This window comes from Schistocerca americana, chromosome 1 (genome assembly GCF_021461395.2).
Source record: "Schistocerca americana isolate TAMUIC-IGC-003095 chromosome 1, iqSchAmer2.1, whole genome shotgun sequence".
NCBI lineage: Eukaryota > Metazoa > Arthropoda > Insecta > Orthoptera > Acrididae > Schistocerca > Schistocerca americana.
In genome coordinates this window covers 1233164162-1233236250 of record NC_060119.1, presented here as the reverse complement: position 1 = coordinate 1233236250, position 72089 = coordinate 1233164162, and the positions used below count along the sequence as shown (strand labels likewise).

The following is a 72089-nucleotide window of genomic DNA, read 5'->3' as shown; positions in this document are numbered from 1 at the left end:
TGGGCGCACTTTTCGCTTATGGTGAGCCACGTGTTGGTCAAGGGCGTCAGTTCTGTGAAGCGGGTATCCGAGTCTTTATGAGGGTGAAATCCACTTCCCCACTGTCTTTTGGTCTTTTGTCAGCAGTCGGGCTGCCCATAGCAGTGGAAGTTCAAAAACATAACAAAATAATTTATTTTATATGTGAAATTTCATCAGTTTTTTCACTTACTATTGGCTGCATTTGCTGCAATAGGTAGACTTTTCTTCATACGTAAGAGAGATCATTCGATGAATTTTCCACAGCATACAAACCATACACACAGGTGTATGAAACTGTAAAATTTTCCAAATCTATCTAAAACTGAGGTAAAAATTGAGGTAATCAACTATAAAATTTGAGTTTTTTCTAAACATAAATTTTAAAATGTAAATGCTCATTCATGTATTCACAAGTTAAATAAAATCTACAGTTTCATACACTCGGAGAAATGACCATCGTAATAAAATAATAGAAATCGGCGCTCGAACGGAAAGATTTCGATAATTTTCCCCACGCATTATTTGAGAGCGAAACAGTCGAGAAATAGTCCGATTAAAGCTTTAATCAGTTTTTTATTACAGAATGTGGCCAGTTCTCCAACCGATTGCACTTGGAAGATCAGTTGAATGAAATGCATATTGCCTTGAAAAGAAAGTAAAACAAGGATAATAGAGTGTAGCCAAATTTAATGATGCTACACTGAGGGAAACAGATTATGAAGGAATTGGATTAGGAAGTGAGATACTAAAACTTTTGCTATTTGGAGAGAAAACTAACTAGCGTTATACTTTGTAGATAGGATACCAAAAGCAAATTGACAATACCAAGAAAATGCTTTCCTGTTAAGGGTAAATATGCTAGTATAAATTTAAATTTTGAAATCCTTTCTACAGGTATTTTGAATGTACCCTTGTGCGGCAGTGAAACGTGGTAGATAAGTAGTTCACACAAGAAGAGAATAGAACCTTTTGAAATATTTTGCTACAGGAGACTACTGAAGTTATATGGTACATTGAATAATTAACGAGGAGATGTGCAGTATAACTGGTAGAAAGGTAACTTATGACGCAGTTTAATTAAAAGAAGGGCTCGGTTGATAGAATATACCCTGATGCATCAAGGACTGGTCAGTGTGGTCATGTACAGTAGCGTGGGGCATGGTGAATGGTGTAAAAATTGAAGATGGAAGACCAAGTCCTTACTACAATCAACGGTTTCAAGCGGATGCAAATTTCAGCAGTTATACATAGAGAAAGAGGCGTAAGTGTTCTAGATTAGTGTGGAGAGCTGCGTCATACCAGCTGAAGATCACAACAGTTACAACAGAATTACAATATCAATTAGTCTGACACATAAACAGCAGCTGGTAGTTTCAAGCTGTGTAACAGGAGACGTTGGAGAGAATTTAGATGGCTGCCTATCGTTTTCATGAATTAGAAGCACCTTCGAGCGAATATCCTGTTCATGTTCTTCACGGAGTTCAGAGAGCAATCTGTCGATGAAGCATGTAAGTTTCTATAATTTCCTAGCAGGTCAAATCTGTTTACGTGACCATAATTATATCCCAGAATCTTGCTTTCCCGGGAATTGCTACTGAGCTATCCACGAATGACCCACAACTTTGCGCCCATGGCTTCAATTCTGCAAGTTCCTCTCCCCTTACTTCCAAACTTCAGCTGAACTTTTGGAAGTAGTTACATGACAGAAGTAATTACTGGCAGAAGTAGAGCTGTGAAGGAGGGTCGTGAGTCGTACCTGGATAACTTAGCCAGCTAGACAAATTCCGGTTTCGAGTCGTGCGTGGCTGCGGCACACAGTTTTAAACTTTTAAAAAACTTGGTAACGGTAGACCCTCTGCAGCACAATAAAGGTCTCACTCTCTACGAACTGCCGATGGTCCGCAGTACGCTGCGCCTCGTTATGTTACCCGATTTTTATAGCCACTGGACGCCTCAGTGCCTCAAAGCTCATTAAAACGTGTCTCATAAATTTCCATCGTTCCAGTCGACCTTTTAGAAATGAGCAACAACAACAACCAACGGCGTAAAACATTTAATGTTAATTAAACACAATCGCCCAAAGAAAATTCCGGCTGCAATTGAAGTAGTGTTTATTTACAGATGCGCTTTGTGGAAAGAACATAAAGCGCGTTCTGTGAGCAGAATTAAATTTACAGAACTGAAGGTCTCTCTGTTTTTACAGTGCTCGACTCCCGTGAGAAAACATACATTGGCGAATTCGTAAAAACATTTGTTTCAACAATATTTTCTTTGTTACGCAAATACGTCCAGCTAAGTAACAGCTGTGTAAGATGAAAATCAGGACAACTTGCATTTTATCATATAAATATTAAGGTTGTTTTGATTCAGTGCGGAAATGAAACATTCACTTGCGGAACACAGTTGAATTGAGACCTTTGGTATCAACTGGAACATGTGATTACGTAGTATGGGCTCATCTTTCGGAATAAGAAAGGAAAACTAAGGTTTAACATTTCGTTGACGATGAAGTCAGTAGAGACATTGCTCAAACTACCATTAGACTACAATTTGGACGGTAAACTGCACTGCTCTTTTCAAATGAACCATCCTTGTACTTTCTTCAGTAGATTTATGAAAACAAAAGGAAACCTAAGTATAGACGACCGAACAGGGGTTTCAACCGCTTTTCGTCTGAGTGTGAGATGTGAGTCCATTCTCCTTACAAAAACACTCCGTTATTCATAGTAGTTATCTGGAACTTCATATGTATATACTCATTACCTAATAAGTTATGCTTTCTGATTCAAAGTTTTACGAAGTGTACTTAACATCAGAGGGTCCGGTAATGCGACGCATCATGTATGCTTTAGTGCTCTTGAAGACATAAAAAGCGATTATTTCTAGACGAAAATTCACGACTACATGCCCTAGTTATATTCATACTCGAGTTATCTACAACTTATGCAATCTCCTAACAATATTCAGATTGTATGTAAAATGGAAATAAAGTCTTACTTGTGTATTGAATTAACTTGTAAATAATTCCTAGTATCTTCGTTTCCAAAGCAATCTTCTCTCGTGCACGCTTTAACACTACAGCGAAATACCATTTACCCAGCCTGCTCATATCTTTTCTGCGTGGTAACCCAGACTTCTGATCTATAGAGCACAGTAGATAGTGCCATGTCTTTGTTAAACTTCACCTACGTCTGTTTCGTGACTTTTTTGTAACGTATTTGTAATTGTTCCACGAATTACCTTAAATTTTAGGATCTTGTTATCAGTTTCATTGTCGAAATTTCGTCCTACGTCATAACCAAGAAAAATGGACTATCTGTTCCCGTATTACACTATTTATAACACTTTTAGATCTTTAGATCTTATAGGTGATTTTCCCTTGAATACCATTAACATCATTTTATTGGAGGAGATGATCTTGTTATATTTAGAAGCCAACAAACTAAGATGACAGCGGCTCTTTCAAGATTGTCTTCCTTTTATTAAACTGTTATTTACGAGTAGTTATGAGTGTGTAGTAGAGTACTGAAACATTTCTTTCTGTTGATAAACTATGTCGTGATGATTTTTGTTTCCAAACCCTGACTAGGTCATCTATGTAGATGTTGAAAGACGTTGGGAACAGACCACATGCCTGTCTAACTCCCTGCGTTTTTGTTAAAGGCTTAAACAAGTTATATCCATTTTCGATAATAATCTTTGTCTCTGTGTAAAGAGCTTTTACAGAGTAGATTAGATGCGTTGGAAAGCTCCTTTTTCCCATAATCTACTACAGTAGATGTCTATCAGGGATATAGAGCAGTTTCCACCGTACACTTGTTGTGAAAGGTGAGAGTGGAGTAACTCATCGTAAAAAAAAAAAAAAAAAAAAAAAAAAAAAAAAAAAAAAAAAAAAAAAAACTTGGTTCATCTGGTGCAGACGACAGTGGCTTGTAAGTGCCTCTTACCGTGTTTACAGTGAAGACTGCAGCGATCTTCGAGGCAACATGGGACCACGTGCTCCCTCCATGTCTTAATGAGCAGAAGCAGCAACGCTCCGTAATGGAGGCAATTAACAGAGACACTGGAGTGGAAGCTTTGAGGTGGCAGCTTCGTCGTCACCTTTACCTTGCGCAGCGCTCGTATCCAGGGGACGGCCAGGAGACACCTAAATCACTGAGAAAACAATCACGTAACAATTGACTGGAACCGACCAGCACTGGAAACTCTTAACGCTTATTATCGCTTCAGTAGTGAAACGTTTCGTGCGTTTTGTGACCGACGTGCTTAGTTCAGAGGAAGCAGCTGCCTGAAATTTTCTTAATGTGGTAGTTATTTGTAATGAAGTAGCTAGCCCTGTGTTCTTCCGGTTTGTCTTTTGCGAACTGCAGGTAAATTGCGACTGCTTCAAAAATATTAGCTTCGAAAATTATGCACAAATTTTCAATTCCTTTCAGATTTTTCTGTACATCGCTTATTTTCCAATCACATAGAAAAGTCATCCCGTAAGTAGCGGGTGGTACTGGCTTAACAGTTCTTCCTTGGGTTGGTGCCTGGCTTAATAGCGAGGGTGTGGCTGCAGCTGGACAGGTGGAACGCCGTCTCATGTCGGGGACGCCAATGCAAGACATTAAGTTCTTGGGGTTGGTGATTAGGACTTGACGTTAACTGCCACGAAGCCTGAAGTCGCTGTTTATCATGTGTGGAATAGTTCAGGCGATTCAGGAGGTAGTTACGGATAGGATAGCAGGTCGTACTATGCAGGAATTATTTTATTCACGTTACGGCAAAGTACAGGCACTGAATGAGACAGTAGGTGATTATGTTCTTAGGACTAAAACGGGCGGTATAGTCCTTAATTTAGGGTATAGTAAACAACAGGTAGTCCACTATATTGTCGAGGGCTTGAAACCTGAGGACAGATAGAGGGCGTTTTTGTATCAAATGTCAGAGATGTACCAAGAGCTATAGCAATTAATTTTTCACATTCTAGGGGTGACATACACTGATCAAGGAAGAGAAGTTAATCGGTATTTAATCCAGCGGGAATATATTGGAAATGGGCAAGGGATGTCGGGAAGACTTGAAGAGTTTTCAGTGTTGTAAAAACCGGGTATATCGTTCGATTTTGCACACAGCCCAAATGTACTAGCGATAGTTGACAGTTAAAAAAACAGGTGCATGGGGAGGTTCGGGAGGGGGGGGGGGGGAGTGGAGGACGGGTTACTAAGGACAATCAAATAGCGGAGAAATAGGACATCCGGCTGATGGGAGATGGCCTTTTATTTGTTGGTACTTCAGCGAGGAACCAGTACTGATTCTGGAAGCGCCATTTCGACAGCTGATGTTCGTTGGTCGGAAAAGCTTCAACAACATGGCAAGGTACCACATATTCAGAGTGATAAAGATCGGTATCTGGCGACAAACAACTCACGAGTGGGGGTAATAGACGTAAGTTTGCGAATTACTGACTTCACTTGGTAGGCTCGGTTTAGAGTGGTTGCCAATTTCACAATGCAGGTGATTCTTAGATCTGACGTTATTGCTAACTGGTCTGATGGTTAAATCGAATTTGCGTTTTGCCTAGGTAAGCAGTTGTTGTTTCGTGGTCATCAGGGAGATAGGCGAGAGAGAGAGTAGAGCAGAGTAAGCTACCAAGATTACAATATCAATTAGTGGTGTCTGAGAGAGGAGAACAAAAGCAATACTTGTCTGTCGAAGATAAGGAGAAGATTAATTAGCTTTGGGCTCACTTGCCGATGCAGACCTCACTTAGCTCATTAAATACAAAACTGAAATAACTGATACTAAACCTGCCAGGAAATCGTACTATAGGTTATCCCCATCATGTCTGAATCAGCTGGAACAGAGGATGGAAAAGATGATACAACAGGGAGAATGTAATTCGGCCATCATCTCCCCATAGTTGGCCCCTATATTTGCGGTGGATAAAGGGCAGTGTAGAGTTTTGCCGGTTGTTGAATATCGAGAGATCGACAAGAAGATCATTTTGCATTCTATTCCTCTCTTGGTTTCCCTCGTTTTAGAGTAGTAGGATATTTACTACTCTGGATTTGAAGTAGACATATTATCAAATACCGATAGATGAGATCTCCAACATTAACAGCATATAGCACTGACTGGAATCTCTTTGAGTTAAACGGGGTACTCTCTGGACCGTCCACAGGGGTGGTAGTATTATCTCAGCTTTTAGATAAGTGTTTTGTGGCGGTTAAGTTTGGTTTCGTTTCACATTAATTCGATAATGTCGTTTTTTATAGTAGGTCAAAGCAGAAATATTTGAAACATTTGTAGATTGTTTTTGGGAGACTAAACAAGGCAGGGCCGACTGTGAATCCTAACAAACTTAAATTTGCTTTTTCTACTATGCAATCCGTAGGCCATGTCTTTTCCTCAAAATGTCTGAAAATCGGTGACTAGAGAATAAAATATATAACGAGCTTTCCCTATCCTTTTGTTATAGGCAAGTCGCACGATTAGTTGATATGACGAACTTATTTTGTTAATCCATCCCTGGATTTGCGCAAAAAGAAGCTCCTCTCAATCTGTTGAGAAGGAAAGGGGTAAAATTTGAATGAACCGAGTGCTAGGAAGCCACGTTTTTAGCACTCAAGGAGGCGTTCTTGGCACTTCCAGTTCTAGTATTTCCAGACTTTGATGAGACATCTACTGTGTAAATTGATGATTCACTGTTGGGGGTAGAAGCCGTGTTGCTGCAACAACACAAAGAGGGCCATCGTTCCATCACCTTTACTTCACGCTCCTTAAACCATTTGGAACAAAAATATTCAGTTTACGAATTGGAAGCCTTAGCGATTCTCTTTGGCTTGCAGAAGCTTAAGGCTCATCTGGAGTTCACCGCCTTTGAATTAAAAACCAACAATCAGGCACTTAACTGGATCCTGGAATGATCCCACAGAACTGGAAGGACGCAAGACGGGCCACGCTTATACCAGCATTTAAATTCCAGATCAGACACATAAAGAGCTAGGCGGGGTAGTCGTGCGGTCTGAAGCGTCTTGCACGGTTCGCTCGGCTCCCCCCGCTGGAGGTTCGAGTCCTCCCTCGCTCATGGGTGTGTATGTTGTCCTTAGCAAAAGTTAATTGAAGTTAGATTAAGCAGTGCGTAAGTCAAGGGTCCGATGACCTCAGCAGTTTGGTCCCATAGACCTTACCACAAATTTCCAATTTTTCCAGACACATGAAGGACATGGATAATGGCGTTACTGATACAGTGAACGATATGTTCTGCCTTCAGCATCAGTAAGATGTAATCGTGGCATCCGAAGTTGAACACCCGACTCAGATAAACATTTTATTGTCAGAATTTCCTGCCCTCTTCCTAGGCATAGAACAGTGTCAGAAACGAGAGCCTAGAGTGAAAGTTAAAGTGGAGAGAGGATAAATCAGGAAGAAGAATGTCATCCGTATATAGTGAGGAAAGATGTTCGATGCTGTTAGTCTTATGACCGCAATCCCGAAATGGTGTTTCTGATAGATGCAGTCGCCTGTATGTTACAATATTTGCACTTCTCCCCAATGTGTGGATGTCTTGGTGTGTACGAAAGTCACAGAAAGATGAGAGAACAGTTCACTTGGCCGGTCGTGAACACCGACATTAACACATTTTTTAAGAATCGTCAAGTTTGTGCCCCTCTAAACCAGTGCACATACACTTAAAGAAATTTGGCTTCTAAACCAGTGAAGAGACCAATAGATAACATGTATACTAATTTTTTTTCTCTTTACCGCATTCTAAAAGCATGTAGCCATATACCTTCGTCATTTTTGAAACATTTTCTAGGTTTACCTGATTGATTCAAACCAAAGCAGCTACTCAACTAGCAGCCGTAAGAGTAAATTGAGGAACATTTTTGGCGTTTTACGTCCCAGTAGTGTACTAGTTTCTGGTAATGCTTCTCCATTTACTTCTAGAGAATGAAGAAGTTTTTCTTTTCATGTGGGGGTTAAACATTACCGTACCACACCCCACGAGCCAAACCGTTTCTTTGCTAAGAGAGTAAATCACTGTATTCCACCGCAAAAATCAGCCAAGTTTGGATGATACGAGAGGGTTCGATTACACCTTTAATACGTTGGCTTACACCTTTAATACTGCTAAACGCGAGAGTCATCAGAATTCTCCTGCCCGTTTGACGTTCTTCTATGTGCCCAGCTCACCACTGAGAACTTTGTGAGGAGTTGATTTGTTGCTGGAGAGGATTTCTCCTATTGTGGTTAGAATACAATGGCGCAAGGTATGGAACAGAATACTAGCGGCGTACCATAGGCAAGAGCTAACGTGACGTTGCGAGTACCAGGTTGGCGATAAGGTTGTAACGTTCTTTTTATTATGAATTATTCATGTTTGTTAATGGATATACAATGCGTAATGTTTGTCTTACGGAAATTTACTGCGTAATGTGTTTTTGAGCAAATGGTGTGTTTAATCAGTTATACTGTGATCCAAAGAAAAACTAAACAACTTAATCTGGAAAACCGGTATGTAGTGCCCGTAATTTGTATTGATTTAAGTGTCAGAAAGTCATTTCTGAAAGTATTCGTATGGAGTGTAGCTATGTATGGAAGTGAAACATGGACGATAAATAGTTTGGACAAGAAGAGAATAGAAGCTTTCGAAATGTGGTGCTACAGAAGAATGCTGAAGATTAGATGGGTAGATCACATAACTAATGAGGAAGTATTGAATAGGATTGGGGAGAAGAGAAGTTTGTGGCACAACTTGACCAGAAGAAGGGATCGGTTGGTAGGACATGTTCTGAGGCATCAAGGGATCACCAATTTAGTATTGGAGGGCAGCGTGGAGGGTAAAAATCGTAGAGGGAGACCAAGAGATGAATACGCTAAGCAGATTCAGAAGGATGTAGGTTGCAGTAGGTACTGGGAGATGAAAAAGCTTGCACAGGATAGAGTAGCATGGAGAGCTGCATCAAACCAGTCTCAGGACTGAAGACCACAACAACAACAGTGCCCGTAATGAAATCAATCCCTCTGAAATTTACTCAGTCTCGTGAGCACCGAGTTCCATGGTCCCGGCCAATAAACTGATAAAATTCCATATGAAATAAACAATGAAATACATTTTCATTAGCTATTGAGTCACAGCTGGTGTAATCTTGGTATTCTGTTCTCTCCACAGTAGTGTTGCGGCCACATGTAGTAAGCATTGCTTCACACAGTGGAGAATGGCAAAACAGAGGCACGCCGGCGACAGAGCCATTGCGAAGGAAGCGCTGCACAGACAGCCTTGCTGACAGCAGCAGTCTACCAACTGGCTGACGCAAGGACGCACACAGACTGAGCGCCGAGCGAAGCCTGGAGAGTGCTGAGTAAGGCAAGTGAAACCAGCATGCTAATTTATGCTGCAATATACTGCGGGAGTAATAACAAGAAGCTGCCACTAAGGGTAGAAAACGTCCTCCTGCCGGATATAAATAGTATAGCGCAGGCAGCAACGGACAGAAGCCATTAGGAAGCAGTTGGGATCTAAGGACGGACGTGGTCCGTGTCTGAATGTTCAATCTTCGTAGGTGACGATTCCGGAAGTCTGTTGCAGCTCGCAGGAATCACCTGTTCGCCGCCAGATGTCAACTTCAGCTCTGGGGGTCGGCCCGAGTTCGGTCGGCACCATGGCTGACTGACTACAGCGCGAACTTCCAGCAGGACCGACCACAGCGCGGTCTCGGGCACAGGCGACGCCGGGGACTGACGCCCGGACTTCACGGCAACCCGGAGCCACGGCGCGTGGTCCATCCGTGACGGGAACTCGCGAACATCGCGACTGGCGGCTTCCCAGCCGCCGGTGCAGCAGGCGTCGGCAGTTGAGCTCACGGCGATGTGGCTCCGTGGGCGTGCCCTTTACTGGGCGCCGAGTGGTGACCAGTTCATCTCAACCACAGGGCATCCTGACTTCAGCGGAGCACCGGTGGCCTGAGGCTCCGAGTGCGATCGGCGACGCGCACTGCGCGCATTGTCGGAGAATCTACACAGCAGCAGCCAGGCGGAGGGATCCGCAGGGCTGGGCAGCGACGACGAGGGAGAAATTGTAAAGAAAGTTCAACAAATAATAGTAAAACTCCACGCAGTCTCAGTGTTTGGCGCAGCCACTGTGTCTGCTGCTAACAAGTAGCAAACGGCCGTAACAAGAGGTGCAGAAGTCGTAACAGGTGGCCATCTGTCGTAACGGTAGGCATACAAAATATTCAGTCTTAAAACACCGGAGTGCAATGTCGGCCGTAAAATGGCTTCATACAAATAATGTCAGTAGATTGATTGATAAATGAATAACCGTGCAAATGTTCAGTGATAATTGTGGATATGTGCAATGCTGCCCCCATTAAAGCTGTTACTAACATTAATATTTTTTCTGATTCTTGGACATTAAATTTTTTCTGACTCTGATCGAAAATCATTTCTTTTAAAAAATATTCATTCGATTTAAATAAACATGATGTGGAAGAGGATGAGGTACTGACAAGGGGATATGCTAAGACCGACTGGTTCAGTTTGAAACTAGTATTCAAAGTAAAACTTCTCCTTCACAAAATGTGATATGAAACATTTTACGTTAACTTCAAAATCAGTGAACTTCTCAACTGCTCTACAATTATCGCTTACTGACGTAGTTTGCAATAGATGACATTGTTACATGACAAAAGGTCTGACATCGTTTGACAAAATAGATTCCAAAATGTTCATCTCACCCTCGAATGAGAACGCAGCCTCATGACTGAAAAGGCCTCTCGTGACCTATGCACCCTCCCGCAACCGTACCACCCTCTCCTGGCGTTTGCCATCCCCGGTTGCTATGTGCCTTGCTGCGTGCCCAATACGCCATGTTAGTTTGAAAACGGTTTTTTAAATCACTCTGTATGTCCTGGGTTTTCCGGGTAAGGGGAGGCGGCTTACTAACTGCTTAAGTTATCTGTGTGAAGACTAGTCTTGAAAGCGTATTGCTACTTAGCACTAAGTTATCCGTAAGTCGATCTAGCCAGCATAAGTATACTGGGGGCCCAGATGGTAATTGTAATAGCTAGACACTGTGTGTCGGTTTAGTGGCTGGTGTAATTGGTTCTCTGTGTGTCTGTGAGGTCAAGTGTGCGTTACATCATTGTGGTGTCATGTATGTTTCTTTGTGGCTGAAGCTGATCACCAACATATACATGTAGATACGTATTTTAAGTGTGATCTATTGTTAGTGAGATGTGATTCTCAAATTTCAAGACTTAAAGAATTTAAAGTAATTAAAATCCTTGGAGATTTTCTTAAGATAAGCTTTCTCGCCATAGTGTTTCTCATTAAATTGTTGAAATATTTTAAGGCTTGCAGTCCGTTTTAAAGTTATACATTTTGCAGAGTCGTAGAATTCAGATTTTATTATCGCAATTAGTTCAGAATTTTGAAGTTGCATAATTGTAATTGTGAGTTATTTTAAGCTGCAGGAAAAAAAGTTGTCAAATAATCCAAATCCAAAGTTGCTAGATCACAGTTTTGGTAAATGGCTTTAACCTGCCCACTTTCCATTATGGAAGGCACCAGAAGAGAAACTCTTGTTGGCGCTGCCAGTTAAGGGCCTGTGACTTATATGGATATCTGTTTCAGAATGCACTGCTGGTCCTTGTCACAAGAGCCTACTACAGATGGCTTCATACAGTGCAGTTACTCCCTCGTTGCTAGGAAGAAGTGGCACCAGAACCTCCTCGTAGATTTTACTGCGTTTACCAAATTTGAGCAAAGAAAGTTCAGATCAAATAGGATGTCAGTCAAATAAACCCATCCTTCCACTCCTTAACCACATATCACCACATTACATACTCTCTGGACCATGGCTTCTGTTTCACCACACCATGAAATCTGTGGGATGCAGTGATAAGAGAAACGCATGTCACCAGTGAGCTTTTGGGCAATATTGACATGCTTCTCTTCCTTCAGCAAGGATTTATGGTAGCTTTGCTAGTGTGCGCAGAAGTATGCCCGGATGAATAACCCACGAATCCTCGAAGAGGAATGCAGGCCATCTGAAGATTTATGTTACATCCTTTACTTGATTTTAAATAGTCTCTATGGGTACTCTAGCAAAACAAATATATATATATATATATATATATATATATATATATATATATATATATATATATATATATCTGCCTTTAGGAGGATTGTGATGCTGAAGAGGGAATCGTCGGCCTGAAGGAAAATATCCACGATTGGTTTTGGATGTTGGAGAGGTGTATATTCGGGAGATACTATTTGTATGACGTGCATAGCGACTTGGTTTTGTATGCAGAGTGCCTAGTACCAAGGAATGATTCCGCCCCGTCGCTGTTGACAACACGAGGAAATAAACGGCGATGTATTCTACTCTACATATACCTCCAGCAATGTCTCAGGCTGAGGACAGAGATCGTTAGAATAGCCCATGGCATCTCCTTGATGCAGCTTTGTTGGCTAAGGAATACATTGACGTAAACACCAAAGATTTTTCCAAATATTTTCGGACAAACCATGGAAAATGTTAAAGAATTTGGTGAAATTCGTTTATTTCTCTAGGGGTGGAGGGCGTTATATAGGTGCAAGAGCTTACATCAGTAGGCCAAATTTCAAGAGGGTTACCATTTTTAAAAAGCCGAGGTGGAGAATCAGATAATCATTGTGGAAGTATATTGAAAGAAGATTAAAGTGGTCATGGACTCTGTGTCTCAGATCAGCACAGTTGTAAGGAATTCATACGAATAACTGTTGAAGACTGATGCAGAGGTACCTGTTAGAGGTTTTAAGGTAAGAGGAGAATATGCAAAACCTATAAAATGTCAAGTGTTTTGGAGATGAATATCGAGGGAGAAGTGTTTAGAATGGATGTTGTAGTAGTACGTAACTTGCAAGTCTAGTTGGTAACAGGATGAAACAGGCTAACAGAACAGAAAGTAGATCACCGAAGAAGTGAAACAAGAATGGGATGTGGAGATAGAGAGAGGGCTGCATAGTTTTGTGGAAAGGAAATTAGCGGGAGAGGAAGAGGGGACACACATAAATACTATGCAGCCGTAGAGTACGAAGAGGAAGAGCAGGACGAAATAACCTCTAAAGAAAGGGAGTATCATATCTATTGGAAAAAGAAGATGCAGCAGAACTGTCGGAAGAGGAAAAAGAATAAAGGTAGCTACCGAAGAAGAATTACCAGAAGAGGCAGCCTTGGAGCTCACTAATTTAATGCTACATTACAAACAGATAATTTTCGTGGAAGCCAGTTAAAGCACCGCCTTATTAAGTAAAAATGAGGCCACAAACAACGTATTTTACGGATCCGTATCAGATTCCGCAAGCAGAAAATGCAGAAGTTGAAAGGGAATCGTTGTCGGCAGGAATCATAGAATATGGATGCAGCCAATCCAACAGCCCGTTGTTTGTTGTAGACAAGAAAAGGAGGCGCCGGCAACTCATATTAGACTCGAGGAAGGCGAATAAAGTATTCGAACCAGAGAGAGAGGGACCAAAAACCATTGAAGAATTGTTACAAAAGTTCAGTGGTGCGAAGGTATTTACAAGTTTGGACATGACCTCTGGGTATCATCAGATATAGTCGGATAGACAATGCAGGACGTATACCACACTTTTTTATGAAGGGCGATGGTACCAGTATCGAATGTTTCCCCTTAGGCTAAATGTAATCACATCTGTGCTCGTTCAAACACTGGATAGAGCTTTCTGCGAAGATCGATTGAAACGAATCGCTTTCAATGTGGATAACATTGTGACTGTAAGCAGCACATTTAATGAACGTTTGGCAGTGTTAAATGAAGTTTTTCAGAATTATGAAAGTACGGGAGCTAAATTGAACCTGGGAAAATCAGAGTTTGGTAGACAGGAAACAAAAGTTTTGGGACACTTAATTAGGCCGGCAGGTGTAAAGGCAGACGAGGAAAAATTAGAGGCAATATGTAACTTCTTGACGCCAAGCTGCAAGAAGCAACTTGGAAGTTTTTATGGCCTGTGTAGCTCCTACCGTCGTTTTATAAATAAACATCTTAAATGATGAGTCTTTGCGCAGACTCCTTAAGAAGAGTAATGTGTGGTTACGGACAGAATACTCCGAGGAAGCATTCCATCGGATGAAAAGAGCATTAGTTAATGTGCTGATATGGCCATACCCAGATCATGACAAAAAAATTTATTTGGCCTCTTATGCATCTGATTATGGGATGGTAGCCCATATGTATCAAACTGAGGAGGACGAACAGCAAAATAATATCAATGTGATCGCTTTCAGGATCACAATGTTGACGAACTGTATGCAGAGCTATTCAATAACAGAAGGAAGTACTGGATATATTGTTGGAATCACGAAATTCCGCTGCTATCTGGCTGGACGAAAATCTGTAGTAGTTACCGACCACTGGGATTCTTCGTTCCTGTTAACTAGCAAATTATGACATGGGAGACTAAAAAGGTGGACTGTAGCCTTGCAGAAATTTGAATTCGATGTGCACTATTTGCCAGCAGAGCAGATTTTAGTTCCCGACGTTCTCTCATGCTTACCATTGGGTTCAAAAGGACGGAGAACGGAACTACCGACGTCGGAGAACAGACGTCGGAGAACAGCATACTATGCGTAAAAGGGTGACTCAGGAGAAGAAGGTACGTAGACTGCTGAGGGACATATGCTATTAACAAAAGTCCGTCGAATATCTGTAGTTGGTGAAAAGAAAATACGGGTATGTGCTGGGGAGAAGAAAATCCGAAAATATTACGTGAACGAATCCAGATTCTGCATGCCACACACGATCTGGTACGGTACACACATTTAACCATTGGACACTTTCGATCAAAGAAATGCTAAGAAAAACTGAGACGAGGGTGTTTATTCTTCAACTTGACCAACAGCATGCAACATTTACTGATAACGTGTGAAATTTGCCGGAAAACCAAGACTACTACCATCGAACAAAAGAATCTACGCACCGTATGAGATGACGAGCATTGCGTTCTCATTTAAGTATGTGGCCGAAAGAGTCAGCCTTCAGGAATTGTGAAACGAAGCCTGTCGTCGATGACCGTGAGCCACAAAGGGCGCAGATTCACCAAGAGATGGGGAAACTCACAGGCGTCTCTTGTCTATTGAGGCCTAAGCTCTGTAGAGTGTTAGTGAGACAGACGATAACCTACGTCATAGTGAAACCCAGTAGAAACCTTTTGTGTCCACGGAGACGTAGCAGTGTTAAATATGGCGGAATTAAGATCGGCTGTAAAGGGAAACATTTATGGAAACTATTTAATTCTGTCGTAATGCAAGGAATCAAGCCACAGTAATTTTAATCTTCCATCCTCCATAAATTTTTATGGTGATCCCAGTAAAACTTGAATATTGATCATATCTATAATACGAGGTGCATTCAAGTTCTAAGGCCCCCGATTTTTTTTCTAATTAACTACTCACCCGAAATCGATGAAACTGGCGTCACTTCTCGACGTAATCGCCCTGCAGACGTACACATTTTTCACAACGCTGACGCCATGATTCCATGGCAGCGGCGAACGCTTCTTTAGGAGTCTGTTTTGACCACTGGAAAATCGCTGAGGCAATAGCAGCACGGCTGCTGAATGTGCGGCCACGGAGAGTGTCTTTCATTGTTGGAAAAAGCCAAAAGTCACTAGGGGCCAGGTCGGGTGAGTAGGGAGCATGAGGAATCACTTCAAAGTTGTTATCACGAAGAAACTGTTGCGTAGCGTTAGCTCGATGTGCAGGTGCGTTGGCTTGGTGAAACAGCACATGCGCAGCCCTTCCCGGACGTTTTTGTTGCAGTGCAGGAAGGAATTTGTTCTTCAAAACATTTTCGTAGGATGCACCTGTTACCGTAGTGCCCTTTGGAACCCAATGGGTAAGGATTACACCCTCGCTGTCCCAGAACATGGACACCATCATTTTTTCAGCACTGGCGGTTCCCCGAAATTTTTTTGGTGGTGGTGAATCTGTGTGCTTCCATTGAGCTGACTGGCGCTTTGTTTCTGGATTGAAAAATGGCATCCACGTGTCATCCATTGTTACAACCGACGAAAATAAAGTCCCATTCATGCTGTCGTTGCGCGTCAACATTGTTTGGCAACATGCCACACGGGCAGCCATGTGGTCGTCCGTCAGCATTTGTGGCACCCACCTGGATGACACTTTTCGCATTTTCAGGTCGTCATGCAGGATTGTGTGCACAGAACCCACAGAAATGCCAATTCTGGAGGCGATCTGTTCAACAGTCATTCGGCGATCCCCCAAAACAATTCTCTCCACTTTCTCGATCATGTCGTCAGACCGGCTTGTGCGAGCCCGAGGTTGTTTCGGTTTGTTGTCACATGATGTTCTGTCTTCATTAAACTGTCGCACCCATGAACGCACTTTCGACACATCCATAACACCATCACCACATGTCTCCATCAACTGTCGATGAATTTCAATTGGTTTCACACCATGCAAATTCAGAAAACGAATGATTGCACGCTGTTCAAGTAAGGAAAACGTCGCCATTTTAAGTATTTAAAACAGTTCTCATTCTCGCCGCTGGTGGTAAAATTCCATCTGCAGTACGGTGCTGCCATCTCTGGGAAGAATTGACAATGAACGCGGCGTCATTTTAAAACAATGCGCATGTTTCTATCTCTTTCCACTCTGGAGAAAAAATATCGGAGGCCTTAGAACTTGAATGCACCTCGTAGTTTAGAATTCACTGTTAAAGTGAATTTAAGAAGTTTTGTAACGAAGACCTGTGAGGAAGTTCCACGCGCGGAACACGCGTCCGGAGATGGGCAGAGGGATAGTTTGGCTGGATATACCAAAAAGGGACAGTCGGTCTTCAGGCAGCTAGTAAGTGAAACGACTTGGAAAATTTCGCGTTGTGTGGTATCTAGGGACTTAGTCTCTGAGCGGTGAGCAGCCGCGTGCCTGCTGGGAACTCTAACTTCTCGCTCAGATAACTTGTATTTCGCGATGAGATTGTGAATGATCGAACTGTGTCAAATGTCATGCGTCTGAGTGTAACAGTAACTCTAAATACGACCACTTTCACTATTAGTTTGTTTTCTGAATAAATATCATTCTAACCAAATATCAGCTGTGTGGCCTATATCATTTATGGGTCGTTAATTTACTTCTCGATATTATTAATACGCTGGTCGCGGTGGTCATGCGGTTCTAGGCGCTGCAGTCCGGAACTGCGGGACTGCTACGGTCGCAGGTTCGAATCCTGCCTCGGGCATGGATGTGTGTGATGTCCTTAGGTTAGGTTTAAGTAGGTCTAAGCTCTAGGGGACTGATGACCATAGTGCTCAGAGCCATTTGAACCATTATTAATACTGTTATTACATGCAATGTTCACTTTCTATTTCGCAAACTTGTCATCAGCGAGACAATTTAACCAAAGGGTCACAAGTGTCTAATTTATGGTGTGTAATGCGACATGGGCGGTTCAACCCCTAGACGAATTTGAGCCGAGGCATTTCGACGAGGAGGAATTGAGTCTGAACATCTTTGGGATGTTAGCTTGCAACCCTGTGTCGACAAATGGACGTAAGAGACAGCGACAGCCAATTTACTAGGCCCCCTGACTTCGTAGTAGGAAGTTCAGTAAATGTAATTATCGAGTTTTTTTCAAAATATGGAAAATTTACCCACTAAAAAGGGACACAAACAAGAAGGTAGCTGAAAAGATGGAAAAAGCCTACTTCATGAACGTATGTGTACGAAAATGAGTTATTTGTGATAATGAGAGTTGGCAATACTCTCTTAGGGTTTAAAGGTTGGCTACAGCGCGCATACACAAGCTCTGGAATCTAAGATATTGTTGTCGCGCCTCGCAGCGCACGGATTAACTAGTGGCAGTTTGGAAGCCAGTGTAGGAGCCCGCCTGCTGTGGTGCACACGTGTGTTGGGCGAGGGGTCGTCGCCGAGCTGCCGTACCGCCGTGTCCGCCAGCAGCGACACAGGATTTGGCAGTGAGTTGATATCTATTATAATTTGCAGCGCACTAATTAATTTAAAGAAAAGGGTTCGTGTACGTGCGTAGCAGCAGACAGTAATTTTGATAATGATAGGAGTTGAATTTTTAAGGGAAACTATTGTTAGGCGAATAGATTAAGTATTGATTTTTGTCATTGATTTCTTTTGTAATTGTCAGGGAATTGTTTCACTATGTATTTAATTGAGAAGTATTTCAGTCTGTCTCAAGAGTTTGATTATGTGTAATATTGCTTTAATGCCACTGGAGGCAGATTTACATATGAAGCGATTGTTCAAAGAGCTTCTAGCGTTTTGTTAATTGAATGAGAAGGAATCACTTTCAGAATTTAGTTTTTGAGAAAAGGAATTACCCTTTCTCTTGAATTATATGTAATTTTGTATTAAGCAGCAGCAGCCGCAGCAACAGCAGGAGCCGCCATACAGAACATGCATTGCACTCAGCATGAGTAATAGGTTTTTTATGTTTTTGTTAAATAATGGAATGCAGCAGATCAAGCAGTGGCACCAGGAAGACCAAGTAAGTTATTTGTTGCGCACGGGGCAAATTAAAAAAAAAAAAAGTTTAGGCGATCTCTGTAACAGTAAAGTTAACAAGAGTACAAGCACGAGATTTTCAGTAGAAAACACGAAATAAGAAGAAAGAGCTCACGACTTTCAATAATGGAAGCCAGTTTGTGTGTAGGAAGAGGATGGAGAGTTGAAGAAGGCATGACGTCGAACCAGTGTTCATTTCACGTTATAGGCCAGCCTCATGTCCGGCTGAGTTGTTATGATAGAATTAAGCTTATGTGTCGTGTGTTCTGCCATAGAAGACATGGGAAATCGGCTCAGATAATGGGTAGTTCTGAAGACGTGATCAGTACTGTGCTGCACGGTTCAAGAGACATCGCTATCGTACAACTTATGTTTAATAGGCAGACTGGCATTTCACTCACAGAAATCCAAAAAAAAAAAAAAAAGAAAAAAAAACTGCCTGGTGGAGGAGAAACATTGGGATCAGAAGATCAGTAAGGCGGAACAAATTCTACTGAAGAGAGAGGGAGATAGGAAGACCCAGTATGAAGATCGTGTGTAGAAAGGGAGACCTTGTCGAAAGCAGTGTTCAGTCTAAGATGGCTGATAAAGAAATTGAGAAATTTCATGATGTTTACAAATTGGAAATCAAACAACTGAATGCACTGGAATTGGAAAAGGTGTAAAGAGGAAGAATCTTTGTAAAAGGGCACGTTGAAAACGTCCGTAAATATTATACATGGAAGAAGAAGAAGAGATGGTGGGTAGGTCAACAGTGATACGAGGATGAAGTAGGGCAGCAGGAATACTGACTGGTACTCGCAAATAAAAGAACTGTCAAATATTTACGAATAGTGATTTATTTAGTATTTCGTATTGTTTGTATAAATATACCACCTGTGTAGACTGTTGTTATAATGAACAGTGAAATTTTCTTTCTCTTTGGCATATTTTCCAATGCAACTCTTGCAAACACACTTACAGAGCAGTAGTCGTGCGGCGTGCACAGCATGTTTTGATTTAACTGTCGTGCATACAGACGCTCAGCCACGTTATGCATTTACATGTCCTTTTTGTGACTGGCTGTGGAGGAGAATCCGGGGTCAGTGTCAGGCGCCACCCCGTCCCAGCTCCCGTCACTGTGAGTCAACGGTGCAGAAGAGCTGCGCATTTGTCGCTTTCACCTTCCTTGCCCTCGCAGTCGCCCATCACCAACCTACTCCCTGCACCACCAGGGACCAAAAACAACGGCCGTGCACCAGCCTCTACGCACCGGTCGACGCCCACCACTCAGCTGGAGCAGAGGTGTCAATATCAGCTGCTACAGCCAGCTGTCAGTGAGTGTTAGCATTGTTCTAGCTGCTGTCAGTAAAGTAAAACGTCAATTGCGCAAATGTTAGCAAGTGTTTTGTTTATTCTTTGTGTCGTGACAATATACGAGGGTTGGAACTTTAATAGTGGCAAATGTCCATTTACAACTTATACAAAGTAGATAAATGTTTCAAAGTTTTACTGTCCTTCAGAGTAGTCACCAGAATTGTGTATAACGAGTTGTCAGTGATGTGGAACTCCTGGGATAGCTTTAGCAGCGCCAGTTGTTTTGATAGTTCGAGAGGAACGGTCTATTTTCCGAATCTCTGGATTAAGGAATCACATTATGGCATTCGTTTCAGAACTGTTACAGAGATTCGTCAGGCAGTAGACGGCTCCACTCGATGTATCAACACATCTGTTGCTGCTAAATGTGTCCTACGACTTCCACATTGCTGGCTAGGGGTTATACGCAATGCTGGTGATTACTCCCAAGGACAGGGAAACTTTGAAACATGTGTCTGCTTTGTGTAAGTTGTAAATAAATATTTGCCACTATTAAAGTTGCAACCATCGAACTTACTACACGATTCGACGTACTCTTTAAGTCCCTGCACCACTTTTATCCAACAGTTGATTACTAATTAGGCTCCAGTTAAATGAAAGTTTGCGTTTTCTTGACTTGTTCTATGTACTGACCAGCAGCTGCCCCACTGTCCAAGTCTTCTCGACGACTGTGCGTCCGTCGCGCTGTACTGTCCGAGTCGAGCACACACTCCCGTGTCCTGCGCCGTCCCATCCAGAACTTCCGCACTCCCCAGAACTACCTCGCGTCCTCTCCGGAAACGATGCTCTCCTCCCACTTCCATCCAGTCTCCCCATTCACGAGCGCTGTGATTGGCTAGAGCGCTCGCGCCAACGCATCCACACACATATTTAAGCACATTCGAAATACTGGAGTTACGTTAAATAACTGAAATTAAACAAATATTCATACGGCTGGACCATAAACAAGCTCTAACACACATTATTAAATACATAAACAATTAAATATATATCAAAAGAAAAGAAGCAAAAGGTAGGCCAGGAGCCTAATGTCTCTGTGCTTTCTAAAATACAGTAAATAATTGACCAGTTTCTTCATGAATAGCATATATCGGATATTAAGAAAGACATAGATGAATCAATATATTTATGAGCGTGCTGCTACCGTTTTTTCGTGTAACTGTGGAGTACTTATGACCTGACGCGATCGATAGAAATCGGCCACTTTGACCTCCAATAATTCATGTACTATTTAAGTTACATGCCTGCAATTCATATCAATTTAGGTTTACACTAATAGCTTTCTTATGAGACGTCGATCTATAAAATCGGATTAAGCGTTTAAATTTTGGAAGTTCGTTGCTGGGTGTTACTTGTATAATTTACCGTCAGAAATTAAACTTTATAAACTAACAAATATATTGAAAATCTGATTACACCATCAGAAACGTCGTGTAAATAATAGTAATGTACATGTTTCTTTTTGAGGTATCATGATTCACCTGGCTACTATTACTTTCTATACGAACTGTGAATTGCCTGCTATTATGGTTCACAAAGCCACCCATCTTTGGCACTCCCGCCACAGACATCCTCTTCGACACAAAGCGCCGTCCTCGTCAAAGTGTCAACACGGAATTGGCAGCCACGCGGCCGATGGACCGCGCGCTCCGGACACCCTTCTCGCCCGGCTGAAGTGTAGCACCACGTGGTCGCCCAGCCGAGCGGCCCGCAGCCGCCGACACGCCCGTGCGGCCACCGCTTCATCAGAAATTGGAATATTTCCAGGGCGCGACGGCTCGCCCTTTACCTCAAATGATGAACCTATGTTTCATGGCCTGTGACAATAGTCTATGAAAAATTGTCACGGTGAGTCGTGTAACGCGCAAGCAACTCCGCACAGGTGGTCCTTCGTCGCTATTTACGTGGTTTATGTTAGGCGGCAGGAATCCAGCGGGCACACACTTTTCAATACCCCAGCTGGTGGACGAGTCTGCTACCACTACCAGCAGAGAGGTACAGTTGCGCAGCGAGGTATTTGATTGTGACCTGTCGATTACCTCGAATGTGGGTGTCCGCACGTTCCAACATTGCAGGAGTGTGACTGGCCGGGAGGCGGGAGATCGAACGGGTTTGCACGACATTGTTGCGATGATGACAGACGCTTAGCCCAACGACTCACCGTGCTTTCGTTCACTGCCAGGTCTCTGTAGACTATTCTGCAAGCGCCTATGAGTATCTAGGACGGTAGTATGTTGTTCTCAATGGAGAGACGTCTACAGACGTTAAAGTAACCTCTGGCGGGGAGTGTTATGGGACCTTTGCTCTTCACAATATATACAAATGACCTAGTAGATAGTGTCGGAAGTTCCATGCGGCTCTTCGCGGATGATGCTGTAGTATACAGAGAAGTTGCAGCATTACAATATTGTAGCGAAATGCAGGAAGATCTGCAGCGGATAGGCACTTGGTGCAGGGGGTGGCAACTGATCCTTAACATAGACAAATGTAATGTATTGCGAATACACAGAAAGAAGGATCCTTTATTGTATGATTATATGATAGCGGAACAAACACTGGTAGCAGTTACTTCTGTAAAATATCCGAGAGTATGCGTGCGGAACGATTTTAAGTAGAATGATCATATAAAATTAATTGTTGGTAAGGCGGGTGCCAGGTTGAGATTCATTGGGAGAGTCCTTAGAAAATGTAGTCCATCAACAAAGGAGGTGGCTTACAAAACACTCGTTCGACCTATACTTGAGTGTTGTTCATCAGCCGGCCTGATTGGCCGAGCGGTTCTAGGCGCTGCAGTCTGGAACCGCGCGACCACTACGGTCGCAGGTAGGAATCCTGCCTCGGGCATGGATGTGTGTGATGTCCTTAGGTTAGTTAGGTTTAAGTAGTTCTAAGATCTAGGGGACTGATGACCTCGGAAGTTAAGTCCTATAGTGCTCAGAGCCATATTGCTCATCAATGTGGGATCGGTACCAGGTCGGGTTGACAGACGAGATAGAGAAGATCCAAAGAAGAGCGGCGCGTTTCGTCACAGGGTTATTTGGTAAGCGTGATAGCGTTACGGAGATGTTTGGCAAACTCAAGTGGCAGACTCTGCAAGAGAGACGCTCTGCATCGCGGTGTAGCTTGCTGTGCAGGTTTCGAGAGGGTGCGTTTCTGGATGAGGTATCGAATATATTGCTTCCCTCTACTTATACCTCCCGAGGTGATCACGAATGTAAAATTAGAGAGATCCGAGCGCGCATGGAGGTTTTCCGGCAGTCGTTTTTCTCGCGAGCCATACGCAACTGGAACAGGAAAGGGAGGTAATGACAGTGGCACGTAAAGTGTACTCCGGCACACACCATTGGGTGGCTTGCGGAATATAAATGTAGATGGTTTTGCGCCAAAAGAAATTCAATGACAGTTCTCTGCTTGTAATGCACCTTCGTTACATACACCTTTTCCAATGCTACGTATTGGTTTGCGGAAAAGGGGATATTCCACGATGTCGCACAACAAATTCCGCATATTTTCAACCGAAATTGGCCCAGAAAAAATATGTGTTCCATTACTTATTGAACGGCTCTATTAATATCCCTTTTGCATAGGCTGATGAAGATTTATACACAAAGGGAAAATGAGGTATATTTATGCAGCTTCGAATTGTTTGAAAATTGAGCAAGTCTAACAGCACTCTTTTTCGAACAACCTGTACATATAACGTCTACAGATCTTTATGAATATACCGTCATTGTAGTAATATATGATCCTGTTTAATGAGTAAAATTAATAATTATGATGAGTTGTGTGCCTTAGAGGCATAGTCGATGTATAAAAGCATTCTGATATTTTTACTCAACTAGTTTCATGCTTGTGTGTGTTGATTGTCCACTCGTCACCTCTGTTACCACAAATGTAAGTAACTGCAAATTTTCGGTGTATGAAAGAGTGTGAAGTTTGTCTGATATTCTTATTATATTAGAGTATTTAATGTTCGAGAAGAAAGCGTTGCTAGGTTATTCATCAACGTGCGTTTTTTTATTCATGTAAGGATTTTGTTGCTGAAACAAAATTTCTGTAGTATTTCTAATTTTTTTTTGTGGGGGGAGTTCCAAAAAACTTTTTTCTCACGATGTTTGTAAAGATTCTACTATGGGGATGTAATGAGTAGTGCTATCATGATGTTGTGACGTACCGATATTGTACTCATTACTTATAGTCGGCTTCTGGAACTTTTGAAGGAGAGTGCTTCTTTTGTCTGGTGGAAGCATTTCCACGTTGTAGAATGTCAACAATGCCCTAGCAGTGGTGCTAATTTGCCATCTTGGTACATGCTAGTAGAGTCATTGTTGGGCTTCAGCAGGGCTGGGTTGCGCGCAGTCGCTTCGCAGGTAGTATGCAAAATCTGCTACTAAGTATAATTAAGGATTGGAAAGTGTTATGCCGATTCGTGCGAGGGAAATGTTTTAGTAATCTGGCAAAGACACGCCGTATTAGTTATGAGATTCATGGGAGAAACAATATCGTGTTTGTGAATGAGTGACTTCCGTAGAGGAACATATTGATAGTGGAATGTAAATAAAAAGGCTTCCGTGATCAGTGGTTACCTGTGTAATTAATGCGGAAACGGAACGTAGCAATCATTACTTTATGAATGCGGGAAAAGATTTGCAGTTAAAACAAGACTAGATAAATTTAGGCATTGTTAGGGAAGTGTGTTGCTCGCTAAAGGGACTATAAAGCAAATTAATTTGACATGAATTATTTTTATTTCAAAGTGACATATTCCATTTTCAGCTGAACAAAGTTAATATTTGAAAAGGATAAAAGACTCATTTTCGTATTAGCCACATGGTCAGGTGTATTTAGAGACGAAGCGTGTCCTCTCTGTAAACCCAGCAAACTCGAGTCTGATAGTCGCAAAAAATACATTAACAGACTAAAGAGACCAGGGCAGTAGGTTCACAAGATACAAGAGTGGCGATTATTCGAAGGATTATGTTGTTATAAAACAATTAAATGTGACTATTTTTGGTAATAAAAAACAATTCCGTAAAAATTTCAACCAGAGTTAAGGAAAGTATGAAGAAATAACAACTGAGGAAAACTGGTTTCAAGTTAAAAGTTGGTTGGTTGGTTGGTTGATTTGGGGGAGGGGACCAAACAGCGGGGTCATAGGCCCCAGGGAAAGAAGGGGAAGGAAGTAGGCCATGCCCTTTCAAAGGAACAATCCCGGTATCTGCCTGAAACTATTTAGGAAAATTACAGAAAACCTAAATCGGGATGGCCGGGCGCGGGTTTGAACCAATGTCTTCCAGAATGCGAGTCCAGTGTGGTAAGCACTGTGCCATCTTGTTCGGTCAAGTTAAAAGCGATAGCTCTCTTAATTCCCTTTTCACTTTCACATCCCGCAAAGATGTCGACTATACACGTCTTTCGCCTACGTGATTGAATGTGCAGTGAAACAGGCGTCCTACGATGGGTCACGAAGATCCTTTCGGCACTAAACAAAGATAAGTGCGAGCTCATCCACATGGGTACTAAAAGAAATCGATAAATTTTGGGTATACGATAAATCGCACAAATCTAAGGTCTGTCAAATACCTAGGAATTACTATTACGAGCAACTTAAATTGGAAAGACCATGTAGATAATTTTGTGGGGAAGGCGAAACAAAGACTCCGCTTCGTTGGCAAAACACTTAGAAGATGCGACAAACCCCATAAAGACACAGCCTACATTACACTTGTCCGTCCTCTGCTGGAATATTGCTGAGCGGTATGGGATCCTTACCAGGTGTGATTGGCGGAGGACATCGAAAAAGTGCAAAGAAGGGCAGCTCGTTTGTGTTATCGCGCAATAGGGTTGAGAGTGTCACTGATATGATATGCTAGCTGGGGTGGCAGTCACTGAAACAAAGGCGTTTTTTTTTTTTTTGCGGCGAGATCTATTTACGAAATTTCAATCAGAAACTTTCTCTTCCGAATGCGAAAATATTTTGTTGACACTCACCTACGTAGGGAGAAACGATCATCATAATAAAATAAGAGAAATCAGAGCTCGAACGGAATGATTTAGCTGTTCCTTTTTCCCACGAGCCATTTGAGAGTGGAATGGTAGAGTAGTACTATGAAAATGGTCCGATGAACCCTCTGCCAGGCACTTAAGTGTGAATTGTAGAGTAACCATGTAGATGTAGATAAAGCGCTGTGTATGAAATGTCATGTTCAGGAAAGAACTCGCGAATTATATAGTCGCCAAATGGTTGCAAGGTTGGGTACACATACGAAATTTGAGTCAAGGAAGCCCATTGGTAGAAGGTTGGTCACCCCTGCGTTCCTGGTTCCCAGCGACTCGCTAGTTGTCGATACCAAGTGTGCGAATCCGTCTTTTCTGTGTCATCAGTCTTCTGACTGATTAGAGACTGTCCGCAAAGAATACCACTCATTCGACAAAATCTTCATCTCAGAGTAGCACTTGTGCGTAGTGTCCTCAATTATTTGATGGATGTATTCCAGTCTATTTTTCCACTTAGAGGTTTTAACCCCTACAGCTCCCTCTGATGTCATGATAGTTATTCCTGTCTTAACACACTGTCGAACGCTTTTTCTAGGTAGAAAAATCCTGCTGACGTGCCTTGATTTTTGTTAAGCCTTGCTTCCGTTATCAAGCACAACGTCAGGGTTGTCTTCATCTACATTTATTTATTTATTTATTTATTTATTTATTGTTCCGTGGGACCACATTTAGGAGAAGTCTCCATGGTCATGGAACGAGTCAATACATGAAATTATAACACGATTGTAGAAACAGATAAAATGAAACAAGTCGTTAGTTTAAATAAAGAAAATCAAGAATGTAACACTGGAATTTTCTTAATTTTTTATCTCTTCCAGGAGCTCCTCGACAGAATAGAAGGAGTGAGCCATGAGGAAACTCTTCAGTTTAGACTTAAAAGTGTTTGGGCTACTGCTAAGATTTTTGAGTTCTTGTGGTAGCTTATTGAAAATGGATGCAGCAGAATACTGCACTCCTTTCTGCACAAGAGTCAAGGAAGTGCATTCCACATGCAGATTTGATTTCTGCCTAGTATTAACTGAGTGAAAGCTGCTAACTCTTGGGAATAAGCTAATATTGCTAACAACAAACGACATTAAAGAAAATACATACTGTGAGGGCAATGTCAAAATTCCCAGACTATTGAATAGGGGTCGACAAGAGGTTTTCGAACTTACACCATACATAGCTCGAACAGCCCGTTTTTGAGCCAAAAATACCCTTTTTGAATCAGAAGAATTACCCCAAAAAATAATACCATATGACATAAGCGTATGAAAATATGCGAAGTATACTACTTTTCGTGTTGAAATGTCACTTATTTCAGATACTGTTCTAATGGTAAATAAAGCGGCATTTAGTTTCTGAACAAGATCCTGAACATGGGCTTTCCACAACAGCTTACTATCTATCCGTACGCCTAGGAACTTGAACTGTTCCGTCTCGCTTATAACATGCCCATTCTGTCTGATTAAAATGTCAGTTCTTGTTGAATTGTGGGTTAGAAACTGTAAAAACTGAGTCTTACTGTGATTTAGCATCAAATTATTTTCCACAAGCCACGAACTTACTTCATGAACTACATTATTTGATAATGTTTCAATATTACACACAAGATCCTTCACTACCAAGGTGGTGTCATCAGCAAACAGAAATATTTTTGAATCACCTGTAATACTAGAAGGCATATCATTTACATAAATAAGGAACAGCAGTGGCCCCAGCACCGACCCTTGGGGAACGCCCCATTTAACAGTGCCCCATTGGGACTGAACATCATTACCACTCTCACATCTACATACATACTCGGAAATCCACCATACGGTGCGTGGCGGAGGGTACCTCGTACCACAACTAGCATCTTCTCTCCCTATTCCACTCCCAAATAGAACGAGGGAAAAATGACTGCCTATATGCCACTGTACGAGCACTGATCTCTCTTATCTTATCTTTGTGGTCTTTCCGCGAAATGTAGGTTGGCAGCAGCAAAATTGTACTGCACTCAGCGTCAAATGCTGGTTCTCTAAATTTCCTCAGTAGCGATTCACGAAAAAAAAACGCCTCTTTTCCTCTAGAGACTCCCACCCGAGTTCCTGAAGTATTTCCGTAACACTCGCGTGATGATCAAACCTACCAATAATAAATGTAGCAGCCCGCCTCTGAATTGCTTCTATGTCCTCCTTCAATCCGACCTGATAGGGATCCCAAACGCTCGAGCAATACTCATGAATAGGTCGTATTAGTGTTTTATAAGCGGTCTCCTTTACAAACAAACCACATCTTCCCAAAATTCTACCAATGAACCGAAGACGACTATCCGCCTTCCCCACAACTGCCATTACATGCTTGTCCCACTTCATATCGCTCTGCAATGTTACGCCCAAATATTTAATCGACGTGGCTGTGTCAAGCGCTACACTACTAATGGAGTCATCAAACATTACAGGATTCTTTTTCCTATTCATCTGCATTAATTTACATTTATCTGTAATTAGAGTTAGCTGCCATTCTTTACACCAATCACAAATTCTATCCAATTCATCTTGTATCCTCCTACAGTCACTCAACGACGACACCTTCCCGTACACCACAGCATCATCAGAAAACAGCAGCACATCGCTATCCACCGTATCCAAAAGATCATTTATGTAGATAGAAAACAACAGCGGACCTACCACACTTCCCTGGGACACTCCAGATGATACTCTCACCTCCGATGAACACTCACCATTGAGGACAACGTACTGGGTTCTATTACTTAAGAAGTCTTCGAGTCACTCACACACTTGAGAACCAATCCCATATGCTCGTACCTTAGTTAGGAGTTTGCAGTGGGCACCGAGTCAAACGCTTTTCGGAAGTCAAGGAATATGGCATCCATCTGATACCCTTCTTCCATGGCTCGCAAGATATATGTGAAAAAAGGGCGAGTTGGGTTTCGCAGGTGCGATGCTTTCTAAAGCCGTGCTGATGCATGGACAACAACTTCTCTGTCTCAAGGAAGTTCACTATATTCGAACTGAGAATATGTTCGAGAATCCTGCAACAAACCGATGTAAGGATATTGGTCTGTAATTTTGAGGATCCGTCCTGCTACCCGTCTTATACAGGGTGTTACAAGAAGGTACGGCCAAACTTTCAGGAAACATTCCTCACACACAAATAAAGAAAAGATGTTATGTGGACATGTGTCCGGGAACGCTTAATTTCCATGTTAGAGCTCATTTTAGTTTCGTCCACCTACGCTCAATGAACCACGTTATCATGATCTTATACGGGATACTCTACCTGTGCTGCTAGAACTTGTGCCTTTACGAGTACGACACAACATGTGGTTCATGCACGATGGTGCTCCTGCACATTTCAGTCGAAGTGTTCGTACGCTTCTCAACAACAGATTCGGTGACCGATGGATTGGTAGAGGCGGACCAATTCCATGGCCTCCACGCTCTCCTGACCTCAACCCTCTTGACTTTCATTTATAGGGGCATTTGAAAGCTCTTGTCTACGCAACCCCGGTACCACATGTAGAGACTCCTCGTGCTCGTATTGTGGACGGCTGTGATACAATACGCCATTCTACACGGCTGCATCAGCGCATCAGGGATTCCATGCGACGGAGGGTGGATGCATGTATCCTCGCTAACGGAGGACATTTTGAACATTTCCTGTAACAAAGTGTTTGAAGTAACGTTGGTACGTTCTGTTGCTGTGTGTTTCCATTCCATGATTAATGTGATTTGAGGAGAAGTAATAAAATGAGCTCTAACATGGAAAGTAAGCGTTTCCGGACACATGTCCACGTACATATTTCCTTTCTTTGTGTGTGAGGAATGTTTCCTGAAAGTTTCGCCGTCCCTTTTTGCAACACCGTCTATACAGGCGTCACCTGCGCTTTTTTCCAGTCGCTCGGGACGTTACGTTGGGCAAGAGATTCGCGATAAATGCAAGCTAAGTAAGGAGCCAATGCAGTAGAGAACTCTCTGTAAAACCGAATTGGAGTCAGATCAGGACATATCTCTAACGCGTAAGAGACCTCTGACATCCAAGAGCGAAGAAATGGAGAATCTGAATGAAACCAGCATTATGATAGATTCTGGGCGAACTTTCCTTTTACTGGAAAGACGACTTACACTTTCGGTTGGAGAATAACGTTGACGAATGAGCTCATCGTAGACAAACACGTAAATTCTTTCATACCTGAAGTGGTAGTCATTTCGAGTATAATTATTTCTGTTGCATAGCACAGCTACTTGTCTACCGACTGTGCAATTTCAAACTCATAAACTCCCCAGTGCCCCCATAGGTTCAACTTACAGGCGCGCTCGTCGTTAGCACTGCTTTCCTGCTGCGTCCGGGAAAGGTTCTGAGAAACGGTGATGTGTTTTTTTATAACTCTGGCTCTGAGCACTATGGGACTTAACATCTGAGGTCATCAGGCCCCTAGAACGTAGAACTACTTAAACCTAACTAACCTAAGGACGTCACACACATCCATGCCCGACGCAGGATTCGAACCTGCGAGCGTAGAGGTCGCGCGGTTCCAGATTGTAGCGCCTAGACCCGCTCGGCCATACTTTATAACTCTGGCTACTGTAACTCATCATCATCATTTAAGACTGATTATGCCTTTCAGCGTTCAGTCTGGAGCATAGTCCTCCTTATAAAATTCCTCCATGATCCCCTATTCAATGCTAACATTGGTGCCTCTTCTGACGTTAAGCCTATTACTTCAAAATAATTCTTAACCGAATCCAGGTACCTTCTCCTTGGTCTGCCCCGACTCCTGCTACCCTCTACTGCTGAACCCATGAGTCTCTTGGGTAACCTTGCTTCTCCCATGCGTGTAACATGACCCCACCATCTAAGCCTGTTCGCCCTGACTGCTACATCTATAGAGTTCATTCCCAGTTTTTCTTTGATTTCGTCATTGTGGACACCCTCCTGCCATTGTTCCCATCTACTAGTACCTGCAATCATCCTAGCTACTTTCATATCCGCAACCTCAACCTTATTATTAAGGTAACCTGAATCCACCCAGCTTTCGCTCCCATACAACAAAGTTGGTTGAAAGATCGAACAGTGCACAGATAACTTAGTCTCGGTACTGACTTCCTTCTTGCAGAAGAGAGTAGATCGTAGCTGAGCGCTCACTGCATTAGCTTTGCTACACCTCGCTTCCAGTTCTTTCACTATGTTGCCACCCTGTGAGAATATGCATCGAAAGTACTTGAAACCATCCACCTGTTCTAACTTTGTTCCTCCTATTTGGCACTCAATCCGTTTATATTTCTTTCCCACTGACATTACTTTCGTTGTGGAGATGCTAATCTTCATACCATAGTGCTTACATTTTTGATCTAGCTCTGAAATATTACTTTGAAAACTTTCAATCGTATCTGCCATCACCGAGCGAGGTGGCGCAGTGGTTACACACTGGACTCGCCTTCGGGAGGACGACGGTTCAATCCCGTCTCCGGCCATCCTGGTTTAGGTTTTCCGTGATTTCCCTAAATCGCTTCAGGCAAATGCCGGGATGGTTCCTTTGAAGGGGCACGGCCGATTTCCTTACCCATCCTTCCCTCACCCGAGCTTGCGCTCCGTCTCTAATGACTTTGTTGTCGACGGGACGTTAAACACTAATCTCATCTCATCATCGAATCTGCCATCACAACTAAGTCATCCACATATGCGAGACTGCTTATTTTGTGTTCACATATCTTGATATCACCCAGCCAGTCTATTGTTTTCAACATACGATCTATAGATAATATGAACAACAGTGTAGACAGGTTGCAGCCTTGTCTTACCCCTGAAACTACTCTGAACCATGAACTCAATTTACTGTCAACTCTAACTGCTGCCTGACTATCCATGTAAAGACCTTTAATTGCTTGCAAAAGCTTGCCTCCTATTCCATAATCTCGTAGAACAGACAATAACTTCCTCCTAGGAACCCGGTCATATGCCTTTTCTAGATCTATAAAGCATAGATACAATTCCCTGTTCCAGTCATAACAATTCTCCATTATTTGCCGTAAGCCAAAGATCTGGTCCTGACAACCTCTAAGAGGCCTAAACCCACACTGATTTTCATCCAATTTGTCCTCAACTAATACTCGCACTTTCCTTTCAACAATACCTGAGAAGATTTTACCCACATATCCTGTGTAGCCATTTAAGACCTGACATTCCACTGTATTTGGTGAGTTCCGACTTAATTTCATCCACCCCAGCTGCTTTATTGCACTGCAATCTATTGACCATTTTCTCCACTTCCTCAAATGTGATCCTATTTCCATCATCATTCCTATCCCATTCTACCTCGAAATCTGAAACATTACTGATCGTATTTTCACCTACATTGAGCAACTCTTCAAAATATTCCCTCCATCTGCCCAAGGCATCCATAGGATTCACCAGCAGATTTCCTAACCTGTCCTAAATACTTGTCATTTCCTTCTTACCTCCCTTTCGAAGACTGCTAATTACACTCCATAATGGTTTTCCAGCAGCTTGACCCATACTCTCCAACCTGTTACCAAAGTCTTCCCAAGATTTCTTCTTGGATGCTGCAATTATCTGTTTGGCTTTGTTTCTTTCTTCAACATAACTTTCTCTGTCTACCTGAGTTCTAGTATGTAGCCATTTTTGATACGCCTTCTTTTCCCTTTTACAAGCTGCGTTGACTGTGTCATTTCACCAAGCTGTTTGCTTCATCCTACTTTTACACACTACTGTTCCAAGACATTCTTTAGCCACTTCTAGTACTGTGTCCCTGTATCTTGTCAATTCCTTTTCCAATGACTGTAATTGACTACATTTAACTAACTGGTACCTTTCTGAGATCGCTGTTATGTACTTGTGCCTGATTTCCTTATCTTGAAGTTTCTCCACTCTTATCCTCGTACATATGGATCTGACCTCCTGCACTTTCGGCCTCACAATCCCAATTTCACTGCAGATTAAATAAAGACCAGTGTCATCAAAGAATCCCCTGAATACACGTGTATCCCTCACAGCCTTCCTGAATTCCTGATCTGTTATTATATAGTCAATAACACAATTGGTTCCCCTGCCTTCCAAGTATACCGGTGAATGTTTTTAGGTTTAAAAAAGGACTTTGTGATTACTAACCCCATACTGGCACAGAGATCCAAGAGTTGTTTCCCGTTCCTGTTGGCCTCCATATCCTCTCCAAATTCACCCATAACCTTTTCATACCCTTCTGTTCGATCTCCAATCCTGGCATTAAAATCACCCATGAGCAGAACACTGTCCTTGTCCTTTACTCTAACAACTACATCACTAAGTGCCTCATAAAAACTATCCATCTTATCTTGATCTGTCCCTTCACAATGCGAATATAATGACACAATCCTAATTTTCTTGCTAGACACTGTCAAATCTATCCAAATCAGTCGTTCGTTTACATACCTTACTACAACTACGCTGGGTTCCATTTCTGTCCTGATGTAAAGCCCTACACTCCATTGTGCTGTTCCTGCTTTGACTTCTGACAGGTAGACCTTGTATTCTCCCACTTCCTCTTCTTTCTCACCCCTTACCCGAATGTCACTAACAGCTAAAACGTCCAGCCCCATCTTACTTGCAGCCTCTGCCAGCTCTACCTTCTTCCCAGAGTAGCCCCCATTGATATTAATGGCTCCCCATCTCATTACCATTTGTTTCCCAAGTCGTATCTTAGGAGTCCCTGGTTTGTCAGTTAGAGGTGGGACTCCGTCACCTCCAAACGTCCGAGGCATTTCGCTCTGATTGTTGCTAGCATCATATTTAAAGTACCAGGGAAGCAGGTTGCTAGCCTTACTTGCCCCGAGTCCCAGTGAGTTTTACCCCTAACGGTTGAGGGACTAACCGGTGAATTTGGTTGTCTTTGCCGTATGAGCACAAAGGTGACCACGACTCAGAATATATTCAAGATGCCCAGCCTTATTCCAAAGTAGCTGGTATCCCGACTGTCGGGACCACTTACTTGGCCACTCATACGTTGCCCGTGGTTCATGAACTAGTGCATGACTACAGGAACCCACACCATGAACCACTGTAACTGTATTGTAAAATTATTGCCGTTGTCGGGTTTGCACCAGCAGCTTTGGCTCACCTACTTCGACTTGTACGCCATGGAACCCAAGACTTATGCAGCAAGGTGTTCTAAGCGATACAGCAGCTTTCAGTACTTCACCATCATGGCTCTCCTCATCTGGGAACACCTTTTGCTGATATCACAGTAAGATACATTATGTGATCAAAAGTATCCGGACGGTTGACTGAAAATGACTTACAAGTTCGTGGCGCCTTCCATCGGTAATGCTGGAACTCAATACGGTGTTGGCCCTCCCTTAGCCTTAATGACAACTTTCACTCTCGCAGGTACTCGTTCAATCAGATGCTGCAAGGTTTCTTGGGGAATAGCAGCCCATTCTTCACGGAGTGCAGTACTTAGGAGAGGTATCGATGTCGGTCGGTGAGGCCTGGCACGAAGTCGGCGTTCCAAAACATCCCAAAGGTGTTCTATATCACTCAGGTAAGGACTCTGTGCCGGGCAGTCCATTACAGGGATGTTATTGTCGCGTAACCACTGGGCCACAGGCCGTACATTACGACAGTTGCTCGATCGTGTTGAAAGACGGAAACGCCACCCCGAATTGCTCTTCCATGACAGTACCACGCAAAACAACAAGGGCTGGAAGCCCCCTCCATGAAAAACACGACCACAGCATGACACCACCGTCTCCGAATTTTACTGTTGTGACTGCACGCGCTGGCAGAAGACGTTCACCGGGAATTCGTCATACCAACACCTGCTATCGCATCGCGACATTGTGTACCGTGATTCGTCACTCCACACAACGTTTTTCCACTGTTCATCCGTCCAATGTTTACTCTCCTTCACCAAGCGACGGATTGTTTGGCACTTACTGGCGTGATGAGTGGCTTATGAGCAGCCGCCCGACCATGAAATCCAAGTTTTCTCACCTCCCGCCTAACTGTCATAGTACTTTCATTGTATTCTGGTGCAATTTTTAATTCCTGTGTGATGGTGTGGATAGATGTTTGCCTATTACACATGACGACCCTCTTCAACTCTGAGTCAACAGACGAGGTCGGCCTGTACTCTATTTGGTGTACTTATTCATTCACTTTTCCACTTCACTATCGCATCGGAAACAATGGACCTAGGGATGTTTAGGACAGTGGAAATCTGGCGTACAGAAGTATGTTACAAGTGACACCCAGTCACCTGACCATGTTCGAAGTCCGTAAGTTCCTCGGGGTGCCCCATTCTGTTCTCTCACGATGTCTAATGACTACTGAGGTCGCTGATATGGAGTACCGGGCTATAGGTGGCAGAACAATGCAAGTAATATGAATACCGTGTGTTTCTGTGGGTGTCCAGACACTTTGATCACATAGTGTATCTTGATGCCCCATATTATTTTCGGAGAGATAACGTAGATAAAGTACAAAAATTGTAGATCCCTGCATAAATCAGGTCTTCGGAATTGGAGTTTTGACGAATGAAACCGGTTTGAGACAGTGCAGATATGGACGCCGAGTATAGAGTAGCCGATGAAAAGTATCCAGCCACCCCTAAGTAATGCATGAGAGGCGAACCCACCAGTATAAAAGTAGGCGATGAATGTTGTATTGTGAGAAGGAAAACAGCAATATCACAACGGATTGGTTAAGGGGGATCAGTGATAAGGAACGTGGACTAGTCATTGGATGTCACATAACAAATCCATCAGGGGCATTTAAACTCTTCCATGGCTGCGTAAGTCGGCTGCTGGTGATGTGATTGTGAAGTGGAACAACCACAGCCAAAACCAAGACCGGCAGACATGTACTGATGGACAAGGAGCGTCGAGCAGGGCGAAGGACTGTTGTAAGAAACCGCATTAAATCAGCGGAAGAAATCGCCAATGAGTTCCAGAGTGCTACCAATAACCCACCTGGCACACTGTGCGTAAGGCGTAACAACTGAGAGTTTTCCCACAAACTCCCCTGGCATCTAGTGGACAGCCACTAGATGTGTGACCTGACAAGCGAGTAATATCGTTACTAGTTGTAGCAGCGGTCATGCATCATACCCGTAACTCGGACATAGCGTCATTCAGAACAACAGGTGCTCCGAAGAAATGAACTATAGATTCTGTCTGTAATTTTGCTTTTGATTTGGGCGATGGACAGTCTATCCCCGATACACAGACTCTGTTGAAACCACAGCTCTACTGATTCAGCTCTATTCAAATCACAGTGCAAAATTTTGACTCCTGGGTTTCGTCATACTACAATTTCCGTGTCACTAATGCATATCATTAGGTTATGCATAAACAAGGAACACGTGATTCCGTGACGGGAAGAAAGTGGCTGCTGATTAGAATTGACAACGACCACCATCTTGGTTCAATGATTTGCATTTATTATTCCCACAATTTGTAGATCCCTAAAACAATTTATTTCGTATATTATTTACTACTACCCAGCAGGTATAACTGTTCGTAAAAATCACAGTCTGTCTTCAAATGTCCTAATATGACGCTACTTCAGCTGGCACCTACTCATCACACGACTACCAGTCACACTTTCATAGACATATTCGCAACGAAATCTCCAAACAGAATAATCCGCACCTCTCAAATATCTGCGCCTGGCATGTCTGCCCACGACATCATTTTCATGACGTATTCACTAGAATGTCCTAGAAAGAAACAAAAACTGTCTACATACCGAGACCTCAAACGCATACATTTGCCTGAACTCGAAACTGAGGCACAAGAAATAGTTTTGAGGATGACCTCTACTCCCCTCATGGACATAAACGACAAACTCCAGGATTTCACTAACACAATTACTCAACTATATGACAAATATGCTCCAATAAAGACCAGAAAAGTAAAAAGGCAACCTGCACCTTGGCTGACTGTTGAACTAAAGCAGCTCATGAATCTCAGAGACGCTGCACATCGAGCATACAAGATACACCCTACACCAGAAAATCATACTGTATACAAGCAGAAACGAAACAAAGTCAGTCAAGCGGTGAGAAACGCTAAGCTCAGACATGCCCGTACATTAGCTGACAATAGATGTAGACCAGCTATCCTGTGGAAAAATCTCCGTAGTCTCGGTTTAGGCAAAATAAAAGTTGCAGAAAATCCCATGGTCCCAGCTGAAGAACTAAACCGTTTCTTCACATTACCTACAACCAAAATTGAACCACAAAAAAAACAGAGAATCATTGATTACTTCATGGGGATGAACGACTGTAGCAAAGAAAAATTCTATCTATAGTACGTCACTTCCAGTACTGTCAAGAAAGCCATAATGCGGATTAGATCAGCATCTACTGGACACGATGGCATCACTAACCAGATGGTAAAACTTATTATTGACCAACTACTGCCCTCTATAACAGACATTTTCAACGATTCATTAATCACAAGTGTTTTCCCTGAGGCTTGGAAACTGGAACAAATTAAGCCACTGCCTAAAAAGGACATCGCCACATCTGCCTTCTTCCTGCACTATCAAAGGCCTTAGAATATATAGTTCATGACCAACTCACCAACTACCTAACTACTAACAACCTACTAGACGAATACCAATCAGGTTTCCGTAAACATCAAAGCACAACATCCGCGCTGATAAAGGTGACAGATGACCTGAAACCTGCCATGGATAGACAAGAAGCGAATATCATTTGCTTCTTAGATTTCAGCAAAGCATTTGATACTGTCGACTTCGACATCTTACTAGCCAAACTTAGCGGTCTAAATTTCTGACCAAGTGCAGTGCAATGGTTTCGCTCATACATGACGTCTCGTCAGCAACGCGTCCTGTCTGGGAATATAAAATCACAATGGCGGCAGGTAGTGTCAGGCGTTCCCCAAGGCTCAGTATTAGGTCCTATACTCTTCTCTCTGTATGTCAATGATGTGTCATCGGTTCTGACCTATATCATATGTATGCTGATGACCTTCAGTTGTATCTAAGTGCTAAACCAACCAGTCTCAAGAAAGCTATTGAAAATTTCAATACTGACCTCGATGGGCACAGGACATAGGTCTAAAACTAAACCCATCTACAACCCAAGCGGTACTTGTTGGTCACTCTAAGCTCATTAGCCCAAAACATCGGGAATCCGTACCACCTCTTATCCTAAATGGAACAAATATTAACTTCTCTCCCTCAGCAAAGAGTTTGGGAGTAATAAGAGATGAAAATCTAAATTTGACAGAGCACGTAACTGCAGTGTGCAGAAAAGCATCAGCATCCCTTCATGTCCTACAAAAATATAAAAAACTCTTCCCTTTCGAACTGAAAAAGAAATTAGTACAAACGCTTATACTCCCAATCATTGGCTACAGCGATATTATCCTACAAGGCCTCTCTCAGGAAAACTCGCGATGTCTGGAACTGGTAATGAATGCCTGCGTCCGATGTATCTGTGACGTTCGACTTTTTGATTACATTTCACCGGCATATGCAAAATTGTCCTGGCTGCGTGCAGACAAACTAAGAGATTTCCATACACTCTGTCTCATCTACTGCCTTATAAATGTACACTGTCCCTCACATCTCTCCTCGTCCCTAACACTCATGTCGGAACAACATGACAGAAACACACGTTCCCGTTATAATAAAATTCTCTCTGTTCCACTGCATCGCTCGGTCACCTTCTCCAAGTCATTTACAGTAGCGGGAACCCGACTCTGGAATAACCTCCCTTGTTATGTTAGAGAACTTAAAAAGATGTATAGCACCTGTTATAAAAAAAATGCCGCATTTACTTTATTAGGTCTTAGGCACTACTCTTTATTCATATTGTCACTAGCGTAATCTAATTTTCTCATTTAAACTATTGTCATGACGTAACTCTGATGTGTGAAATGCTGCATGTGTGGAACACTGGTCCGATGTAAGAGAGGGCCTGATGGCCCTAATCTGATCAGGTTAAATAAATAAATAAAATAAAAAAATGAAATAATGTACTATGGTCTCATAATATCAGAGCCTACAGTGCATAATTGGCGATTGGTTTGGAATGTCTTTCATACCATACGTGCTTTATTAACCCACTAATTCAAACACACACCAGCGGACGGCAGCGGATTTGCCGGCGGATCTGCGGTCTATTTTATGCAATGCTCAAACGAATTTAATTCAGGTTTTAAAGTTCTGTGAATTGTCCTACATTTTTAACAAGATTTTGGGGAGATATTTTTAATGTGTCAACGGGGTGGCTGGCTCACCCAAATTTTTTCGTAAGTGCTCAGCCAGTCTCATTTCCCTGTGCTGTTCTTTTAGCTCTTTTGTGGTCTGTTTTCCCTCTTTTACTTTCTTGATTGGATATCTTGCCTCCACACTGGTTTTAATGCATGTGAGAGTGCCTGTGCGATAGTCCTTGTGAGGTCGTTTCCTGTGCTTGCGTGTACGACATTTTCGTTCTTATCCACATTCGTTTGTTTTCATCGATGTCAGGGCACTGATAACCTCGCCCCTGGGCGCCCATAAGATCCCAAACCACATACACACAACTCAAACACACACTCTCTCAGCACTCATTCCGTGCACAGAAACAATGTCATTCTTATAGACTTCCTAACAAGAAAACTATACCTCAGTATCTTCAATGCAAAGCTCGTCTGAAGACATATTACATCGATAGAAATTAATCCAAAAGCTATTTATTTTGCTGCTATGGATTTCACCAAAATATTTAATTATCTGTCTGTACTGTATCCCCTCAATTAATTGTGATTCCCATACACACGTCACGTGCCTAACTTTGTACCGACCATGGTAACTTAATAATGTACCGTGTCCCTGGTGCTATTCTCTAGGCTTTTCTTTGTACTCACCATTATGAGCCATGATCAGAGTTGCTCTACAAACGCTCAGTATTTCACAATCGATATTTATCCTGACAAAGTAAAATTTAATATAGGAGCAATTCTCAGTGCAATGAGGTTCTCGTGGAGCCGCTGGGCGAATGGTTAAATACTCACCCGTATTTTTCTCACGGAGTACAAAATCTAGAGCTCCGCACGATATTACGAATTTTCCTATTCAAACAATTACCATAGGTAATTTTCCGTGTTCAACCAATCCTGTGTGTGGTGAAGACAAAGCCCATCTGTAATATGACTGAATAAAAGAAATTAAATTACTGAAACTTATATGAAAAATGGATTTCACGCGCAGATATTTATACAGCGCACACGCAGTCCTGAAATTAAAAATTGTTCGAGCACTTCTTGTCCGTCTTGCCTATCAGCTCACTCTGACAAAGGTTGTAGTGAATTTGCTTACCCTTAACGTAATGCTTGACATAATGAAAAATCTTTATACAGCTTGCTTAAATTATCCCAGCTTAGAAACTAACAAACGATAATATCTCCAATTTACATCTAACACACGCAATTACATTGTTTTCCATTTAAGACCAACGAAGCTGGATCATTGGTCTAAAACAAAGAGTCCTAACATTCTCAGATTTACCTGCCTAAAACTGCATCAAAATTCCGAAAATCTCACCCATCTGTTTGTCATGGTTGTTGTCCTGAAAATAAGAAACATTATTTGCAACCACAGGCTTCAGTACTGTACTTCACTTTTACACCAGTTTTCAGAGAAATGTTCGGAGCGCAAAATAAAGTCAACCGTTGAGACCAGTAACGATTGTCAGTGTGCCGGAATATGGCTGCCCACAAAGAAGACCTCTATCTGCTCAGTGATTTGGGCATCCTCTTGCGACACTGGCCAACCACACTCCAAACTCACAACTACTTTGGAATAGCTGCCTTCTTTGGTTTACTTCAGGGTCGGAGTGTGATGTATTAAGGACATTAGTATCAACTAAAACACTATTCTGAACCAAATTTATCTTCGTAACATGATTCGTTTATGGTAAACAGTCTATCTCGCACCTGCTTAAGTTGTCATTTCGCTCGTTTATGTACGAAGTAAAACGCGAATGCTTGAAAATGTAAAATAAACGTATTTATACGGATAGAAAGAAAAAGGTTCGAAATGTAATCCCAGTCACCAAAAATGCCTTGATTGGTAAGCAGAAGCCAGTTAATCAATACAATTGTGTCGAAACGAGTTTCGACATCGGCGAAGAAACGGGCAGATCTATGGTGCTGGCATTGCGCATTAAATGTTTGTTCAATTACAATATTAAAAAATACATGTTTAAACTCTGAACTCCCGTTTTATGAAAACAACGTTTTTCAAGTTGACGGCAACTATAACTCATGAAATGTATATGAAATTGTGTTATACCTTCTTGTAACTATTGAGTCGGCGTTTTTTCTCCTGTAGTAAGTAGGGTTTTCGCGATATATTTTAATTCAGATTTTTAGTGGACGTTCTTGTAACGATATTTTTGTCGAAAAAACTAATTTTTGTATCAGAGTGCTGTCATTTTTTAAGAAACGGTTTTCTTTCCTCAAATATCGCCACGTCCTACATTTTGGCAGTATCATAAGTTTCAAAGCAGGTTTTGAAATTTTTTTCTGGGTCGAAAATTGTGACATTTAGAGCTTCCACCAACCGCCCTTGCATTCCGCGAAGGTCTTTCATCATTGTCGTGTAGTGTTCCTGGGTGCAAGTTTTTTACATAAAAAGTTCATGATGCAATCTTAAGGATGCACAATAAAGGTCCTAAGTTAGTTCTGTAATTTCTTCGTTATTTTATTGAAAAAAACCGTGATATCGATTCCATAATCGAGCGTCACTTTGATATTATCCCTTAAATGGATGCAGCAAACAAAAACAGATATTTGAGACTAAAAAACTTCATTTTTACACGAATATCAACATTCGAAAATGCAAAATGCCGGAAAAAATGCCTGTGTGTCACGTCCTCCAACGAATCGTTTTACACTGGAACTTTAATTGAATCAAAAATTTGGAACGAATGATTTGTGTGAACTCAAGCAAATTATCAGAAACAATAATTATTTTGTGATGTATCATGACACTTATTTAATCACGCTCACATCTGGTGAACCCTGCTGACACACTACACTATGTGATCAAAAGTATCCGGACACCCCAAAATCATACGTTTTCTATCTTGCCACCTACTGCCAGGTACACCATATCAGCGACCTCAGTAGTCATCAGAGAGCAGAATGGGGCGCTCCGTGGAGCTCACGGACTTCGAACGTGGTCAGGTGATTGTGTGTCGCTTCTGTCATACGTCTGTACGTGAGATTTCCACACTCCTAAACATCCCTAGGTCCACTGTTTCCGTGTTGATAGTGAAGTGGAAACGTAAAGGGACAAGTACAGCACAAAAGCGTGCAGGCCGACCTCGTCTGTTGATTGACAGAGATCGCCGACAGTTGAAGAGGGTCGTAATATGTAATAGGCAGACATCTATCCAGACCATCACACAGGAATTCCAAACTGCATCAGGATCCACTACAACTACTATGACAGTTAGGTGGGAGGTGAGAAAACTTGGATTTCATGGTCGAGCAGCTGCTCATAAGCCCCACAACACGCCGGTAACTGCCAAACGACGCCTCACTTGGTGTAAGGAGCGTAGACATTGGACTACTGAACAGGCCAAAACGTTGTGTGGAGTGACGAATCACGATGCACAATCTGGCGATCCGATAGCAGGGTGTGGGTATGGCCAATTTCCAGTGAACGTCTCCTGCCAGCGCGTGTAGTCCCAACAGTAAAATTCGGAGGCGGTGGTGCGTGGTGTGGTCGTGTTTTTGATGGAGGAGGCTCGCACTCCTTGTTGCTTTGCGTGGCACTATCACAGCAGAAACCTGTATCGATGTTTTAACCTTGCTTCCCACTGTTGAAGAGAAATTCGGGGATGGCGATTACATCTTTCATCCCCATCGATCACCTGTTCGTAATGCACAGCCTGTGACGGAGTGGTTACACGACAATAACACCCCTGTAATGGACTAGCCTGCACGGAGTCCTGACCTAAATGATATAGAACACCTTTGGGGTGTTTTGGAACGCCGAATTAGTGCCAGACCTCACCGAACGACGTCGATACTTCCCCTCAGTGCAGCACTCCGTGAAGAATGGGCTGCCATTACCAAAGAAACCTTCCAGCAGGTATGCGTGCGAGAGTGGAAGCTGTCATAAAAGCTAAGGGTGGGCCAACATCATATTGAATTCCAGCACTACCAATGGATGCGCCTCTAACTTGTATTTAATTTTCAGCCAGGGGTCCGGATACTTTTGATCACATAGTGTATAAATAATTCAAGCCTCATGGTGCACCCTCAAAGAAAGCCGCTGAACAACAATTACATCCATACTCCGCAAGCCACCTGACGGTGTGTAGCGGAGGGTACCCTGAGTACCTCCATCGGCTCTCCCTTCTATTACAGTCTCGTATTGTTCGTGGAAAGAAAGATTGTCGGGTATGCCTCTGTGTAGGCTCTAGTCTCTGTGATTTTATCCTCATGGTCTCTTCGCGAGATATACGTAGGAGGGAGCAATATACTGCTTGACTCCTTGGTGAAGGTATGTTCTCGAAACTTCAACAAAAGCCTGTACCGAGCTACTGAGCGTCTCTCCTGCAGAGTCTTCTACTGGAGTTTATCTGTCATCTCCGTAACGCTTTCGCGATTACTAAATGATCCTGTAACGAAGCGCGCTGCTCTCCGTTCGATCTTCTCTATCTCTTCTATCAACCCTATCTGGTACGGATCCCACACTGGTGAGCAATATTCAAGCAGTAGGCGAACAAGTGTACTGTAACCCTCTTCCTTTGTTTTGGGATTGCATTTCCTTAGGATTCTTCCGATGAATCTCAGTCTGTCATCTGCTTTACCGAAGATTTATTTTATATGGTCATTCCATTTTAAATCACTCCTAATACCTACTACCAGGTAATTTCTGGAATTAACTGCTGCCAGTTGCTGACCTGCTATATTGTAGCTAAATGATAAAGGATCTTTCTTTCTATGTATTCGCAGCACATTACACTTGTCTACATTGAGATTCAATTGCCATTCCCTGCACCATGCGTCAATTCGTTGCAGATCCTCCTGCAAAATGGTTCAAATGGCTCTGAGCGCTATGGGACTCAACTGCTGAGGTTATTAGTCCCCTAGAACTTAGAACTAGTTAAACCTAACTAACCTAAGGACATCACAAACATCCATGCCCGAGGCAGGATTCGAACCTGCGACCGTAGCGGTCTTGCGGTTCCAGACTGCAGCGCCTTTAACCGCACGGCCACTTCGGCCGGCGATCCTCCTGCAATTCATTTTAATTTTCCATTGTTACAACCTCTCGATATGCTACAGCCTCATCTTCAAAAAACCTCAGTGAACTTCTGATGTTATCCACAAGATGATTTATATACATTGTGAACTGCAACGATCCTACGACACTCCCCCTGCGGCACACCTGATATCACATATACGCAAAATCATATATATATATATATATATATATATATATATATATATATATATATATATATATATATATATATGCTTTTTCATTTGATGCATATTAGGTGATACATCGCTCAATATGAAATTTTGCTAACATACTGAACTTCTCTTTAACATAGAGGAAAATAGATTTGATGTAGCGAGTTCTTTCGCTCTCGCACGGGCCAATGATACAGTGCGAATAAAATGTTCATAACATCCACTGTATCTCCTAAACGGTTCGATATATCGAAATGATGTTCAGTTAAATTATAGCATGCAAAGAATGTCTTGCCATGTAGTTAATACTCAAAATTTTCTTATCTACAGTGATACAGCAGTAGCTACAGATTTTTAATTTTTTTAATGAAACTACTGTATTTTTTAAGATCAGCAGGAAACAGAACTTGCTTGTAATACAACAGACATTAATTTTTTTCACTGATTGTAAATGGACACAGTGAGGTTCTTCTTAAGCTTCTGACCTCTCTGGTCGCCAATTGCTTGTTTAATGAGGCACCCTGCTCGAGGATTCCGCCGCAGTAACTGCTGCATAGTATGTTAGCCAGGTGCATTTGTGCAAATTATACTGTTCGTTGGCAAAAGAAGCAAAATTGTACGTGATAACAAGAGAAATGTAGACTTCACACATAACTGCTTATGCTTCTTTAAATTGAGTATGGTTAGCAATTCAGACAAAAACAGATCGCTAATTCTGTTGCATTTTTTATAGAATTTCGTAACTCATAATATTTTTAATTGTGAACGAGTAGAGTGGAAACTTGCCAAATGATTTTCTTTCCCCACTTTAGTTATCGGATAAGTATGATATTAGTTCAAAGAAAATAGCATATCGTTCTTATGTCCCTCTTCCTAATCAGAATGAACAGTGAACTTCTTCACTTTAAATATCTCGTGATGTGTTAAAGATATAATCTATTTTCATCTTTATGAGCAGTTACAAGCGCCTCATAAAAGGATTTACTCATGTTTTAACGAATATAACTATCCTCGTTTTAGGCTCTGGAATAAGAGGTGTTGTTGAGGAAACGTATTTTATATTCCTGAAGCTGTGGTCTATCGGACTACTGGCAGAACCCTGTTGACTAGGCATCAAGCGGAAAATGACTGTCAATAACTTCGACAAAGTGAATGATGTTTGAGGTGAAAAGTTTAGTCCTTCACTCATAGGATCAAAATAACTATGTGCTGTTTGATGTGAAATTTTAATTTCCATAGCTTTCTTACCGTTTTTTTTCTTTAGAGAAGAGTCATTCGTGGCAAATTTTAACTAAAAAAAATCTAAATATTTTTCCTGCCGTGTTAATATTTCCTTTTTATACCAAACCACAGTTCCGCTTAGTGAATGTTGTCTCATTAAAATGATAGTGAAGTTGCAATTGCGAGAGAATTCTGAAACAGGGGTCTGTTAAGCGAGGAACTGAGAATAAGTCAGGTCAATAGCTTACGAAAAAATGCATCCTCAGTATAAAAATGACTGTGCAATTTCTTCACTTATGTTGCTGCAAAGCCACACTAACATACATTTCCACTGCTATCTATGACCCTTAAAATTTACGTAGTTTCTCTGGAAATGTTTGTAGGTACTCATATATAACAGTAGATAAGGAAGTTTTGTATATTCGGCATGTGGTAAAATATGCTACCAAAATCTCGTTTCAACACCTCAAACGATTTAGGAGATAAAAAGAATGATATGAATAGTTTAAGTGAACTTGCTACGTAAATCCATTTTTTCAAGATTGGAGGCAACATAGATCTGTTCCCAAGATTGAAGGAGAATTCAATATGTTAGCTAAATTCCATTCACAGCAATGTGTGATCTGATATGCACCAAATGCTAAATCGTAGCAGACCAATTTTTTTGTTGCAGTTTTCGAATTTCGTGCACTGTGTTACATGTGGTACATCACAAAACTATGACAGTTAACGGAATGATGAGCATTTCACCATGAAGCTGATATATAAAGCTATGAGATAAAAAGAATAAAAATTTTTATCGAATAGTTTCTTTAAAATAGTGTGAGAAAAACTGCAAATCTAACGGTGCGTTCGCGTCGTTCCGCTTGAGATGGCCCTGCAGCAGAACTTTGGCCAGCAGGCTAACCACAGTTCTCTGCGTGCACCCAAAGGCGCGTATAAATACGCTGGACAATGCGGCGAGCCGGCACGTAGAGTATCGGCACATTAGGCTGTACTATCTCGTGTACAGATACAAACTCAGGGTCAGTAACTGTCTCAAACTGTGGACCTACGCCGAGAAATACGAGTTATTTGCGATTCTAACAGCAGAAATCTAGTCGAAGCGAAGGGGCCATTATTAAAGTGGAAATGACCATAATCCATAATACGGTAGCCAGTAGTATTAGAATGGTACGTCACCCTGAACGACAAAATCTCGTCAAATGAGAAACCGAACATAGTTCGTTTGCACCCCACACCAACATGTAGCTCTGTGGGCAGGCAGGTACCCTCATTCACGGTTTGTGTGCGGGAAATCCGCCACCAAACATGCTTGTCTGAGTCGCGAACTCTCAGTTATAGACCAAACAAAGGCAAGCCGTGTAGAAGAGAAGAAACTTATTAATCGCGAGTACCTCCGATATCCAACCACTAAAAACAATGCGGCAACAGTGGCAAAATGGGCTATAGGATACATACTAACTTACATAATACGAAACTGCTAAGCTAACTTGAACGAATCTTACTCCAACATTGAATGCGTGCATCATAAAATAAGCACCAAAGAAGAATATCAAGAAATGTCCACTAAAATGCCACATTGTCGTTAACTTCGACTACTAAATGTGGAAATCAAAGTCCAAAAGCAATAGGTGTTTTCACTGACGCTCTTTATGCCTCCCTCTGTGGCCTTTTCGGTGCAGATTCTGAGCGGTGGTGTATCTGAAAAGTTTTTCTCGGCCACTCATAAGAAAAGTGGGGTGAAACAAATCACAAAAGCAATAAAAACAAAAATATTTCTTGCACCATGCGCAACACACAAACGAAATCTCGTTGCACTGACTTGTTGTCCGATATATTGCTCGGAGAACATATCTGATTCATGTTGCTAAATACAGCTCTATCAGATATCGATTTGGAAGCGTACCAAGTGTATAAAAGTATATCTTGAAATACACACAAAGGCACATAGAGGTATTCGACTGAAACATAGCCATGACCAAGGTTGTAACTGGGGTCGACAGCATCGTCGTCTACCACCTTGACAACTCGAACGGTGGCAGTGTTCGGCCAGATACTTACGTTCACTAATATCAAAGCTACAGCATGAAAACACAAAAATGTTGATAACACGAAGATCATTAACTTTGGAACCCATAGTAAAGTAAAGCAGTCTTCAGTTGGAAGACTGGTTTGAACACCACAGTGCTTTAATAGTCACGGTCCTGCTGGACGTGGTATGCAGTTGCTTTCCTCCGGCATCTGAGTTGATTTACCTAGCCAGTTAATAGGGGAACCTACAGTTTAACGTGGCTTTCGGACTACAGTGCAACTCAGCATTTTCCATATCAACAAACACTGCCCGAAGGGGAAACAAGTGTACAGTGGCAGGTAAAAATCTTGGGACTTACCAGGGTTCGAACCCGAGACCTTTGTAGTTTTGCTCTTTACCACTTTGCCACCATGTAGCCACCACTGTAGCTTCTGCTTAGCATTAAAATTAAGGATCTCTCGTTTGTGCCTGCGTTGGCACTCACGTCTCGCTGCACCAAACTAAAGGGAACTGAATGGAGTGTAGTGCCTTCAAGTTGGCATAAATAGAAAAGGAGAAAAATTAAACAACATAAATGGTCTCTCTTTGATGCCTCAATCTTCATTGCCATTATGCGTCTTATGAGAAAGAACGTACTCTTCATTAAAATAAACATCTTCGTCTTGTTATCCAAATATTTGAGACGTATTTTACATGAAAATTTTGCTAAGAAAATTAAAATAGGAGAAGTTTTCCTTTTGTTCACAGCATCTAAATCGCTCAAGGTAAGTTAAGCTGAAATTAAACACTATGTGCCTTAAACAAAGTCTTCTTCCTATTAACACAGTAGATTCAGTACCGCGTCCAGGTCCTGTCCTCTTCTACAACTGCATTTAATCGAAGGGGGACAGAGGCAAAAAGCTTACTGATGAATCTGTCGGTGTGTGACATCTCTTCTGACAACACTGGCTTGGACGTTGGTGCAGGTCTTTTGCTCCTAATAATGTTTTCCATCTCTGCCCAGACTTGCTCTATGGGATTGAGGTCAGCAGCTTTTGGAGGCCAGTCCAACAGCTCAATGTCTCCTTTCATCTGAAAGCAGTGTCTTACACGATTGGCTGTATGGATTGGGGAACAGTCATGTTGGATGATGATTTTACCTCCAAGAAATCGCTGGCGAACAGAAGGAAGCATCATTTCTCCCAGTATTTCGCAGTAATAAGCACTAAAAAGCGGACGCTCAAGTTCCCACAGCACGCCGCAACCATTTGCTGATATCCAGCCCCAAACTGTGACAAACGTCCGGCCACACCTTTGCCTCTGATGGACACATTTACGGTCGTATCTCGTTCCACGTGGTCGATACGCATGGACAGAGCTATTTGGAGCAGTTGAAAATACCTTCTCGTCGGTAAATATAACTCGGTCTCAGTACGAAAGCGGCTACCTTCTGTAGGCCACTGCGAAATTTAACCTGGCAGCCCTATGTTGTTCTTCCAGCATTTCCGTAACAGCCGATTTTCGTCCATACCTTGTAACGCCGGAAATGCATATCCTCCTATTTCCATCTATTGCACTGCAAATTTTTTTCCTTATTTTGTTACCTGAAGATATAACATTTCTGTGTCTTTGTATATTGTAATTGTTTTACTATTTGTATATATATATGCATTTATGTCGATGTATAATTGGTTTGTTTTGTGAATATTATTTGTATTTATACGCTGGGTCTGGCCTAGGGAAAACTATGCGATCGAACTAATACATCGATAGGTCGTGTGGAGAACGAAAGTGTTTAGGATCTTTGGTAGTGTTAACTCTGCCGCGTGGAGCGCGGGCTGAGCAGAAGGAGTCTGGCTGGAGTAGTGCAGTGGAGCAGGTGTGTTGTGTGACGCTCCCGCGAGTTGCCGCGCTTTCGGGGTTTGGCAGCATGTAATTGCGCTGGACTTGCTATGATAGTTTCTGACACGGTGTCGCGGACGGGAAGCATTAGCTGGCGCACATCAAGAGCCCGTTTCGCCTGGTGACCGTGTCGAGAAGAAGGCGCGCCAACATCCAGCTTCTGCAACAGCGACGCCTGACAATGAGTGACTGTCGCCACCTCCTCGATCTACGGCTTCAAACCTTCAATCAACCAACAAGGAAGACTGGAAGCACGTAAAGTTTTAGAACTGTATGGCAGACCTAAGCTTTTAAAATTGTTGCATCACAAAATTACAGCAACTTAGCATGAACCTATGTTGCTCATTGTCCCAATTGCATTACCAAGTAGGGTCCCTTCCTTTTTCGGAATGAACCCGAGTGTCGTTGAAATTCAAACGCCAGCATCATTCGATTTCACTGCTTTAATTTCAAAGTTCAGTTAAGGTATTCATAGCTGGCTACAATATTTAGACTACACAAGCACAAATTAAGAGTGCGAGTTTTGTTACCGTATTTTAGCTTACCTGTGACTGCAGCTCAGCTTGGTACGTACTAAATTTCACTATTGTTAATTGTTCAGAATAATTTAATTCAAGTTCAAAGTTAAATCTCTTATTTCTAAATTGCGTAGATTCAAGTAGCTTTTGAAATGATTGTTGAGGTAGTCCAAGACTAACCGTATCTTACTGAATTTCGATGTGCTTCAGAAAGAAAGCTCACTATTAACTTCAGTCAATAAATTAACTTTCGATTTTCCGGTTTTATTAATTCTTTTGCTAAATTAAGTAAGAGTGTAGCGAAATTTATTACTTCTGACGAACTTTCAGTTTTCACACTACACGCGTCAACCTTCAGTTGCCACGCTTCTAGTGCTAATTATATGTGAAATAACCTTTCTTTTTCAGTTACTATAGTAATTGTCCATAGGACTGGCGACCGTAATTTCCCCCAAATCTCAAATATGTAATTACCGCTAGTTATTGTTAACGTAACGGCCGCACATTTACCCCTTTTCAAAATTAATTTCCACCAGTTACATTTGCATTTTCTCTTTCATTTAGATGTAACCCTTTCCTCCCTCTTTACCGACAAATTAACTTCGGTGACGATTGCTTTTCCCAAATTTCCATTAAGTACACGCGGTTTAATTTTTCACTGTCATTAAGGTCGATAAGTGAGGGGGAGGTTACAACCTTCCCTCCTCGTTGAGCCGACGACGTATGGTCGACCTGCTCACTGTTATCTGCAGGATGTTTTTAACTTCTCTGCTGCTCCTGAAAGGGTCCTCAACACTGCAGCCGAGTGTACTTTGTCTTCATACTCTGCGGTAGTCCGTGGGCGACCAGAGCGACGACGACGGTTTAGGTGGCCTTCATCTTCCATCGTCTTCATCCAGAGATGAATACTGGATCTGCTGTATCCCAGAACACGGGAAATGGCACTGATACAGTACCCGTCTTCATAAAGCGCAAGGATACGACCTTTATCAAACTCACTGAGCTGTGACACGTCGCCTTTACAGAAGCAAGAACCCACTCACGAGGCAACAGGAAACGTAGTTTGTAGCGTTGCTCTCGGGGGACGAAAATAAAAAGAACTGTTACTTTTTTTTTTAATGTCGAAAAATTGAATATTTTTGTGGGCCACTTGGTAACAGAATCAGGGATTTATTACGCTATTATAATAACATACGTTGACCATTAAATACCTGGCTAAGAGCAGCATATTGATATATATATTTGAGATCGTTCGGAAGAAACATTATCATTTCTGTGCATTTTTATAGTCGCGATGTAGTCATACCCGGATCAACACTAAGGGACCAGAAGATTTATAGACTTTAAAAGAAATGCAACACTGCACAAAAAAAGTTGGTTCAGAAATAATAGGAAAACGATAATGTTCCTTCTGCCTCATGCTGCGTTCGGCCCATCAGCGTGATCGTAATTTCTGATGATGAAGAAACACAAACAATAATTATCATTTAATTAAACAAGGAGATGGAATCATCAAGGTTAATTTACGAAAATAAGCACACTTATCTTTAACACACGTTTTTTTAATGCTACGTACCTTTTCATATTAAATTACAATAGATGACCATTGTGGTTAAATACTTTATACATAACAGTCAAAATGTCCTCTTGACGCTGTCTGTTCGATATCAGTTACAAGAAACTACATGTTTTCCGATTAGAAAAAATAACAATTAGCATATTCACTCAATATTTTCACACAAAATATAAAATACTGTTGCGGAACGCAGCAAGTCCGCGTCCGCCTTTCATAGAATACAAAACGTAAAAGGTGAGGCGCCAAAAGCCTCATTTGTCTTGAAACAACAGAGTTCTTTTTTATACCATTAATCGTTACATGTACATAGAGATTTACTGGCACCCAGCAAGAACGGCAAAGATAAAGAATAATAGATTCTGTCGCTGCTATGCGATGGTTCATTTCTTTCACTTTACAATTGTTCGATAACTTTAGGCCATCAGGCGTTTACTATTGTGCGTATATTAATGTTTGAGAGGTGAATATTACTAATATTACAAGTTCCACACAGAACGCAGAGCACTCTCATGCCGGTCGAAGTGGCCAAGCGGTTCTACGCGCTTCAGTCTGGAACCGCACGACCGCTACAGACGCAGGTTCGAATCCTGCCTAGGGCATGGATGTGTGTGATATCGTTAGGTTTAAGTGGTTCGAAGTTCTAGGGGACTGATGACCTCAGATGTTAAGTCCCATTGTGCTCAGAGCCATTTGAACACTCGCACGAGCACCGAAGTCAAATTCATTCCCGGTTTCAAGCTTTCAATACTGTGACACACAGTTTATATTCACGATTTCACTGGAACGTTTAGAGCAATATAATTAAATCAATTCTGTTGCAGACGATCCAGTTATAACAGATAGGTGGGTTCAGTTTATGGGTATATCTGCCAAAATCACTAGTCTGAAATACGCAGCTGCTGATTTCACCACATATGTCTTAAGAAACAAGAGCTCGAACCATGATAGAACTATTTTTAAGGAGCTGTGTTAGATGACAATTTATATCTGTGTAACAAAATTCAGGTTAAACAGAAATATGTTTTTGTCGTAACATTTACTTCGAAGGAACGAACATGTTTTAGTACGGAAGACTAAAGTAAACCGTGGCGTTCAGAATATTCGAAGTATTGCATACATTGCTGTATGTCACTTAGAACGCTAGTTGAGGGGAGCAGGGGGAAACAGTCTCCACAATCCTCCGATTTGTAAATAAATCTCACAAGGAGTGGGTCTGACATGTGCGATACCGATTTTGATCAAATATTGCATGGACGTTCTAGCTTTCTGCTAGACACTCCCTAGCTTTTGAAAAAATCGAGGCCAAAGTTGAGGACGGAAGGTCGTATTTTCAATGATGTACACGGAAAGAGCGTCTACAAATAAAACGTTTTATTGGTACGTTATGTGTTTCAGTCGTTACGTGGGGGAACAGTGGTAAAGAGGAAGACTACGAATACAAAGGTCTCAGGTACGATCGCTGGTCAGTCCCAAGATTTTTATCTGCCATTTTACACCCATTTCCCCTCGGGCAGTGTTTTTTGATGTGAAAAATGCCGAGTTCCACTGTGGTCCGAAAGCCACGTTAAACTGTAGGTTCCCCTATTAACTGGCTAGGTAAGTCAACTCAGAGGTCGGAGGAAAGCAACTGCATACAACGTCCATCAGGACCGTGCCTATTAAAGCACTGTGGTGTTCAAACCAGTCTTCCAACTGAAGACTGCTTTATTTTACTATGGGTTCCAAAGTTAATGACCTTCTGGTTATTAACATTTTTGTGTTTTAATGCTGTAGCTTTGATACCAGTAAACGTAAGTAACTGGCCGAACACTGTCACCGTTCGAGTTGTCAAGATGGTAGACGACGATGCTGTCGACCCCAGTTATAATCTTGGTCATGGCTATGTTTCAGTCGAATATCTCTATGTGCCGTTCTGTGTATTTCAAGATATACTTTTATACGCTTGGTACGCATCCAAATCGATATCTGATAGAGTTGTATTTAGCAACATGAATCACATATGTTCTCCGAGTAATATAACGGACAACACGTCAGTGCAACGAGATTTCGTCTGTGATAGGTTTCACCCCAATGAATGCGAGGAATCTCACGAATAGTCTGTCGATAATTGGATTTACGCAATAATAGACTAAAAATGTGTATTTTTGCATTACGTATGCCGATGAAAATAACTGTAAATAGATTATATGTCTACTTCCTTATTACTCGCGCTTCTCGATGCTTTCCTCGAAAAATAAGAAGAAAAATAAAGAGAGAGAGAGAGAGACAGACAGACAGAGATAGAGAAAACAGAAATGTATTTCAAATATCAGCTCGGTGACGCCATATTCGTCTCGTGATGTAAAGTAAGGATAGTTGATAGGTAATATCTCGTTGTAATAGCTATATATATGGCTACAGGGTTATTTCTTTTCTCCCTGCAAAAACCAGAACAGAATTCAAAGTGGTAAGAACACCTATGAAGTGCGCAGAATTAAACACTTAGCCTCTCTTCGTTATTTTATTAATCGTTAACAGCTGTCTGTAATGCAGTAAACATCCTTGATTACTGATTTGTAATTACTACCATTGTTATTGTTATTCGTCACCTCACAACAGCTTTCCTATCACTCATTCCTGCCGATGCACGTAACGAATGGTTCAGGATGAATGGAATGTGGAAAGTTTCCTCACGAAGAATATTCACATTTATCTCGGCGTCTTGTGTTCGGGGTAATATGTAAATCTCAGTAAGAGAAGACGACAACGGGATGCCGGTGATACAGGCAATAATACCCAACTATTTCTGTCGACTTAACACCATGACGGCAGACAAACTGGCGTCTCAGTGTATTTTAATTATAATTCGTTAGCCTTTTTGCGACCTCGTTCTGATACCTCGTGGAGAGCAGGCATAATATTTTGCTTTTTGACCACGGAGCAATAACACACAAATATTACAGATGGAAGGGTACAAAGGAACAATCAGACTCCTGGGTGTGGATAGTGTTCATCATTAGAAGACTAAACAAGAGGGAAACATTATGAAAGCAATGAATACGCTAGTTAGTATACATTATTTGTATAGATCTGAAGATGAAAAAGCGCAGATCTGCACAGTGCCCACTTCTGAACATTAGTTTCTGTCTTAATGGGCATAATTTTTAGTTTCTTCTCTTCTGAATTTTCAAATGAATTGATTATCACGTGGCACAATATAATTACTTAACTGTGTTTCTTATAGCTTCCATTCTCACGAACATCTTTCTGCATTCTCGTGCATATCATGAAATTCTACTTGTATGATCACAAGACTGCACATAGATGCAATCGATTTCGAGGTGCAAAGTGTTTTTTATCTTACTTTTCGTGACAGATGGGGAAAGTTGATCTCAAAAGACTTTTTATTGTACTGAAATAGTTTTTTGTCACAAAGTAACAAGGTAAGTGTTTTATTCGTATATATTTTAATTGAAACTCTAATCGTGTTGGAAGACTGTACACCTGAATGTTTGACAGAACTGGTAGGAGAAAACGTTACATGTTAACCAATCCCCGTACTTCCTCTCCGTATCCTCCCACGACACTAGCACGGGATTCTCCTCGCATCCCGCTCAGAGCTGTTCCTAGCTGTGGCGTTCGCTGGGTTATTCAGTGGTTTGGTATTTAACTAATTTGTAAATGAAAATGATAATCTTATTTTATTACATTGAGTAATTACTAAATAAATTTTCTCCCGGCTAAAGAATTGGTCAAGTTGCTAAAGAACTCCAAGTTAACGTCGTGTTAAAGTGTAGTCTGTAAGTTGTGTAACTGTCATTAAATCACAGTTCATACAACAGATTCTATACAACTATTGATTATGATGGAAACAGTTATCTTCAGCAAAATGATCATTGAAACCACCGAATATCAGCCGCGCACAGCACTGACGTATGTTACCTGAAACAATATTCTTCGCAACTCGTGCGTAATTAATTTCGGCTTCATACATCAGCTAGAAAAGTTTGCTATAACGATCGTGCTATGAGCACTATTTTTAAAGAACCAATCTGATTCGAATTATTTTCATTAAAATGAGTTCGGAACCACCGGTGCACATTTATTTTTACACATTTGCATTACGTTCGGCATTTATGTCTGCAGAGTTGCGTAATTTGAATTTGCCGCTGAGATAATTGTTAAGATGGCGGCAGATAATTGATAGAGACTTTCTATAGTTAGAGCATATAAGTATATATTTAAAATCCTTATTAAACGCTATTAAATCTACTTTCGTATTGTGCACTATTTAGACTTCATCAAGCAATCATTTGATTTGTTTCTAAGGAAAACACAGACAAAAACGCGTTACAAATCGTTATCATCAATGGCTACGATCCTTGCAGCGGAAAGAAATAATTAACGCAGATAATGTTTACTGAGAGAGGAATTAAAGTTACAAATAATTATTCACTCATATTTATAATAATAATAATGAACTCTATTTTCAAGTAATAATTAACAAATAATTACAATTTCTTAACAGACCTCAGTTCGATATGCGTCCGCAACTTACAAAAGCCAACCAACAAAAGGTAAAAACAAAGGAAGACAAACGCAGATCATAAAAGCACTTTACAATTATCATTGTCTTTGTGTGATACACATATGTCCAATTATATCATAGAATATTATATAAATAATTAATATTTATAAGTTTTCACTGTTTTTTCATACGTCGAATACATAATGTTTATAACTGTTAGAGGCATAATTTCCTCTCGTCCCACTGTAGCCAAAAATTTATCACATGGATTTTACAATGCCCCTTGGGCTGAGAAAAAAAATTAGTTCATCTATTGTATATATTTTTTTATCAGTCCACGTAATCTACGTAGATTTGCTACTCTCAATATTCAAATGTTTAGTTTCAATGTTGTTTTAAACATGACAGAATTATAGTTGAATCGAGTACTTTAAATGACTTCAGTGCCCGTATTATCTCGGAAATTGCTGCGGGTGCTTCCCCGATTAACTTATCCCCCCCATTTGGGTTCACTGGACTCGGAAAACCGGGAATAAAACCGTCCAAGGGGCTTCAAGAAAATACAGACACCTACTTTTAACAGTCAGGCGTGACATGATTGTAATAAAATATGCTGAAAATGCAAATTTATGACTCTGTTGTAAGCATCTGAGATAATGAATGTTTTTTCATGGTGGTATAGCATCGTTTCCAAAGTCACTCATTTATCGAATGTTATAACAATTTGCTGCTGACGTCGTGAGACCGCCCTCGTGTCGAGCCGTTGGACCGCAGACAGGTAGTGGCTGCTGCAGGACCGCCCCCGGCCGTGACGGTGGGGCGTCGGCTGCCGTCGGCTGCATCGTGGTTTGGATCTGCTGCTGGCTAGAAGTGGCGCTGCAGCAGCTCTTGTTTCTCCTTTCCCACGTCCCTCAGTTTAAGACGGGTACATGAAATGTCAAAATATAGGCATCAGTGACAAGATAATTACTATTCTCATCCTGTGGAAAAGTTTATTAGTGTCCATTTCACTTGCATTCACACGGATGGAATTAGACTGTTTTTGGAGTATGTTGACACTGTTCAACACGATGTAGTGATTCACATGTAAGTTTATCACAATATGCACATTTTGAACACTGCGCCGTTAATCATACAAGTGTCCGTAGAGTGCTTCGTTTACTTAGGCGGAATGTAAATATTTTCGCGACGCGCTGCGTAGCCAACGTTGTATTATTGTTTTGCCGCACGGCTGGCTGTACAGTCCGTCACATTAAATTTGGCACGCGAAGACGCTTCATATCAAACTACTAAAGGTCATCAGTTCAAATTAATTATTAATACAGCCAACAGTACTCAACGTTCATAGCGTTGCTGCTAACTTTGCCACTCCAAGAGCGTTCATAAGGTTACGTGATCACAGTTTTTATCACTGTTCATCGTTATTCACAATGTAAATCACAGTTCTTCACGCGTCCACTAGTTCCTGCGATACATGTTTCACTGTTCTGATTGCTGTCAGTAGTTTTCCACAGTACTTAACAGACAATCTATATGCAAATGACACTTTTCAAGTAATGAAGTCTGGTACACTTGCACATAAGTTCATATTACCATGACTGAATAACGAAATTGAAAATTTTACACTGTCACATGAACATGAGACAATATAAAACTTTCAGAATCTGGTACATTATCTCGACCATGAGATCATTACTGAACTATCCAGATAACAGTACATTTCCATTTTTATTACAGATACGTATATTTATATATTTCTATTTTTTTATTGGGATTGTTATTTACCATGTTTTTGGGACAGATGTGCATGTTCGGTTTATCTAATCGGAATGTTGCTCATAAGAGCACTTTAAATGACTTCGTAATGAAACCGTGTACGTAAATTAGCACACATTCAGATTTCGCTTCACTAGTGGCGATAGCAGTTTATTTTATTTTTTATTTATTTATTTATTTTTTCTCAGTCACACAGCTCACACACCACCAACACTCACTACGTGTGTGGGACTACATGACTCGAGCTTATGAAAATATTTTTGTTATATCCATTCTTACACACGAACAAATATATTACTTAAGCATTTTAATCATTGCTATCCTACGTATAAGAAGGTAAAATTTAATGCAACAACACTCAAGTGTTCATCAAGTTATTTATCCCTTTTAGAGTAAAAATACATTTATTATGGGGATTGTCTACTCCTTGTTCAAATAATTCAACAACATTACAGTGTAATACTTGACATGAAAGCTTATAAACTAATACAGACATAATATTATCAAATTATTACTGCTAATTATTTTATCATAAACATTATATTTACAGTTATGGGGTAGTGCACTTGCACTTCTGATTGGTCCTTTGTATCACTTCGTTTTTCTTAGTCCAGGGGACCGAGTAAGATGTTCTGCATTAGGTCTTGTGCGGATATACTTTCATATTATACTGGTAATCTTTTATGATTCCAGGGCGTTCAGTGAATACTTCGAGGTATCCGGATAATAATTCTGTTAATTGTCTAGCCTCTGAAGCATCAATGCAAGTTGCCTCCTGTACTTTCTCTTCTATTGTTGTGACGATGTCACTCACGTTGCTGGGTGCATCGTTACTTCGCTTTTTGTGACACATGTGTGGGTGCTTAGGATCCAACACTAACCACTTCTGTTTGCTGACAGAAAGATTAATTTTTCTCATCAGCAGAAGGTTCGCACCGAACTCCCGATTCAGCATTAATGTTATGGGTCGCTGTTGGTACTTAAGTGCACATGTCCCACGGGCGAGATCAATTACAGCTTCTCTTTCCCGAAGGAAGTCAAGACCCAGAAGCACCGGTACTGACAAGTTATCCATTAGTAGGAACGTGCATAATAAGCGATCATTTCCCAAGGAAACTTCCACCTGTGTCTGGTATTTTATACTCTGTGCCTTTTTTCCCTACGCCCCTATAACCTTACAATTTGCAACCGGCAAAATCGGCAATCTCCTTATCTCCGATGCCTTCTCGAAAAACTGCGTGTTCATAACTGATACATTCGCACCTGTGTCAAGCAGAATAGTAGTTGTTACACCGGTGACACTTGCTTGGATATTTTCCCTTTGTGGCTTGTCAGAGACAGCAGGTTCCTGATATAGCTCATCTTCGATCCTGTTGCCATCCTGATACCGTATCATGTTTATTTTTTGTTCCGTCGACCTATTGCCTTCATTGTTGGCCTCGGTCACCTGTCGAAGGCCTACAGGGACCGAAATTAGTATGTTGGCTTCTGAGTGTTTTGTTTTGTTTCCGAAGGTACCTCCACTATTCTAACATTTTGTGAGTTTTCAGTCGGAGGAGGCCTGCTTGGATCCCACCACGGTGGATATTGATTGCTTGGTATAGGTATAGCCTGTGCATAATCTATTGGCTGACCTGAATTGATAGAATTTTGCTGCGGCTGCCAATGACTTGGACCTGGCTGTCGCCAATGTTCACTGTCACCCCGCATATTTTTAGGCTTGTCTTTATATGGGCTGTCTGACCTGTTGTCGTTTCGTCTCATTCGGTTGCTATTGTTATTGTTTGGGTTTTCATTGTGGTACGGCCTCTGATTACCATTCGGTTGTTGGTGTTCTTCGGCCTTTCGATAATTACTGTTATTATTATTAGGATAACCAAAATTTTGGTTGTAGGGATTCCTACTAGTATTATTATTATTATTGTATTTTCCGTTACTATAAGCTTTACTTTTATTTTTCTTTCTTTCGCCCCTATTTCCATTATTTCCATTCCATGAATTTTTTCTATTAGGACTATTATTATTGCTGATCACGTCAGAATTTTTTCTGGCGTCTTCTTGCACTAGATCCAGAGAATCAGTTACAGACAGAAATTCTTTCAGATCGGTGTCTGTAACATTAAATAATTTTTCTCTAATATGTATGGGTGATCTAGCTTTTAACACTCGCAATAAGTCTCTGGTGGTTACTGGCTCATCCCAGTACCGGGTCATGTTAATATATTTTCCAAAGTACTTTCTTAAGGAACCTGACTTCGGATTGTACATTTCTGCATTGTAAACAATTTTACGGAGTCGCTCTTGAGTAGACGCTGACCAGAATTGATCAAGGAACGCCTTCTGAAAGTCGTGGAAAGTCTTGCAAGTTTCTGCCCAGAGCGATGCATCACCAGAAATATGTGAAACCACAAACTGTATTTTCTGTTCTTCCGACCATGATTTTGGAATTACACTTTTGAAGTTTCGAATGAAAACTACTGGATGTATGTTTTTCTTGCTTTCTTCGTTAAATATTTGAAACTGTTTGTGCTTAATTAGGCTTTCTTCATGTATCAAAGTAGTTAAGTGCATGGAATTGCTATCATTCGCAGGTGGTGTGGTTACTTTGTTACAAGTACATTCTATTCCACTATTATTGTTCCTTGGTGTCACATATTGCTCTGGTAATATCGGTTGATTACTAACATTTGATCTTCCTTTTGGTGCATTAAAATTCGCCGTTAGATTATCTGCGATCTTTTCCCTGTCAGTACCAGTGTTGTCATTACTTCATACTGTCAGATTTTCAATGTTTTGATTTTCAGAGCTCAGCACCCTGGCTACTTCTGTTCGGATTTGCTTTCGGATTTCCGAGGGAATGTTCTCCTGCATTGTTTCCACAGCGGTAGCCAATGCTTTGAATTAGTTCTCTAGTCTATCTACTTCAGTTTGAAGACTATTAACCTGAACTGGAATGTTTATTAACGGTTCAATAGTGGATTTTACTGCATCTATCTCCTGCTTAAAATGGGTAGTAATAGCATTATCACGATCGACCAACACTTGATTTATCCTACTGACAATTTCTTTATCTCTTTCCAGAAAAATATCGTTTATATTTTCCATAAATTTCTTTTCTTTTTCTTGGTCCCTGAGCTCCTGTTGCTGTTTTTCTATAAGCTTTTCCTGTCTACGTTTTTCCTTTTCCTGCTGACGTTGTCTTTCATTCTCCTGCTCTTTAAGCTCGCGTTGTTTTTCACGCTCCTGCTCTTTAATAGTAAGCTTTTCAAATAATGCTGTTAGCATATCCTGTATGGACATAGCTTGAGCATTGCTAACTTCTGTCCCTTGCCCAGAAGAAATATTGTCATTAATTCCTAACTGGTTGAATCCAGGAGTGTCAGTTTGTTTTGGCAACTCCTCGGTTTTACTATCACTCGGGACATCAGTTTCTAAATTATCATTCATAATTAAATTTTCTAATAATTCGACAGAAATATGGGTAGATTGTTTTACCTGAGATTCTGATGTCATCTATGCATCAGTATGCTCATTCAGTTTATTTTTTTTTGTTTAACCATTCTATCACCAATATATAAATCACTGACAAGCACCAATTGACACAAAATGATCTTATAAGTAACACATATACACAAATAACACTTAAAAATATTATTCTCGCAGCCAGAATATTCAATTATTACTACTTATCGCTGAAACAAATAAATAAACAATGATTACTAGTTTGTTTTGGTACTCCGTACCTGTAATAGATCACAATTTCAATTATTAAAATAAAGAAACAAATAAATAAACAATCATTAATAGTTTGTTTTGGTACTCCGTACCTGTAATAGATCACAATTTCAATTATTAAAATAAATAAATGTGCATTGGTGGCCCCACGTTGGGCGCCAGTGTTGTGTTCGCTGGGTTATTCAGTGGTTTGGTATTTAACTAATTTGTAAATGAAAATGATAATCTTATTTTATTACATTGAGTAATTACTAAATAAATTTTCTCCCGGCTAAAGAATTGGTCAAGTTGCTAAAGAACTCCAAGTTAACGTCGTGTTAAAGTGTAGTCTGTAAGTTGTGTAACTGTCGCTAAATCACAGTTCATACAACAGATCCTATACAACTATTGATTATGATGGAAACAGTTATCTTCAGCAAAATGATCATTGAAACCACCGAATATCAGCCGCGCACAGCACTGACGTATGTTACCTGAAACAATATTCTTCGCAACTCGTGCGTAATTAATTTCGGCTCCATACATCAGCTAGAAAAGTTTGCTATAACGATCGTGCTATGAGCACTATTTTTAAAGAACCAATCTGATTCGAATTATTTTCATTAAAATGAGTTCGGAACCACCGGTGCACATTTATTTTTACAAATTTGCATTACGTTCGGCATTTATGTCTGCAGAGTTGCGTAATTTGAATTTGCCGCTGTGATAATTGTTAAGATGGCGGCAGACAGTTGATAAAGACTTTCTATTGTTAGAGCATATAAGTAAATATTTAAAATCCTTATTAAACGCTACTAAATCTACTTTCATATTGTGCACTATTTAGACTTCATCAAGCAAACATTTGATTTGTTTCTAAGGAAAACACAGACAAAAACGCGATACAAATCGCTATCATCAATGGCTGCGATCCTTGCAGAGGAAAGAAATAATTAACCCCTTACTGCATGATTTTTTTTATTTTTCTGAAAAAAATGTTACATGTTATGTTCGATGTTCTGATTTCATAAAAAATGCTTAAAAAATTCTAAATCTTTTGTAGGGGCGGTTATGTTAGAATTAAGGGTTTGTGCCATATATGGGACAGCATGCAGTAATGACCAATACCATGTGATACCAGTTTTGGGATTGATGATACACAATGTGGAAAATACACAGTAAGATACGTACATGAACTAGCAGAACCGTATTTATGTACAATACACACATTACAATACACACATTTTGAGAAAATAACACACACTCTATTTCCATTTTTCTCTATTTATTATGAAACTTGATGAAGCAAGTTCTCTCCTTATTCAAGCACAATGTTGTACTGCACTTCATACACGCTATATAGGATTTTCCCTTGCATTCTGGATACTTGCAATGACCACGGTTTTCCAGCCAGATAGGCATGTGACCTATCCCATCCAGTCGCACCTGACGCTGTGGAAGATCTGCTGTAGGGCCTCTCTTCTTCTTGCAGTCAAGCTGTTTTTGTATTTCATTGCTTGGCCTACCACGTTTCTTGGATAAGGATTTCCCAATTTTACAGAGGGCCTCTGCAACTGCGACCTTGAAATCAACAAGGGGCATGTAGTCCGTATTTCTTCTTCTCCATAACAGCCAGCTGTTCACACAAGCCAAGTCAACTAGATGAAAGAATATCTTCAAGTACCATTTCTTTGTTCTGATTTGAATTCTATAATATCCTAACATAGAATCTAATAGATCGACACCCACCATGTAGTCATTGTAGATCATCACAGAGTGTGGACAAGGAACCATTTTATATTCTTTTTCCTCCCTGAAAAGCCTCTTGATCTCGCCTTCTGGTTTGCATCGAACGTAAGTTGACAAAGTGTTGACTACTTATTATCAAACCAGGAGACTACTGACAGTTGCACACCGTCTACTGTTTCTATCTTTTCCTCCATGCTGCCTCGACCATTCATCTTCATTGCTGCCTCCTCAGGTAAAATGCAACCACGTAAGGGAGAGTGGGGGAAACACACGCACCTAAGGAAAAATCGATATGAACCATTCGTTACGTCATTAAAAACTACGAAAATAAGTACATACCATACAGTGAACATTTCTCCACATATTCCAGTTTTCTGTAAATAGTTATAAACAGTACCTTAATTTTAAACATTAAAATAAAAAAAAGTGCAAATTCGTGGTATTCCCCACCAATGAGGGCAATGACACGCAAAGTAATGGGCAATAACACGTAAAACAAACAAACCATTAAAAATGTATAATTCTTGCTACTTTTACTTGCTTATTAGTTACTACAAATAGTAAACAGTATATTTAAGAACGAAATAATGGAATGCTACAAACATCTCGTATAATTTTCGTTTTTTACATTTTTATTGATGTGAAAAGAGTTCATTTTCTCACACAGCAAAGATCGCACTTGTAACCTTTTGGAATGTTCCATCCACTACATTCTTCATGACTCCATTTGCTGCAAGAAATACATCGGTACCATAGATCGCCATCTTTCCCAAACTCACCACAAACTAAACAGACATCTTCTGAAATCACCAAAGGATCAATATCATCCAATTCATCGTCATCACAAATGTTCTGCAAGTCAAGATTTAGGTCATCCTCGCTGCTACTTTCACTTTCTTGGTGGTGTTTCTTCTTATATAATGTCTGTTTCCTCATCGAGACTTTTTTAAATTGCAGATTTGTGCACTTATCTGCTTTATCCTTTAGATTTCTTTTCTTGTTTCCTTCAGCTTTCTTTTCATGGCTTCTTTTTGTTTCTTTATTGATAACTCCGTTAGCATTTATTCTTCTCTGGAGTTGCTGTAAGGATCACTGACCTTCCCTTAGACTTTCCCTTGCTTTTTTCGTCTTTGGAAGAACTTGTTTTTGTTTTGGAACAGGAGATATGTGAAATACACTAATGTGCTTGACACATGCACTTTTAGTTGATGTTGTTGTGACCTCTTCTAGGCCTACTAGAAGTGGAACATCGTCTGCTTAAGATCCAGGAATCTGTTCTTGACTTCTTTTGGGGATATGTGGCTCATTTGTGGATGCAACCACTTCATTTCCATTTGTTGCATTCAGAACCTCTACATCTTCAAGGACAACATCTCTGAAGATCTCACATTGTTGTAAGTTGTCATGCTGCAATTTGTTTGGACTGAAAGGGCAAATCCCATATGCCTTAAACCCTGACTGCCCTTTGTCCATGGTGGCGACCTTAATATATGCCTTATTAAAAAGTTCTGCTAACTCATATGTTGTAATTTTTTTATACACCTGTGGCTTCATATACATGTCACATTCACGATTGAAGGCTGATTTCAAAGAAGAAAAGAATATAACATCTAGTCGTTGAAGCTTGTGAGAAGTGTGTGGAGGTATGGTTACAGTGACAATAGAATGTTGTTTACAAAATTCAAAAATATCAAGTGAAATGGGGCTGCTGTGATTATCTAAAATCAGCAGCACAGGTTCATCAATAGTTGATTTTACATTGTTCTGAAAATGTTGGATCCATTCGAAAAATAATGACTCACTGGACCAGCCATTGACAGAACAACCATATATTGCTCCAACTGGTCCACCTTTACTTAAGAGATTTGACATCCTTTTCCTGGGAAAGATAAACATAGGGGGATATAGGTACCAGCAGCACTGAAACAACAGATTACAGTCACGTTTTTCCCCCTTTCCAAGACGTGGCTCCAGCTATTTGCTTACCACCTTTAGGAGCCAAAATTCTCTCGGGCTTTTGTACAGTATTTATGCCCGTTTCATCGTCGTTGAACACTCGCCCCTCTTTAAATTTCTATTTTTCAAAGACATGTTCTAAATTTTTAAAATATGCATTAACCTCTTCTTCATTAAATGCCTGTATTCTGTTAATGCTAGTTGCTTCAGGTTTTCTCATGCTAATACTAAGGTTTCTTTTTAAAAATAGAGCTAGCCACTCCTTTCCAGCTAACCTAGATGACTTTTCAAAATTGTTTGCAATGTTGTTAGCCTCTGCATAATCAAATGCAATCTTTTGCAGCTGGATGCATGTAATGTCATAGAACAGCTAGGCCATTGTAATAACAAGATCCCTAATCTCATTTTCCTGTTCTGTCGAAAATGTTGGGGTTCTTCCAAGTTTTGGAACCTCGGTATTTTTAACCTTCATTCACGTTCGCAGAGTAGCTTCATAAATCCCGAAAGCTCTTGATACTTCTCTCTATTTTCCAGATTTTATGGCATCAAGAGCCTTACAAAGTTTCTCTTACCTCCATTTTGCTTTCTGGATTTTTCTTTTATAATATCTACCCAACTGAAATTAAAAAAAAAAACCTCATTAGTAAAGAAAATATAACCTGCAAGGGGGAATACCATGCACTTCAACAGCTGCGTGGCATACCCCACCGTAAGTTCGCTTACTAACCTAAGCATAACTCGGCACCTAATTCAAATAACGGGACAAATCTACAATTAAATTAAAGGTTTCATGCAGGCTTAGTAGTTGATATGCAAGAATTACATTAATGCAACTTATAGTAACACTTAGCTTGCAAAATACGGCTGACCAAAATTACATGAGACACGCCGAAAATAAACAATACTTCACTGCTCCAACAATACCAATGGAAAATGGCTGGCATAAGCTGCATAGTAGTTGTTACTCCTGTCGGCAGGGTGTAGCACCAACTGGGAACAGCTTGCGCCATACAAACTGCGTAAATCAGCCTGCGTGAGATTACCCACATGCGTGTAATTCCCCCACCTTCCCTTACTTGATTGGACCGGACTGCATGTTGTGCCATATCCGTCACAGACCTATTTTTCAGTATTATATGTATTCTAATAAACAATTATATAAACTTACCTCTTAATAACTGTCCACAGATGTCCTTTTTCCTGTGAAAATAATATAAACACTGAAATCAATCGTTTACTGTACCTGATTGCAACTGTTTGTGTGACCAAACTTGGATGAAAACAGCTAGCAACACAAAGCAAAGATTCATAACACGTAATTCCTTACTCTCCCAACAGATGGCATACACTACTTGCACAGCTGCTCTTGACTGTGTGCCATATCTGTCCGAACATGCAGTTGGGAAATGTTTTCTCAGATATGAGATTGACAAAGAGAAAAGTGGTATGTGCCATATCTGGCACATTAAGCGGTAAGAGGTTAACACAGATAATGTTTACTGAGAGAGGAATTAAAGTTACAAATAATTATTCACTCATATTTATAATAATAATGAACTCTATTTTCAAGTAATAATTAACAAATAATTACAATTTCTTAACAGACTTCAGTTCGATATGCGTCCGCAACTTACAAAAGCCAACCAACAAAAGGTAAAAACAAAGGAAGACAAATGCAGATCATAAAAGGAAATTACAATTATCATTGTCTTTGTATGATACACATCGATATGTCCAATAATATCATAGAATATTATATAAATAATTAATATTTATACGTTTTCACTGTTTTTCATACGTCGAATAGATAATGTTTATAACTGTTAGAGGCATAATTTCCTCTCGTCGCACTGTAGCCAAAAATTGATCACGTGGATGTTACATAGCACAGCTGAGAATTAGCAACATCGTCACAGACATTTGGCATCACTGTGACACTGCAATCACTAAATTCACTTAATATTCTCTTTCCATTTGAATGACTTGTGCTGTATAATTCTCATGTAAACTTGGACACTGAGGCAGAAAATTCAATTTTTTGGCTAAAGACTTGCTATTCTTCACGTAAGTGATAAGTTTTATTATCGTTCATGATGCGTTATGAGTCTGAGCGACCAATACCATGATGAGAGTGGCGTGCTGGCAGTAGTGTGTCCGTAACCCCATGGTACCACCCGTGTCTCGTGTCGCAGTTGCTCAATGAGTCGTCAGTTCTAACCGTGGTAGGGGCCAGCGCGTGCGAGCTTTTTTTCTGATTTATTTTATGGAGCTGCGAATTCCCAGAAAAAATTCTGTAACGAAATCGGAAGAAAACTTCTACACATCAAGTCCTCTTGGTAGCTCGACTCAGTAAGTTGTGTTAATGGTCATAGATCTCGGCTTTGTGACTGCCAAGCTGCTTCACAATACAAGCGTCGCTGCAGAAATTCGTATCGACCAGCAGCGACACGAATTTCAGTAGTGTTCTTCACTTAAGACACACTTGCAAGGGTGATAAGTATGAAGGAAACGAACCACTTATTTACTATAGGGCCTCTTTCCTAAATTTCCCCAGTAGCAACTACGAACTCTCGACAGACATTTGCTAACAGAGGCTCTAGCAACTTGCTTTTTCTCTGGGTAGCCTCAAATATGGGCAATTTTGTCTCCTTAAATCCAATTGAATATTTTAAATATCACTTTTGAACAGTGTTCACTTCTCCATTAATTAATGTATGGACCTCAAAACAAGCAATTTGCCTGAGTAGCTATAGAGCAGGTTCTGAAATTTATTGACACAATGTTTCGCATCCATTTATCATAGGGAATCGAAGAAAGAGACCAAACGCATTACTTTGCATTTACTCTCTGTGCCCTGACTAACACATATGAATCTATGACAAAAATAAATTATTTGAAGAATCTCCTGTGAAAGGAGAAAGAACAGGATGTGGCACTTTAATTATAGCGCACTGGATCAGAAACAATGATATTAATTCCGTGCCACATTGATGTATTGCATACTAGTGTCATAAAACACTCATCAAATAAAAACGGTTTCGTGCCTCCGTTGCTATCGAATGTGAAACAAATAGTAGAGAGATGTTATGGGTCACCACTCAACAACATTAAAGCATTTTACACCGTCGAGAGTGAGGAGTGGAGCAGACGCTGTCGGCAGAAGGCGAGGAAGTGCAGTGCTTCAGCCACCGCCGGTAGTCAGCAAACAGGTCCCAGAGAACTCAGACGCATGAGGTGTTCAGAGGCAGACGGTTAGCCAAGAAATCTTTCACTAAAATATTGTTGAACCAACCTGTTATTACCAATGTGACAGAAAGCGAAATATATTGTTGATTCGCTTGAATTACACTCGTAGCTTCAGCACTGAGAGGAAAGGAGCGATAAAAGTTTTGTCGATGTGTGCTTTCGGTTGTCAGATGTGGTATTAGTTAGTCACGCATTTTACGTCAAGACTACAGTCGTAGTCAAGAGTGATGTACTCAGACTGCCTTCCTCTGGGAAGTGCTGCAGTCTACAATGTTGCCAGATCGGGCATATTGCCAGACATAGAATTCTGAGGGGAGCGTGGCTGTATTGTCCACCTTATGTGAACGACTCGGCGGTCAATTTTTTTGTCTAAGACTGTATCTACAACACATACTGCATGCTGAAGACCCAGGAGAATTAAACGAACAAAATTGTTTTATGAGAGCAACGTTAGCTATAGCGTTCGAAGTATACATAGTATTGTATATGTATGTGTAAATGCCTTCCAATGCCCTCTCAAGGAAGACAAGGATACACAGTCTAGCTTCAATATTATAAATACGCCTCAGTTTGTGGATGAACTCAGACTTAGGTTGATAATCATTTTGAATATTTAGCAGTACTGTACCCATTGGTGTTCAACTCGTTTTCAACCAACGATTCCCACAGTTACAGGAACACTACTTGTGATACCTCTTAGACAAAATACTTACACATTGCTATCAGACGAAAAGATCAACCTGACACAAACTGTGGAAAATTTGTTTTACAACCTTCGTACCTGGATAAAGAGCTTTTACTATTTGAGATATCTGTGAATGTTGCTGCATAAGACGATTTAAAAAGAAACTAAATTCCTTCAGCTACGACATTGTTTAAAGAAATCGTCTTCAACGGCAATAAATCGTGGTGTGTGAATCTTTTACCGGACGTACTCTGCCGAATTTCGCTGGTTGGAAGGCAAAAAGCTTACTGACAAATTTCACAGAAGGAAAAGGGGGACAAATGTCGCCCACAGGAAGGTCATGTTTTGGCCAGAGTGGCCGAGCGGTTCTAGGCGCTACAGTTTGGAACCACAGGACCGCTATGGTTCCAGGTTCGAATCCTGCCTCGGGCATGGAGGTGTGTGCTGTCCTTAGGTTACTTAGGTTTAAGTAGTTCTAAGTTATAGGGGGCTGATGACCTCAGAAGTTAAGTCCCATAGTGCTCAGAGCCATTTGAACCATTTTTGAAGGTCATGTTTTATTTAAATGATTACAAAATCAGGTAAAACGAGCAGTGACGTTGTCAATATAAGCACATTACTGTTGTCAGTATGATGTTGCACTGCCTAGGGCCTGTAAAGATAAAGGGCCCGTTTAGGTAAGGCATATTGTATACAGAAGTGGAAGAGAGAGCACCACTAAATTCTACAATACGTATGCATTGCATGCACACAGAAATTACTGTTACAGTGTACTTATGGAGCCCAACGAGTGAATTGTGCATTTTCCGGTGAGAAAGAGCACTGGCAAACAGTCTTCGCCACATTAGGTTAGTTAAACTGGTGTCACTCTGAGTTAGAATTTATGGTCAGCGACTAAGGGTAAGGTCAATGGGTCGGATGCGGGTTTTGCAACTGTGTAATACTTACCTACATGATAGAAGCGAATATCAAATTTGAGTAATATTACGAAAATTTTGAACTTGGATAGCTTAGAATGAAAATATTTCTGTTTATAGCAAAGAAAAACAATTGACTTCCTAAAACATTCACTGTCATGCACAACGTGAAACATGTGACGTCGACCAAATCATATGAAAGAACTGACAGTGACGTATATCGAAAGGCAGTAAGATCCCTTTGCTTTTGGTTTATCAGTATTCGACAGCCATTTCTAGGCTCAAGTAAATGAAGAAAGGTAGCGCGTTTCTGTTATCAAGTAACGTCTTCATAAATTACTATAGTTTTAATGTAATCTACGAGTAATTGCTGATGTTTGATACTAACATGAAAAGGATTCCGTAGACAGGGAAGGAACCTGTTCTTGGGCAACTAGTTCTATAATGACAAAAAGGCATTATATGATCTTCAAGTACATGTGTTCCAGCAGTGGTATGAAGAAAATGATAGTAATAATTATGGTAATAATCAAATTATCCGGTAACTTCACAATTCACATTGGATTTTCTCGAACTAAGAAATTTTCTGAATTTGTGAAAATTTGAAAATACCTTCACATTCAGGCTATGATGCCCAGAGGAGTCTTTACATCCTGCTGACATCAGAATAGCATAATCTCCACGTCAGAATATTGCTTCTACTTAACCATTTAATACACTCGAATTTTTTGCACCGTGACTAATTTTGTAAGCTAAGCACATCAGCCATTACAGCACACTCCTGGGGCTGGGAAATGTGGCCACAGTGGTCTGGTGGAACGAACTATCACAGGTGCAATGCCTGGGTCCAGGCATTTACTTTACCTCTGGTAACCTCAAGAGAAAGACGTTATAATCCAGAATCCGCATTAAATATCACGTTTCTTGGCATCTTGGATATTCGGGAATCCAGCCGCATGTTCGCGTCGTTCTCGCACGATATTTCAACAGCGTGCCTCGCTGTCTTCTTCAGGTGCTACCTGAGGCTGGTCCTTGGGTCGATCGAGTCCAGTATTTATGCCTGGGAGGAGCTGGGCGTTCCCTAATCGGTCCGCGCCGGGTCGAGTGTTCCATCTGTGGTCCGCGCCCGCCAGATTCGACTTCAACGAACCCCTCCAGTCGCAGACGTTCCGACTGCCGCCGGCGCCCGTTATGGCCGTCCTCAACGGATGTGGTTATCATCTGAGGTGTGTCAGACCCGGTCTGAGATGTTGGGTACTCTATCTCCTGACTGTTACTATGATTTCCACTTCTGTTTCGTGCTGGGCGCTTCCTAATCGGTCCGCGCCGCGTCGTGTGTTCCGTCTGAGGTCCGCGCTCGCCAGACGCGGCTACATTGTCCCTCTCTGGTCGCTGGTGTTCCCTCCGCCGTCTGCGCCGTCTTCTGAAGTCGAGTTCATGACCTGAGGTGTGTCAGATCTGGTCTCCAATGTCAGACACCTTGTCTCACGGCTGTTCTCTCGGACTCCACTTCTATTTCTTGTAGAATCCCGGAGTGTCCTGCGTTGAGTTTTCACAAACTCAAGCGCTGGATTCCAGGCAGTATTGATTTGGTATCCCGAGTCACGGTTGATTAGATTGTCTGTGACCTTAATCTCAATGGCTTCTTTAATGACACTGTCCCAAAATCTTGAGGTCTGTGTCAGTATCTTGGTCTCATTGTAATCCATTGAATGACCAAGTTCCAGACAATGCTCTGCTATGGCTGATTTAGTTGCCTGCCTGAGTCTGGTATGTCTCTGATGTTCACAGTTATGGTGGTCTGGCCAATGTATGACATCCCACAATGGCATGGTATGTTGTAAATACCTGGCTTGCGTAGCCCCAGCTCATCTTCTACATTCC

General features: G+C 41.1%; 1 protein-coding gene across 1 annotated transcript; it reads right to left on the bottom strand.

Annotated features, from left to right (window-relative positions):
- Positions 1–60839: 60839 nt before the first annotated feature.
- Positions 60840–64337, bottom strand: LOC124598373 (WD40 repeat-containing protein HOS15-like). Its single transcript, XM_047135996.1, has 2 exons — positions 64181–64337; positions 60840–61396 (listed from the first exon to the last, which is right to left on the bottom strand). Exons 1-2 carry the CDS (start codon positions 64335–64337, stop codon positions 60840–60842), a joined length of 714 nt encoding a protein of 237 aa, XP_046991952.1.
- Positions 64338–72089: the final 7752 nt, after the last annotated feature.

What these genes read in the sequence shown, in the direction of transcription:
- LOC124598373 (XM_047135996.1), bottom strand. Translation starts at nt 64,337, where the DNA reads ATGAGGAAACAGACATTATATAAGAAGAAACACCACCAAGAAAGTGAA. An exon ending in AGATGTCTGTTTAGTTTGTG is followed by an intron (nt 61,397 to 64,180) that starts GTGAGTTTGGGA and finishes TCGAATTATTAG; the next exon opens with AAAATTTAATTATGAATGAT.